Consider the following 72089-nt stretch of genomic DNA (forward strand, 5'->3'; position numbering starts at 1 on the left):
TTATGCTGATGTGTGGGCTGATTGGCATGTGGCTTTTGCTACCCTTTACCCTTAGGCTTGAATTTGGAGAGCATAGCATGCTCGCCAGCCCGAGTTGCCATATTTCTACGAGTTTGTTCCTCCTGCAACAGAAGTCCCACCAACTCGTGAAAGAAGAGAGGATTGTTGCCCCCCCTCAATGACAAATTCAGCGAGGTGTGGAAACCGAGATAGGACTCAGGAAGAGAGTTCAGAGTGGTGGTGATCATCTCTGAATCCAGAATGACTTCATCAATATTCAAGCAATTGTTCCCTGAGGTCCTAAAGCTTTGTGAGGTGAGAATTCATGGAATCTCCCTCCTCCATATGTGTATGGGAAAGTTCTCGCTTCAAAGAAACCCTGGCATCATTTCTTGCTACAAACATACTCTCTAGTATCTCCCAAGCTGCCATAGATGTCTTGCATGACCGAATATGAGGTATAATGAACCTCTTGACAGAAAGAGAAATTACTGAAAGAGCTTGTGCATCTCTAGAGTCCTATCTTTTCTGCTCTATTGTGGGAGCTCCTAGAGCGACTGCTCCAACCACTTGTGCTGCATTTGTACCTCTACCCCTACCTCCAGCTGTAGGAGTGACAGGTGTAGTCACTGTATCTGGTCTTGCTTCATCTCCATTGACATAATCCCAAAGATGTCTGCCAATCAAGAGCAAACCATGAAACTCCACAAGGAGTGGTTGGTGCCATCCAACTTATCCTCCTGTGTGAGAACCTTGAACACCTCATTTGAGTTGTTCTGAGCCATTTTCACCAGATAATCTCAAAAAATATAGCAAACTGACCAAGTGAAATCCCTTCTTGGGATATAAAATGCACAAGTAAAATTTGCAAAGAAAAATATGCCCATAGTGACAAATACTGTCACAACCTGTCAAAGGCTCAGAATGCACTTCAATTATCCTGCAAATGCTCTCTAATGTTTGCAATGTCATTCAAAATGAGTCCAAAATTGCCTGCAACAGTCCCAAAATGCTTGTACACTGCCAAATTGCATCAGAATGCCAAAAGCCCCAATTTCTTCAGGGAAATTGCATCCAAAAGAAGGCAAATTGCTTGAAAGCCCCAAAAATGCAAGAAATTGCTGTGTAAAGCAAAAAGCCCCAAATTTTTGCAAGAAATTGCAACTCAAAAAGGGGCAAATTGACTGAAAGCCCCAATTCGCAATTTATCTGCAAAAGGAGTAAATTCTACTACCAATGTGTCAAAATGAAAATTCCCAAGTGTTCAAATGTGACTCAAACTGAGTCCAAAAAAATCGTAAAACTCCCAAATTACTCTTCTTTGCAATGTCTGCCCAAAAATTGCACAAGAGCACTCCAAAAAATACAATGTGCCTGCAAAGATCTCAAAAGCCCCAATTTCTTTTCAAAGAGAAGAACCTGTAAAGCAAAAACCTGCGAAGTAATCTTGCAAGAAAATCCTGCGAGGAAAACCTACACAAATTGCGGACGCCAACGAAAGGTACAAGGGCCTGCAAAATGTACGAAAATCCATACTATGTACGAATTTGCAGCAATAGTACAAATGATGCAGTCGACTGTACGTACGCCTGATGCACCTTGTATGGACAAAATGGCAACCTGTACGGACAACTGAGGATTGTTGATGCACAACTATACGAATGACTGACAGTTCGTATGATTGTATGATAGATACGTACGACGCAGATACCTGTACGAAGCAGAACATACAACATAGATACCTGTACGGACAGTAGAAGCAGGTAGTACAGGCTGCTGCTGTTGTATGGAGGTACGGACGGGACAAGTACAGAATAGTACGAAAGGCTATTAGGCACCTGCAGATTTGTATGGTGTAGACTTGTACAGCACTGAAGCTGATGCAAATTGTACAGATGATGTAGTGGAAGGTTGTACGGTCCAGGAGCGCAGGTTGTACGACACCTAGAGGCTGGCGCGTAGGTTGAGCTACGTGAGCTTGGGAGCTGAAGTAGAAGATGTGGGAGCTAGTCCAAAAAGCAGGAGCTCAGGATCTAAGAGCACTCTCACACACGAACAATGGTAGAAGTCCGGCGAGAGAAGCAGATGCTCTGATACCAAATGTGAGAGAGAGGAGAGTAAGAGAGCAAGAGAGCTGAACATCGGTTTGCAACAGATGAAGTGACTGAATACAAGAAAAGGGAAAGATTTTGGCTAAGTGACAAAACCTTATCCTTCACTAACCATAGTTAGTGAACTAATTGTGGTTAGGGGGAAAAACCTCTAAAGAGGGAAAAGTGCCCCTAACCTACTTATTACATTACATTGGTCACTCCTAGAATATAATAATAATTCTAACATAATTGAGACCAAGGAACGTGCCCTTCCTTGAGTTCGTACCAATTTGCATTCAGCACGCAGCACTTTGCATTAGGCACATAGCTCTTTGTATTTGACACGTAGCACTTTGGATTTGGCATAAACCACACATTTATGTGGAGGGAGAGTCGGCATGCTTCCTTTCCAAAGCCCAAGGAAGGTGCCCTTCCTTGGGATTCATAGCACTTTGCATTTAATATGTAGCTCTTTGCATTGATAGCAGATGCACACTACATAGCAATTTGCATTTTGCACATAGCACTTTGCATTTAGCATATAGACACATGTTTGTGTCAAGCGTGAGGTTGCACGCATTGTCTCCAAAAATCCTTCGATGGGTTCATAGCACTTTGCATTTAACATAAACCACACATTTGTGTGGGAGGACAATTTGCACGCTTCCTCTCTAAAATTTATAGAACCAAAGAACGAACCCTTCCTTGGGTTCATAGCATTTTGCATTCAACACATTGCAATTTGTATTCATACTATATGCACAACACACAATACTTTGCGTGTTTCTCCTATAGGCCACAATCGAACCACATATCCCGATATCAAAAATCATCCCCATCCATGATTTAATATCTGGAAGCAAGAAGTACAAACCCAAACTTTTCTTCACAAATGGAACTAAATTGCCACATCTCTCTACATTGTACAGCACCTACAGTGTCCCTTAGCCTTGTTCTCCACATCAATGTGCAACCTTTTCCCTTTTACCTTGGCATATTATGCAAACAAGATGTTTTGTCATCAAATCAATGCCTTGAACGTTTGAAATCCAGGTAGCTCTTAAAATCCTATCGTAGTGAGTAACTCCCTTACCATATAGAGAATATAATAAGGATCTTTTTGGCATGTACTCGTATACTAGCACCAATTTATGATCGATACAGTAGATACTTATCCTTATAAGGTTCTTATATTGCACTCTTGACAAAAGAACCATTTGTAAATCTAAAATATTGAAGTTGATCCTTAACTCTGGCATAATAGATGTTTGATTATAATCAAACAACCTTCACATAGAAGATTAGGAAAGTGATAACAACAATATTCATCAATATGAACAACCTCGTTCAAGAATCCTCGAGTTCCTAGCCAAGCATTTGTCGATAATTATTTAATGGCAACTAGGTGACCGCTTGCGAGTCATCCTTCACACACAGACCCCACACACAGGCCCAAAATCTCCCTCTCCAAGCTAAAAGTTGGAAATAGGTGCAGGGTCAATAAATGGTGGTCATTATGAAGTGTCACCATGTTCTAGATGGTAACCAATTTCTCTATCACTATGTAATCTTGGATCTTCAAATTCCTATTTCGCCATCTTCCTGGTGCAAGATATTTTAGCGAAGTATAGGAGGAAAACGCAGATTACCGTAGGAGCGACTATCTCAACTATCATTTCCACAAGGATGACACTCTACATTTTAGAACCAAAACACTACTCAAGCTTTGTTCAACTCTAAAGCTTTACATTTTCCAATGATAGTGCTGTCAACAATAGATAACATGCTACTTTGAGAAGCAATCGATCCTGGAGAGATTCCCTTTCTAGAGAAATCAACAGCAATACAATGTCCATAAGTGAAATTACACGAGTTTTGTTAATTTGAGGACATTCCAAGCAAAACTTGGAAAGAAATATCTATTGGAAGTCGGATTATTGTTTGGATAGATATAGGAATGATAGTTAGCATTGTACCCTCAGCGACGTTTTTGTGAAACTTTAGAGCTACGCGGCCTATAGGCCATAGCAAGGAAATGATACCCACTTTTGGAGATTGAGGTTTGTGGATTCTTGAGGTTGTGAGCTTTATTGTGGAGGTAAAACTTGGAATCTAGGTAGGTGACAGCATACTTGGAGCCATGGTATAGAGAAGATGTTGAAGGGAGGTGGAGGAAGAAGCTACAATTGAAGAGAGAAAGGATGATGAGAAATTGCAGATGAAGCTTGGACGTGGAGATGGGGCTTAGAAGGCTAGGCAATGAATAGTGGGGCAAAAAGAACTGCAATGGAGAAGATGAATTAAAGCATTGCAAAAAGCAATCGAAAAAACAATAGTACCTCTTCATATCTTTAGAGGGAGAACGAGAGCTTACCGAAGGGCACTTCAAATTCACCTCACTTGCAAGTTGATAATCAAGATGTGCTATTGACTACCTCTTGTACAATTATCTATCAAACTTGCATACTCAACAATTGTGTAAACTTCTTTGGATGTGTAATACTGCCACCATATTTGGTTAGATCGCATGGCTTCAAATACCAATAAAGAGTTTCCAAGATTGATACAATAACGAAGCCATGTTGACACACTAAAACATCACCTATAAAAGAAGTGGTTCTTGTATCAAACATCTAGGGAGGGTGAATCAACTTCTACACTAAAATAAGTGCAATCCAAACCAACCAAAAGTCCTCTTGAGTATGGTATCTACCAAGTAAAGCATTTTCACGATCAATAGAATTAAGCCCACATAGCCAACCACATATTCATAGAGTTTCACATAACATATTCACAATGAGTTCCATATCCATAGCCAATAACATGTTCACAATGAGTTCAACACACTTGTATGACATAATAAGAGTGTGATTGAACAAAGTCCAATCTACTTGATAAAGAGTCAACAAAAGCATACAAGTACAAAAGCCAGTTCCACACCTTAGGGGAAATTCAAGGCAAGGGCCTAAAGAATTGCTTCACTCAAAAGTAACAAGGATATACTTTTGTAAGACTAGAATATATTCAATCATACAAATTCAGGATTTTGTTGTTCAAGTCCAAAATAATTTTTAGCTGTTGGGGATTTTGCCACCCGCTTAAAATATTTGATATAAATGAACAGCTGATCACCACTTGGACGAAATTCAAAAAAATTGAACGTCCATTACAGTGATAGAAAAAGTAATAAGGAGCTTGATTCACCACATTCTAATCATTGCTTAAAAGTCATTTGCAAACCACCCTTCGAATGGCTTTATAGGCTCGTGAGCAACAGAAAAACTACATGATTTCACATTGAATATTCTGTATAACATCTAGACATCTAGCTGGGTGACCCACGTACCCTACTGCAAATTACAAATACAATGTACTAGTGCAACTTTTAGTTGGTATTGAACATAAGAGGTGCAAAACTCAAAATAGCAAACCAATATAATGAGCCAAGCTGGCACAAAAAAGAAAGGAACATGAAAGGTTCCACAGTAGCACGGGTGTTTTGCAACCATTGAGGTGACCCCGTTACATTCAAGGCCAAGCAAGACCCATTTCAAGTAAGATATCATAACATAGCCTTTGAACTAGTTCAAGAAGGAAAAGAAAACATAGCCCTTGCCCTGGTTCAAGAAAACTAAATTGGAAGGGAGGAAAGTAGAAAGATAAAGATAAACACACCCTTGGCCTAGTCCAAGACAAGGAAACTGGGAGGAAGGAAAGCAGGAAAATATATGCATGCAGAAGAATCCCTTTTGGCAAAGCTGTTATTTCAGGCTGATCCTTCATATTTCAGGATACCTGTCCCAAAATTTTCCATAGGGCTCCTGCCAAGTAATCGCACTAAAGACCAGAAATTGTCCCGACAGATGAGACATGCAGAAATGTAGTCAGTGAAGGAAAAAGCATTCTAGTGTCCAATATAAGAAAAAATTTATGTGCAGAAACTAAAACGTCTCATCAATTGCAACTCTTTCCACGAAATTCAACTCTTTGTAGGAAGGTACGCATTATCTGACTCTAATAAGACCCATGTATAACATCAGAAGTAATAAAGCTGAACCTACCCAATCAGCAACAACTCATGCTTACATATAAACAAATTAAGCACTACAAAAGAAATGATTTTAGAAGAAGAAAGATTTTGGAATGAAACACTCCATGTAAATTTGTAACAAAAAAGCGCACCAGCATCCTCTGGAACAAACACTTGCACATTCTTACATGGAGCTTACACAGAAAAAACAATCATTCCAAGTAAAGATTGGATGAGGCAAAGAACACTAAATGCAAGCATGTTCGTGCTAAACAAAGTATGCCAATTGATTGCAGTTAGCAATCAGAATTTCAACAGGACAATCCCATAGGACAGATGGTTCCATTTTCAGATTTAGCCCGTCTCCATTTAAAATAGAGAGGTCCGAATTTATGTGATTCCAACACCTCCATGAGACTGCCATTAGTAATAAGCTTTCCTTGGATTATTCTGCAGACAAATAGATGATTTAGAATTTCACCTGTGTTGGTTAACTCTAGACAAATTGAAGCAATTAATGGATTAGAGGTGACGAATAATAATTGCATTGAGAAGGTATATGTATGTTTCAACATCAAACAATAACATTCTGAGCACCGCATTTGACAATGCATTCACAGCTGCCTTTTCTGTGCCTAATATTCCCCCAAAGCACCCCCTCAAATAAAACCAGCCACACTCCTGAAACAGATTCATGTAACATATCAAAGATTGAAGTGGTGTGTGAGACAGTATGGATAGCAGACCATGGAAAGGTAAGGTTTTGTGTACACAGCTTGAGCTCAAAATTTCCCTCACCCCAAAGTCTGATCTTGGAGTAGTTAGCAGAACTACATTTAAAAATCACACCAAGAGCAAAAACATGTAATATTGGAGAACTTACAAGAGGGTTAGGCCTGAAACGATAACCAAGCATCATACGTTTCTTGTACTGCTCATAAATGTCATCATCAGCACTCACTTCTCCAGGCTGCTCAGCACCCACACCCAAGTTGTTTACCTTCACTGCTCCAGCCTCAACAGGATCTGCCCGTCCACCTTTTCCACTACCAAGGCCCTCTCCTGCAGATTTCTCAAGGGCATAAGTATGTAAGCATGAAACCATTTGAGTCTTCAATACTACATTACAATATTGCACAAGGCTACAAACACAAATCTAAGACGTGCACCTTCTTTCCATCCCATCTTGGATAAAAGCCTATGGCCCACATTGTCAGACCGAATCTTGGCTCGTTCTGCTGCTTCCTTTGCTACATTCTGGGCCACAGCATCATTGCATTTAGCAAGAAACTTTTCCAGCTCCTCTTGTGGTATGTAATCTCCCATATGATGACCTTGTTTAGGAAGCTTTGCTGATGTTGTAAAAAAAAAAAAAGATGGTTTAAGGTCACATAATATAAGAACAGCATCCCTAGGCAGAACCTTGAGAGAAGAGAGGGCAGTCAAAAATTTGAGGATGGCTTGTTACATGGTGCCTGAAGAGATGCGGGGGGAGGCATTTCATCCCTGGACCGTTTAGGAGGCTTGTGAAGATCTTCTCGTGCTGCTTTTTTCATGTAAAACTCCATCATTGCTACAGGATCCGCACGGATAGGAATTTCTGTGGCCAAAAGACAGCAACTGTGAGCAAAATATCCATGATGGCAGGGTACATGGTACAGTTCTTAGCCCCACACATGAATTTTAAAATTTTGATGGCAATACCCAACCCAGTCCTAACCTTGTGCAGCTTCCCTATGGCTCACAGGCTGTGGAGACCATTCTCCATCTTCAGTACCAGCATAAAGAGCTGATGCTGGAGTTTGGTAACTTGACCCTTGATGCGATCCTTTTTTAGGTTGATAATTTTTGGAGCGAGACACTTCTACATTGCCACCTCCTGTCACCCACCAAGCAATAACTAAGGTTTCAAAAACTGCATAGCGTGTTACACACAATCAAGCCCAAATCCAAACAGCACTAGACAAAAGATATTTGCACAAATTTGTAACGATTGATTGCTTCTGCTGTGAAATTCTTAGCAAATATTTGAAAATCCAACGAAAATCAGAACCCTCTAAAACCACGACATATGAACACCTCAACGCAAATCAATAGTGCAGGTTTTACTGTGAGGATCGAAAATCCTGGCCCATTCTCACCCAGTATATGATTAAAGCCATGTTAAATTACAAAAGAGCAGTTACACCTATCCTACATGTTAAATTAAAAGCCTGTGAGTGTTAGGGTCTGACAAGCATCATCACACATGCACAAACAGCGGATGTAAATAATTACGAAGAAATGTTTCACAAAAGAGAGAGAGAGAGAGAGAGAGAGAGAGAGGCCCAAAACAGGCTGAATATGGATGCTCCACCACAAGTCCAAACAAGTGACCATGCTCTCCTACTGGATGTCAGTATCCTTCTTGTAGGTACCAGGGAACGGGAACGGGAACATCGGATGCCAGAACAGGGAACACTTCAGGAAGGGGGGATGTGGACCGGGAACGAGAACACCATATCATATGATATGTCATCAACATGGGGGGAGAGAGAGAGATCAGATTTATAGGGCCCAGCCAGGTGGGCTGGTAGGGCTGGTTGGCTGGCCAACCAGGTCGGTTGGTTGGCTGACCCAGTCACCAGCTTGGGGCTGGAGACTCCTGTCTATAAAAGGCCCCCTTGGCTGGGGCATTTCCCACTTCAGAAAGCTCAGGGCTTGAGCATTTGTGACCACTTCAGGGAGCAGTCTGGATGCTTAAGAAAGGCAACTTGCAGCAAAGAAGAGTTCTCAAGTTACTTGCAGGTTCCAGGAGCACATGAAGGAGCAGATCTACACAGCGTGGAAGAGCTCGCTCATGGTGCATGGGAGCAGCAAAGGTAGAAGACTTTATAGGAGACTTGTGCGTTTGGGCTGCATTCAGAGCAGCAGGGAGGTCAAGGATCCACAGCAAGCACTGCCTTACAAGAGGCTGCCCAGGAGGATCAGTCAGTAAAGTGTGATTGTGGGGCACACATACGAGGCCCACACAAGGTCTAGGAGAGCACTGCAGGCCAAGTGTTTTGGAAGTGCCAAGGAAGGTAGGAGAACAACCATGTGTATGTACAGGGGTCCATATCTAGTCAGCACTCCACTGATAGAGGGTGGTACAGTGGACATAGCTTCTGTATTGCATCCACATTGGACAGAAATATATTTTGCTGATTCTACAGCTCAGATTTGTGCATGGTCTATTTACTTACTCCACATCTACATAGTACATATACCTAGGTGAGTCCAGGAACATGCCCAAACTCATCCTCTAAAAACACAATATAGTGCAGTTTCAATCTCATGATAGTTGTCACCACAATGTAAATATCCTAAGACTAAGTACAGTTGACCTTTTATTTGATCATAATTAAAGAGTTTTATATGTGTTAATTATGGTCAAAGAGTTCTTTTAATGGTCAAAGAATTGACTACGATCAAAGATACTTGACTCTGGTCAAGTAAACCTGACTTCGGTCTGGGAGACTTGGTTTATTACCAAGAGGGTTAACTACGGTTAACCAGAGAACTACACAGCTGACTTCAGTCAGAGAGTGTTGACTTCAGTCAACGAGACTTGGCATGCACCAAGAGGGTTAACCACGGTTAACCAAGATGTGCCAACTTCGGTTGGAGAGTTGTGCCAACTTCGGTTGGAGAGACTTGGCTATAATTAAGACGCATCGACCCTTGGTCAAAGCTCCTTAATTATGATCAAGAGCGTTGACTTCGGTCAACCAGAGAATAAATATATTTTTTTATATTTGTTATGTGTGCACATGTGTTCAGTGGGGACGCCCACCGTGACTAGAACTAGTCCACAATGTGTTGTTTGCATGCAAAGCGCTAACAATTAATGGGTGCCATGGTGGTGCGCTTTAATTAATTGTTGCAGGTACTCGGAAGAGTTATTTTCCTAAGCGCTACAAGAGCCTAATCAGAGTCTGGGAGGCGGTTCGCGTGACCAAGTGCTTCGAAGACTCCAGAGTTGCCCTTAGTGGCATGTAATTGGGAAAGTAGTCTAGATTTTAGACAAGTGGCATGTTGCCAATTTGAAATGAGCTTGAAGCTCTTGTAATATGGATTCACGTTGGATTTTGTATCAAGCAGCTCTACGCTGAACTCTTGTAACAGATTCTCTCTTCAAGAAATAAAATACCTTCGGGGGGGTCCAGCCCGAAATGTTGTCCAGGGCCCTAGCTGTGTGTAGAGAGAGAAAGAGAGAGAGAGCTCTTATGGGAGTGTTTCTACAGTAAATTATGAGCGTGAGGTTTCACGAGAGAGTTAGTATTTCATTGGTATCAGAGCTTGGCTCACCTTCTTTTTGAAGGGGGTGACGATCTAAAGCTTGAAGGCTGTAAGAACCGCACGTCGGTAAAACTAAGGCCTGAATTACAAGAGTGGGTGTGAGCGTAGCGTGTAGCACAGGCGGCACTTCTCCTTCTTGGATGATTCGCTACAGACCTTGCCCCAAGCGATGACGAAGATTGAAGGCATCAACGCTTTTGTTCGTGGGCTGAATCGCTACCGATGAGTATTCGACTGATAATCCCTGCTAGAGGAGTCACTCGAAACAAGGAGTCTCCACGGGTGTTTGTACGGTGAACTACACGTAGGGTAGTCTGTGAGGCGACACACCTGTTATCATACGAATTACATATGCTTGGCGCCATCCTGGAAATTACCTCTGTAAATCTTTCGTGAAGCAGGGCATATCTGACGGAATTAATTGGTAGGCCTGGGATCTCCTACACAACAACAAACGAAATGCTTTTGTCCTGTCAGGAGGTGCGACGCGCAACGTTGATTGCCCAAAGCTTCAACCTTTGGCTTTTGATGACGTGGCGCAAGAAATGACGTGGCCAAGGAGCTACCAAGAGTACACGTGTCAGATACGTGGATGCTGACTCAGCAGATGACGTGGCAGTGCATATTTGTGACACGTGGCAAGTGCTGACGTGGCGTCCACCCGCGGTGGTGACGTGGCAACGCATGCAGGTGGCTGACGTGGCCTTGACCTGGTCACCTGACACGTGGTAGTGACGTGTCATATGCTGATGTGGCAAAAAGACACATGACATATAGCTAGAGCTTGCTGATGTGGCAGACAATTGCAGGCCTGAGTGGATGCTGACGTGGCACACATGTGACTTGGTGCTGGCCTGACCGCTAACCCTGGTACAGTTAAATCTTGGTTGGTTGACCTGTGGTTAGTGAAACCCTGGTCAAGTTAACTACAGCTAGTTAACTCTGGTTAGTTGAACCAGTACCCAGTTAGTTCAACCTTGGTCCAGTTAATCTGGCCTAACCAGACCAGTCTGGTTGGTGTAACTAGACTGTGACCAGTCCAGTTAGTCTAGTTGCAGACTAACCAGACCAGAACCAGTCAGTCTGGTTAGAGTAACCAGCCGGTTACCCATCTGGTTACTCTCCCCAAAAAAAAAAAGGGACAGTTACAGAGACTGTTTCTGCTAGCAGTTTTCACTTATTTGAGAAAGTATCTACTGTCAGAAACAGCAGAGATCAGAGGAAAAATCAGAGATTTGCCGAAAAAGAGAAAATGCATGCCTTTGTGTTCAGAAAAAGGGAATCAGATGCATTCTGAGTGATTTCTGCAGCAGCCAGAAAAGGGGCAATATAGTTGTTGATGCCTTGGCAACTTTGTGGGTATATGCCTTGAGCTGACAGCCCAGTACTAGCATAGATTGTGAATGCAAGACACCTCTTGTTCAAGTAAATTTTCTCTTTGAAAAGCGAAGGCAGTGTGCATCAGTTGCATACACAGTGTGTGTGAGAAACTTGCAGATCTCAGACGAGTTGTAAGAAAATGGCTCAATCACCTATCCAGTGGGATTCACAAGATAGGGATGTACATCCAAGACAGAGAAGTGTGCAACAAACTCAGCAAGAATTTGAGCAGATGGTAGCACTCGTATACAAGAGATGGAAAATCTCAGAAAGGATCCAAGGGCTCAGCATTTGTTTCAAGCAGAAGCTATGCCTAATGCAGCATATGACGTGGCAATGCCAGAGGCACACTCTCGTGTACAGCCAAAGAAAGAGAGATCTCATAGGGGATGGTCTCATAGCAGGAAGAGATCGAGGCATCATCACCGATCTCCTAGTCCATCACCGTCTACCTCGAGTTCGACTTCTGTATCTTCTTCTTTATCAGATAAACCATCAAGGAAAAGAAGGAAACACAAGAAGTCCAGGAAGAGTAAGTCTTCCAGAGAGACCAAGGAATTCAAAGAGGGAGGTAAATCTGTCAAGTTTATGACCTACAATGGACAGTATGGTCATACAGACAAAGCATTGCAGTTTATCAGGCAGTTTGATGCTGCATTCGGTACAGAAAAGTTTTCAGAATCCTCCAAGTTAAGAATGGTCAGTTTGCACTTGACAGCGACAGCTAGTGCATGGTGGAGTGCACAGACCACAGATGGGTCAGCCCCAAAGAGGTGGAAGGACTTCAAGAAAGCCTTCTACCAACAGTTTATGCCTAAACAGTTTAGAGACCATGTTCTTCAAGATTGGGACAGTTCGCATATGGATGCAGGAGATACAGTGGATGTGTACAACCAAAATTTTTGGGATGCTTATTTGCAGGTTGCACCTTTCAAAAAGATCTCCAAAGGAACCCGAATGAGAAAGTACAGAGCAGGTCAGTCCAAGAATCCAGGCAGTAGTGAATGCTTTGGGGGCAAAGAACATTCAAGACCTTATGCATTTAGCTTTAGTAGCTAGTCTTGTGCCGTTACAAGATCCATCTACAATACTATCCTTGCATGCAGGACATGCTGAAAGAAAGAAAACTGATTTTTCAAAATCAGAAAAGAAAGAGTACCCCAGGGTTTCAACCTCAGAAGCCGAGGGGTACTCAGTTTTCAAAGACTTATAAAGGCAAATCCCCATTCACTCCTGAACAGATAGCTGAGTTTCGAAGAGATGGGAAATGCTTTAAGTGTGGGAAAGAGGGCATGTAGCTGCCCAGTGCCCTGAGAAGCCTTCAGGTTCTAAAAGCCACAAGTACCACCGAGGCCAATGGTGGGAGCAGTCCTAGATGTTTTGGGGAGTACCTCAGACCCAAAACAAAAAGAGCTTTTGCTATCATGGGGAAAGATAAGAGATCAGCAAGCATTAATCCTATTTGATCCAGGGTCTACAGACAATTTTATATCTGAAGATTTAGCCCTGAGATTAGGGATAAAAACTGAAGAGCTAGGCAGAGCTCTTGATGCTGATCAAATGTTTCAAGGGAATCCAGTGCAAGTTACTCCTTTGATTGGAAAGCTTCGTGTCCATGTGTAGAACTATGTAGATCAGGAGGACTTTTTAATCTCTCCTCTCAAGCAGCATGATGTTGTACTTGGTACACCGTGCTTCCATCGAAAGGAAGTGACGATAGAATACCCTGAGAGGGTGCTGAGTTTTATCCATAGGGGGGAAAGGGAAAACTAGCGTTTAGTTGCCAGGAATAAAGGGGAGACTATCCCCATTGTATTAGATGTTACATGTGGTAAAGCAATAAAGTCTGCAATTTCCGCGTACATGGTTTTTGTAAAAGAAAAAGAAAATGATATGCATGCTGAAATCATAAATGAATGATGCAAACAAAGATAAATTTCAGTTTCTTGTAAACGTTAAAGATTGCTTTTCCGATGCTTTGCCAAGGGAGTTACCCCCAGAGAGACCAAAAGATCATCAGATAGAGTTAATGCCTGGTAGTGAGCCACCAAACAGACCACCTTATAGAGTCAGTGCGACTCAGAGAGAGGAGATTATGGCTCAGGTACAAGACTTGCTGTCCAAAGGGTTGATTCAGCCCAGCTCGTCTCCTTTTTGTTCCTCTATACTGCTAGTACAGAAGAAAGATGGCTCATTCTGTATGTGCGTCGATTACCGCGCACTGAACAAAATGACCATCAAGAATAGATTTCCTATTCCGCGCATTGATGATGTGCTGGATCAGTTAAATGGGGCTTCAGTTTTCAGCAAGATAGACTTGAAGAGTGGCTATCATCAAGTCAGGATACAACCACAAGATGTGCATAAGACAGCTTTTCGCACTACATTCGGGTTGTATGAATACTTAGTGATGCCTTTTGGGTTGACAAATGCTCCAGCCACATTCAATAGAATGATGGATCGCATCTTCCGAAAGTACAAGCATTTCACGGTACTTTCTTTGATGATATCCTAGTCTTTTCAAAGACAGAAGAAGAGCACAGGGAACATCTTGCTTTGGTATTTCAAGAACTTCGAAATCATCAACTTTTTGCCAATAGCAAGAAAAGTGAATTTTTCTTGGAAGAGATCCATTACCTGGGGCATATAATATCCAAGAATGGGATACAGATGGATCCTGCAAAGATCCGAGCCATCTAAGAATGGCCTAAGTTGAAAACTGTGCATGAAGTCCGTAGTTTTTTGGGACTTTGCTCCTATTATAGGAGATTTATCAGGCATCTTGCTGATATTGCAGCTCCATTACATGACCTTACTAAGAAAAATGCAGCCTTCACATGGGGAATATCACAGAAGAAAGCATTCAATACACTCAAGGAGAAGTTGACTACAGAGCCTATTCTTGTAGTCCCGGATCTTTATCAACCTTTTGATGTTGATTGCGATGCTTGTGGAGAGTGTGTTGGGGCTGCATTACATCAGAATGGACATGTAGTAGCCTACGAGAGCCGAAGATTGCATGATGCTGAAAGATATCTGGGAATCTATGAGAAAGAGTTATTGGCTGCAATTCATGCCATTCATACATGGAAGCATTATCTTTTGGGTGCAGATTTTACTGTTAAAACAGATCACCAAAGTCTGAGATATTTTCTAACTCAGACAAAACTTTCTGAGAAGCATATGAAATGGAAAAATATGCTGTCAATGTATCATTTTCAGATTGTCCATAGCCCGAAAATTCGGAACAGAGTGGCAGATGCCTTGTCCGAAGACCCCAGGTCAATAATGTGACTATTGCTTATCATCAGGACCTAGAAAGCATGAGGGAGCAATATGCTAGTGATGCAGATTTTGGTGAGATTTTACAGCAAATGCAAGAGGGGCAATCCACCAGTCACTATTCCTTGAAACATGGGTATCTAATGAAAGATGATTGCCTATGCATCACCCAGGAGATGAGGAAAAAGATTTTGGAGGAATGCCATGCACCTCCCTATGCTGGACACAGAGGAATTACAGCAACAACTCTAGCACTAGAGAGGTATTTCTTTTGGCCAGGGATGCAGAAAGATATACATCAGTCTATTACTGAATGCCTTACGTGTCAGAAAGTGAAGTATGATAGACGAAAGGCACCTGGCCTACTTATGCCTCATCCTGTGCCTCAGGCACCATGGAAAAGTATTACAATGGACTTTATTTTTGATTTGCCAAGATCAAAGTCAAGGAATGATGGGATTTGGACTATCATTGATAGATTCAGCAAGCAAGCTCATTTCATTCCGGTTCGCAAAACCATAAAGGAAGCTTTTCATGGCACAGATCTTTAAGCATCATGGTATGCCTAAGTCCATTGTCAGTGATTGAGATCCCAGAATGACCAGTCTATTCTGGAGAGCTTTATTTGATAACATGGGGACGAATTTGAATTTTTCTTCTTCTTTCCATCCCCGACAGATGGTCAAAGTGAAGTAGCAAATTCTACAGCATTGGATATGCTGAAATGCTACGTGGGTGACCAAGGTTCAGACTGGGAAAAGTACCTACCATTGGTAGAGTTTGCTTATAATAATACAGTACACAGCTCTACAGGGAAAGCCCCCTTTGAGGTCATTTATGGGAAGGTGATTTTGCCACCTGTCCTGAGGACCAAGGATGAAATATTTGCAGCTGATCAGTTTGTGAGAGACCTCCAGACAGCTTACAGCCAAGTCCGAACAGCAATCAAAAGGTCTCAAGAGAAACATAAAAGAGCTGCAGATAAGCATAGGAGACAGTTAGATCTCAAGGAAGGGGATTGGGTACTTTTGAAGTTTGAAAAAGCTAGGCTCCGCAAGTTTAAAGGCAAACACAAAGAGTATGCAAAGTTATCTCCCAAATACTATGGCCCTTTCAGGGTTACAAAAAGAATAAATGAGGTTGCATACACGTTATCATTGCCAGAGCATTGGAGGATTCACAATGCATTCCATGTGAGCCTTCTAAAGAAATTCCAGGGGCCAGAGCCTACAGAGCCAGTATCAGAGGATCCACCAGAAGTGGATGAGCTGGAGGAGGTCCTTCAACCAGAGCAAATCGTGTACCATACTGTATGCAAAGGCCCTCATTCAAGGAGTTTTACAGGTATCTTGTAAAATTCAAGAATTATACGGCATTAGATGCCAAGTGGATGGACGAAGACATGTTATCCGATCATCCACAGCTTTTGGATGTTTACAACAAAGCTTTTCAGTTGAGGTCAACTGAATAGAAGCCGAGGGGATGTCACCACAATGTAAATATCCTAAGTCAAAGTACAGTTGACCATTTATTTGATCATAATTAAAGAGTTTTATATGTGTTAATTATGGTCAAAGAGTTCTTTTAATGGTCAAAGAATTGATTACGGTCAAAGATACTTGACTCTGGTCAAGTAAACCTGACTTCGATCGGCGGGAAGACTTGGTTTATTACCAAGAGGGTTAAGTACGGTTAACCAGAGAACTACAGAGCTAACTACGGTCAAAGAGTGTTGACTTCGGTCAACGAGACTTGACATGCGCCAAGAGGGTTAACCACGGTTAACCAAGATGTGCCAACTTCGGTTCGAGAGACTTGGCTATAATTAAGGCGCATCGACCCTTGGTCAAAGCTCCTTAATTATGATCAAGAGCGTTGACTTCGGTCAACCAGAGAATAAATATATTTTTTTACATTTGTTATGTGTGCACATGTGTTCAGTGGGGACGCCCACCGTGACTAGAACTAGTCCACAATGTGTTGTTTGCATGCAAAGCGCTAGCAATTAATGGATGCCATGGTGGTGCGCTTTAATTAATTGTTGCAGGTACTAGGAAGAGTTATTTTCCTAAGCGCTACGGGAGCCTAATCAGAGTCTGGGAGGCGGTTCACGTGACCAAGTGCTTCGAAGACTCCAGAGTTGCCCTTAGTGGCATGTAATTGGGAAAGTAGTCTAGATTTTAGATAAGTGGCATGTTGCCAATTTGAAATGAGCTTGAAGCTCTTGTAATATGGATTCACGTTGGATTTTGTATCAGGCGGCTCTACGCTGAACTCTTGTAACAGATTCTCTCTTCAAGAAATAAAATACCTTGGGGGGGGTCCAACCCGACATGTTGTCATGGGCCCTAGCTGTGTGTAGAGAGAGAGAGAGAGATTCACTTCGAAATCATTCCTTAAGGTGGGCCACTCAGAGCTTTTGTCACAAGCTCCCAGCTGCAAGAGGGTGGCGTTCTCCATCCCTCTTTCCTCCCCATGAGATGGAAGGCTTCCATGATTGTGCGCATGAGCAACCACTGTGATTGATTATGAGATGAGTTGAAACAAGCCGTTGGGTGTTCATTGGACATTTTGATGCTTCAGAAGCATATGTTCTTCACAACAAATATCAGGAGATATCATTGCTGTCTAGTCCAGACGGTAGGCCAGAGCGAGGGACTATGCATGTCCATTGGGCAAGCCTTGTTCTCGAAGATCTTCGATCAAGGGGAGCTGATTGGGGGCTAGGGGTGTGAACGGGCATTTGGTAAGAGGACATCCAGCTTGGGATCCTGAATGCTTATGCAATAGTGCGCTGCAAGTAGAGGGGGGCCTTTTGGCAGCAGCTCATGGATTCTCTCCCTGATGTGGATTTGTGGAAGGGATTTCAACATCGGAGTTTGAGGAGGACAAGCAAGAGGCACCTCTTTCTTAGTTAATGCATGATGCGCCAATTGGAGACCATCTTCACTAATGAGAGCTTCTTGACACGCTAAAGGCCCTCCCAATGAAAAAATGCCCCGACGAGGATGGCCACTCCCATGGGAGCATCTGCCACCTGATAACTTGGATTTTTAGGGGAATTTTGACTCCAAACAATTGGCTCAGTCTCTTGCCCACACGGTTGGATTTGTTTGATCTTGAAGGGGAGAGACCAGATAGACATCTGAAAATGGCCCCCAATCACTCTTTTGCACACTGCATATAAGACTTTGGCCAAGGTCTTGAGCTTCTAGTTGTGCCCGCATCTAACAAACATCCTCCACGACACACAATAGATTTCATCCAAGAAATAAGTATTCTAGACAACGCCTTTACTTTCTCAAAGGCCGTTGGGTAGTCCCCACAGGAGTCTCAGCCCTAGAGATCCTCCTACAGTTTGAGAAAATGTACGATAGGGCAGATTAGGTCTTCTTGGACGGGACCATGAGGCGACTGGGCTTCTCGAAGCAAGTGGTACGCGGGAGTTCGGCTCTTTATGCACGCAGCTCCAACCAGATGTTGACACGACTTAGTGCAACAAGGCTTCCCCTTAGCCCGTTTTCTATTTTCATTTATGGCCAAAGCCAACCTAGCTACGATGTGCCTGCTGATCCAATATGAGAACGAGCTCTTGCACTCAAAGTTTGCACATGGCACGGCCTGTTCATGTGGAGGGCACTCCCGCCATCGTAGATGTAAATATAGATGGAGAGTATACATGGAAGGTAGAGGAGTCACCAAGGATGCAAGAGCAATTGGGAAAGAGCAAGATGGTGGGGAAGGGTTAGAAAATGAGAGAGAAGTATTAAAATTCATGATGATGTGAAGATAGCCAAGGCAAACTGAGAACCGAAGGGTGCAAGTTGGAAGTGACAAGAAAACCGGGATTGTAGATCATGAATGAGGTAGTAGTCACACCAATTTGCAGTGTTGAGTCAGATGCTAGGGCGATCACCAACCCGAACAAAGTGGCTAATTAATGATGAAATGATTGTAGCAGAGGAGAGGATGTCCCCATTGACCTTTGTGAGATTCAAATGAAGCCTCGTCTCTTCACCTGCTCTCCATGCGAGACAAAGGCTGCTCTTTCTCAGGCCTTTGAAATGACGGATCTCTGGCTCCTACACTTCTTCCTGGGACTGGAGATCTGGCAGGGCTAGGAAGGCTACTGTGTGTCACAGAAGCAGTATACTCAGCAGCTTCTGGAAGCTTTCCACATGACACAGTGTTGTGCCGTCTGATCACCCATGGACCCCAGTACAGAACTGTCTAAGTATGATCCTAGTGAGCCAATGGATGCAAGCAAGTATCGACAGTCGATCAGTTCATTGATCTAGCTCCTTAATACCCTGGATCTGTGCTACTCCATTGGTCTACTGAGTTCGTTCATGCAAATTGGAACTCAGCTGAGCAGCTATCACTTGGAGCAATAAAAGGAAACCCACTATAGCCTTGTCTTCGACCGAGGCTGAGTACCGTGCTGCTTGTTCCACTACTTATGAGGCCGTTTACTTGGGCAGATTGGGTTCCCCTGAACGTCCCCGACCATCATCCACAGTGACAATTTGAGTTGCATTGCACTTGCTTGTGACCCGGTGTTCCACGCACAGACCAAGCATACCATTAAGTCCGAGAGAAGGTGCTCGTGATGTTATCCAGCTTACCTACTGCAAGACAGAGGACAACAAGGTGGACCTCTTCACCAAGCCCTTGGCAAAAGAACTGCTTAGAAACCATTCCAAATCCCTCAAGATGATCCATGATCCAAGAGCTGAGAGGGGGCGTTAAAGGTGACATCTCCTGTATCATAGAGTGAGGGCCTTGGTGGTGGGTCTGCCCGCCCATGAGAGGTTGAGTGAGGGCCTTGCTTGTGGGTTTGCCCGCCCAAGAGAGGTAGAGGGAGAGAGCCATGGGGGCTGCTCAGTCCACGACTATAATGAGGGGTGTACAGAGGGGTGCAGGGCTGTTCTTACCCAGCCCCATGTCGTGCCAGGCTAGGATGATGCCAAGACTGCCATGGGGGATGCCAAGAGGATACAGGGCTGCTTTGCCCACCCCTGGGGCCTGTTCATGGCTGTCACCAGGCCACCTTGATGGAATCAGAGAGAAGAAGGGGCTCTACAAGAAGAGCTAGAGAATTGAAGATGCCTTAGAAGGAGGTCTTGTCGCTTTGACGGAGCAAGGGCTTGCGTGCCTTGACGAAACAAGGGCTTTTGCTCTCTCTAATGGAAAACTCTCTCGTTGGGGGGTCAGCCAGGCCCCCAACGCTGGCCATTATCACCAACCAGCAGGTCAGCCAGACCTGCCCTGGGTTGACCCATTTAGTCAACCAATCCCCCACCTTCTAGTCGGTTGTCTAGGGCAAGGGAGGACCCTATATACAGGGCACCTCTCCCCCATTCTTTTCATCTTAGTGTACAGCAACTGGTCCACTTTGGAGTTGAGGTTTTCCTCCAGCAGTGGAAGCGTTTTCTCCTGAGATCCTTGTGCAAGTCTCCCTTGTTTTCTCTGCCTTCCAGTTCAGTCTTATGAGTAGTTTTCTCTCTCTCTCTCCATTGTTTTTCAGTTCCACGCACATCTCACATGAGAGAGTAGCTTGCGAGACAGTGATCCTTCCCCAAGCAAAGGGGATTCTGAGCATTGTTGATCCAGAGGTGCAAAGAGATCCCCCTGAGCAAGCTAATCATCAAAGCAAAAAGCCCTAAAACCTCCAGCTCCAACAAGGGCTTCTAGGGAACATCCTCGCACCAAGGGTCAAAGGTAACAGTCTCACCAATGGATTCTCACAGAGGCCCCCCTAACGGGAAGGGGTAGCCTCTAATGCGGAGGATGATGAGGGTGTGGCGACACCTCTCCACTGGCCTCATTCGGACCGCCCGAGTGCAGGGAGGAGTTTGAGCACCAGCCCTTGATTTGGCATCCAGAGATTTGGGATCCAGAGGAGTATATGCTGGGCTACTGCACTCACATCAGCTCAGCACAGTGGGATCATGGACTTGCCCTGTCTCTGGGAGCTTGGTGCCTCAGCAAATGGAGAAATGCTTTCAAGCGCTACCACATCTAGGGGATGCTTGTCGCAAGATTGAGGAGATTCCTGCAGCCATCGCCCCAAATGCAACACACCATCTCGATGCTTTGGCTAGTCTCCAGGACCAGGGTACCACTCTTTGGGGCTGTGTACAATGATCCATATCCAGACTCCTATCTCGTAGCCCAAGGAGGCATGCTACTACCAGAGTCAAAGCCCAAAAATACAGATCCAGGTGACAACAGAGCCTTGTATTTTTTGGTTTGGCAGAGGATCAGAGAGGTTGGGAACCCTCCCAAAATAAAGAATGCTTAGACAATCTAGTTGATGGGGCAATGCATATCAGCAGGCCGCAACATTCACGAAAAATTCACAAGGTGAAATCCGCATGTCCGCTAATACGGCAGATGCATATATCTAGATGAATCCAAGAACATGCCCAAACTCTCCTCTAAAGACACAGTGCAGTTTCAAACTCATGATAGTCACTCAAAACACACATAGCAAGGACTAGCCACTATGACATCCCCACTGACGTCATCAGCTCCCAACGGTGGGTGTAGACCATAGTATAGCATACGCTCTCACACATACAAATCCACATACCCACACATACTTGGGTGTCCATTTATATAAAGGTCTTTGTACTGAGTTTCTGTCGGCACTCCGAAGGTGAACGGCGGACTCAGCCGTGATAAAGGCTAGCACTAAAGGAGAAGCTAATCAAAAAGTAGTCCACATTCTCTTCATTCAAGCTACGTCTCCTTGTGAAGACTATACAATTTCATTTTAGTCTCTCCCAAATGAGCATCTAAGAAAATAAAAAATTAAACTAAACCCCAAACCGGTTTGCAAGCTCGCAAGGATGAGCTCCTTTAGTGACACTTATGGCTCTGAGACGCCTGCCCACTTCGAGCGATTCAGGTGGACCCTAACAAGAGGTTCTGACCATCCAGGTTTAACAGCCCAAACACAATAGCGGGCATGAAGTTATTCTTTTACACCAGTCATATTGCAGACAGCTGCAGTTGGCGGCGTTGGCTCGAGCCCCTCACAGAAGTGCCATTGAGCGGGGCAGCAGATTTCCATTGAAGTTATTACCGGATTCTAGTCCCAGCCCTTCGCCAAGGGAAGATCTACTACTTCTAGCTGTTGGCTGACAAAGCCAGTGGCTAGTGCAGATGCAGAGCGACGGGACCTGTCATTGTTCTTCGTTAGGAAATTTGGAAACTATAGCACACTGCTTGTGGAGCTGGCTCTGGGCCCAGAGGATTTGGTTGGGCTCTCTCAAGTTGTGGCCAGGGTGCAGAGGATCTGTCAAGTTTTCACTTGGGGGATGGTGGCCTGGCTGACAAGAGGGGAGGCATGCTTTTCAATCAAAATGACCTTACTGGTCTATTTGATTGACAGGGAGCATGGCAGCAGTCAGGACATCCTTGAGGCCTCCAATCCGACTCGGCGGTGCCCATAGTACTTGCCGACCTGCTCGCCAACCTGGCTGTTGCTGCCCTACTGGTCGACAAGTAGTGGCCAGTCAGGACAGTCTCAAAGGGATGATAGCACCCATATCCCTCGCCAAACTCTATCTACAAATAGGCACTGCAGCAGCCTCTTATGCCCCTCCAACAGGCCCAATACTTGGCTGTTCTTCACGTCAATAGGGTGACCATGTGTTGCCCAAGACATGGTCAGCACCATGGCTGTCCCGTGGACACATCTTCCTCTATGGTCGATCATTAATTAATTCAAGAAGGATAAATCCATGAAGGATCCATGCATGCTGCCCACATGGCAGCCAATGTGCTGCTCATGTGGCAGCCCCTCTGTCCCTCGAATCCCCTACATCTTTACGTGTGACTCCCCCACGCTCTCCTCATTTGGGAGCTGACAATTGGGAAGTTGACCACCATTCTCCAATCATATCGATGACACAGTAACCCCGTGATGGTGCTTTCATGCTGTCTATGCTCTGAACTTTAAAAGAGAGGTCTGGAAAAATCTCTCTTTAACCCAGGCCTCACCATCAAAACTCCCGACCTCATAGTTAAAGAAAACAAAACAGCATGTACCTATGCCAAAAATCCTACACAACAGCATGTACCTATGCCAAAATCCTTAAATTCCACAAACGATAACATCCAAAGGTTTACACAAGCATAAGAAACTCTAAAGCAAGGTCCAGCCAGTAGTTAACACCAGAGCTTGCCTATCAAGCGAGGCAGTTAAATTTTAACTAAAGAGATGAACGAAAGGAGCTGACATGCACGCAGAAAAATCTTCCAACGAAATAAACAAATACAAATAAATATGTGAGACAAAGGGGAGGAAGATATGGAGAAAAGAGAGAGAGGGGGGGGGTGGGGGCGTTGCTTTGTTCCTTGGAAGGAAACATGCAAAATTTTCCAGTGCATTAAAATGTTACTAAGTCAGAAAAAGCAACGCTCCTTGCCTCATCAGTAAACAAGTATAAGATGCCCTCCAGGTTCAGACAAAGGGTTCAGTCGTACAAGCCCACAGCATTGACAGAGCAGACTATCCAGAAATTTAACTCCAAGACGAGCTCACACAGGCACTATGTAAGAAGCAGCCACAAAACCTTACCAGCAGCTAGCCTACTTTGATTTGCACTATGTTCCATTGCAAGAGCTTTTCCCTCCACACTGATACAGTAATTGTAATATTTGTAATCCGGGCAGTTAACGTCGAACAAGAAGCTGCTCCATGGAAACCCACCTTTTGCTTAGAATGTAGATGTACCTTCCCCAGTCTAGAATCCACTTATAATTAGAATCCAAACCTTTCTGAACATGAGTTTTTGCAAGAGGACACTTTAAAACGTGATAATATAATTGTCTTGTCAATAATTTAGATAATCTGACATGTGTATTCAGATGAATCCGAAACATGCACAAACTCAGGCAAAAGCTGCAGTTTTAAATGTCATAATGTTCACCCACAAGGTTATGTATCCCATGGTGCACAAGATGACACACATAGCAATGCTCAATTCTCTACAGGATCAGAAGATACATGCCGAAATGGAGTGTCTCCAGGATTTTTTTGACGAGTAAAATCCTCAAATTGCCTGCCATGTTTCACAACAAAACTTGCGAGTTTATCTGCTCTTTTCTTCACCTCGGGATCGGCGGGTGGAGCTGGTACTGCATATCACTTCCAAACCCAATTAATACCAATGAGAAGACAAAGCATAGGATTGCAATCTCTCTCTCTCTCTCTCTCTTCTTTCTTTTTTTCTTTCTTTCTCAACTTTGAATAGGTGCATCATGTGTTCCTCTATAATATCATAGACCCTGCTTATCTCAGCAGCAACAAAAGAATATCATGTGTTCCTCTATAATTAAGCAGCTTCCTCAACAAGTTCCAAAAAGGGGAAGACGATCTTTCAACCATTAAAATTTCGCATTCTCCATTCTATAATGTCGCCACTTCAACCTGAGATAGGGTCAACACCTACGAGTTCCCATATGTAAGTGTAGATTGTGTCACATTGGCACCAGTAGGGGTATGGAATGGAGCTGCCATGTGGGCAACATTCAGATATTCTTGTTGAGTTTATTTCAGAGCAGCCATGTAGGCCACTCTAGTCAGCACTTAGGCTGACTGTTCACCCAAGTTTTTTTTTTTTCATGAAAGTTCACCCAAGTTTAGGGCTGGATGTTGGGCTGAATTATGCCCAGCCATAGACCCATGTGACAGGCAGAAGAACTGGGAGTAACCCAGGAAAAGGTGCCTGCAGGGAAGGCCACGAGGAGGGGTTGGCCAGTGCAGCAGCCAGTTTGGCAGCTGCAGTACAGTCAGCCATAGGGGGCTGTATATCTGACTCAGGCAGGTCATCATCTTTCTCCAATATCTTTGGAACAAAGATAGATATTCAGGATTAGGCAACCAATCCTAGAAAGGAGATGTGACATCCTTCTCACCCCGATATACATGTGATGTTCATGTTACAATGGAATCCTGTTAAATCGATGTTTACATCGAATCTATTTGATAATTGATTGAGCAACACACTAATGTCCCCAACTCTGACAAAGGACCGACTCCACTATCTCCCATCACAAAGCTCAAAGGCACGAAAATGTGTGACAAGTCCAATGTTTCTAGTGCACGCCACTAATATCAATGTGATATGGCATGGCCCTATGTTCACCACACATACGGCAACATGTTCAGTTCGAGTCACATGGCGAAGGTATAGCCTACCGTATTGGTACTTAAACTACAAGCCCTCACACTTATGTGCAAAAAAATAAGAAGAGAGGAACAAGCGCCTAGACCATACAAAGTTCCCCATGTTACTAGTCAATAAAACCTCATCTCTTTGTGACAGGAACTATTATCAACATGGATCAACCTTACTAATGCACATACAAGATAATGTGACTGCTCTGCTAAGCATTCACTACTCTAATTCAGTAGCAATACTCCTCCCCCAGCCCCTCCTTTGAATTTGACATACATGCTCCCTCCAAGCTTGCTCCAAGCCTTTGACAGAGTGCCTTTAGGATTTCCTAATGTCAAGTCTTGTTGTAAGAAGACATAGATAGGTGTTGATGCCACGGAGCACCTGGAAGACCTACATAGCTTGTGAGATATCCAAGAAGCAAGGCCTTGGCTCCTGAGAATGAAGCATTAACAAGTCTTGAAGGCATGGCCCTTGGAAGATCAAAAAGCTAAAGATAGAGAAGTGTAAGTGCTAATGGACAAAGAAACAAAATAGGAGAAGAAGCCACTAGCCAAGGTAGAAAAATGAGAAATTCATAAGCAAAGATGATGCCTAGAAGGGAAAGGATATAGGAACATTGGGAGTCCAAAGACTTCAAGCTCAGGTACCCTTTTAAGGCTTGGTATTCTCTCCTTGCGGGTAGGTGTGTTGGAGCGTGCTCCCACATGCTCAATGAGCCTACACAACAATAGAAGGTGCCAACCAGAGGTCATTTCCTACATCAATGGTATCAAAGCCAAGTTAGGGATACTTCTCGGTACGTTACAAATAGCCATGTCATGTACACCAGCCATAAAACACAAGTTTCTTCAATCAGGTACTTTGACGCAGCAGCACGCAATGTTGCCAAGAACCACGTTTTAGTTGGTCTAAAACCTGAAACCTTTGTTTTATGCTCTAAAGTTCACCTTAGGGGGAACTTTTTTTTCAAAAGATAGAAACATTAGTTTTTTGGAGTTTGTAAAACTCTATTTAGGTTATGATTTAACTTTTGATGTATGGTTTTGTGACCTGTTCTAGAATATGTCGAAACTTCAATATGCATGGATTAATCTTTATTAAAGCTTGAATCTGTTATCTTCCATTGAATATAGTCTTTTGGGTCTTGAATTAAGTATAATTCGTTGTGGTCAAAGTTTATGATTTGTTGCTTCTGATAAAGTTTCATATTAGTACTTTTGCATCAACTTTGTTTATGAGTTACACTTGTAATTCTATGAATGACAAATTTGACAGCTCCAAACTATTTAGATCTAAAAGATCATATGATTATATAAAATCACCTTGAATATGTACTTAATTTTAAATGAAATATTTTGGGTGTCGTTTCTTTAATTTTCAATGAGGCGTTTTGGATGCCATTTCTGTATGAAAATATTTCATTTTTGAAGTTTCAAAAGCAGATTGCAATGCCTAGGAGCAGCCAGCTAGCTTGTGAGCTAGCCAAAAAGCACCAAGAAGACATTGAGATCCAAGAAGCAAGGCATTGGCTTCATGAGAATGAAGCATAGATCAGCCTAGATAATGACACGTGTAAAATAGGGAAGAAAAACCAAATTAGAGAAGCAACTGCTAGTCGTAACATGGCAAGGGAGATAAATGAGCAATCCTATAAGCAAAGGTGACACTGGGATGGGAAAAAATATAAATATAAAAACAATGGGAGATGGTGTGAGAAGTGTAGCGGAAATGAACGGGAGAGGGAGAAAGAAAGAGAGAGAGAGAGAGAGAGAGAGAGAGAGAGAGAGAGCATGCCTCACACACACACCACCCTGAGAAGGAGAGAAAGGAGAGAGAGGCACAAGAGAACTACAAGTGATCTCTAGAGAAAACCCCGCTACAACTGGGGGAAAACCTCGGAACCAACATGTAGCGGGAGATAGACTATCCTCACTCTCTCTCCTACTCAATACTAACTGCAACTGCAAGATGATGCACTCAATACACAAAGTGAAGCTGTGGATGTGAGTGAGAGAATCAGAGGGAGAGAATGTAGTGGACATCCAAAGAGGAAATAGATACAACTTAATAATGAATGCCCAAAGGGCTGAATACAACTATATGAAGGGGCTGAAACCCTCATTGCAAACATAGTTGCCAAAAACGGCCGTTTCTTGGCAAAAACGGCCATTTCTTCCAGGAAACAAAAAAGGCGAAACCCCCAAAATTGTGATTTCGCCGCCTGGCTCCATTTTTCGCCGCCTCCCACCCATTGCACTCCTTCTGTCCATCCTTGCTACACTCTCCACCTTCTCTAAGCTCTCTCCATCCCTCCATCCTTCGCTCTCGCACTCCCATCTCGATTCCCTCGGACCTCCATCCTTCTCTTTTCTCTCCATCCTGCAAGCTGCAGCTTGGCAACCTACTCTCCATCCCTCCATCCTCCTTCTCTCCATCCTCTCTTACATGTAACCTCTCCATCCTCCTCCACTTCTACCTTGTCCCTACTCCAATGAAAGGTGGCCTAACAGAATGAAAGCATGTGCGCATTGCGACCTTGGCTGCAGAAAGTGGAGGGCAAGGGCTGCAAGATGAAGAAGAGGCTACTGACACTGAGCCATTGGATGATGCCAGCACATTGGGTTCTACAAAGAGAAGAAGAGGGGCATCAACTACATCGAGTGCGGGTCCTAGTGCTACAAGAACACCCTTGCCACATGGATCAATTAGTGTGGATGCTAGTGCGGGAAAAAGAGAATCACTACAAAGGTCTAGCATTCAAACATGCTTGCAAAAGCAAGCAGTGAGGGAGGCCACTAGTGAGCTCACAAAGCTCTTCATATGTGGCGAAGACTACACGATGGAGGAAGGCCATGAGAGCCGTGAGCCGCATTGGGTATGAATGGGAAGGACCTACATATGAGGCCTTGCGGACAAGAGAGCTAAGAAGAGAGAGGGAATGTGTGGAAAACCAAATGAAGCCCTTGAAAGAGACTTGGAAAAAATATGGATGCACACTCTTATGCGATGGATGATCAGAGACACGCAAAAGCAGTGTGTACAATATTTTAGTGTCTTCTTGCAAGGGGACCATGTTCTTGAGAGCCATAGATGCTTCCACTGCAGGTACAATGATTACAGGGTTGTATATTTGGGAGCATATACGGGCAGCCATTATGGAGATAGGTGCTGAGAATGTAATGCAGGTGGTGATAGATAATGGTAGCAATTGTGTGTCAATGGGTGCCATGTTAGAAGATGAGTTCCCTAAGATTGTGTGGACACCATGTGCCTCACATTGCCTTGATCTTTTGATCGAGGACCTAGGGAAGATACCTTGGATTGATGCCATCTTCTCCACAGCCCGCAGTATCATGAAGTTTGTCACAAAGAGACCCAAAGTCCTTAGCATCTATCGGGCTTACAGTGACCTTGAGCTACTGAAACCTCCAGCCACAAGGTTTGCTTACATGTTTATAGTGGTGGAGAGGCTTGTGCAAGTGCGCCAAGGCTTGTTGTGCACGGTTGTGTCTCACGAGTGGGGAGATTGGGATGATAGAGGCCAAGCAAAGTCTATCAAATTTGTCCGCATGATCATGGATGAGTCTTGGTGGAATCAGGCGGAGGCATTAATCAAATCGATTAATCCTATCTATACGGTGCTTTGCATCACGGACATGGAGGGAAGCACATTAGGGCTCTTGTACGAGTTTATGGACAAGATTGGCGAGGCTCTCAACAGAAACACTTCCCTATCGCCTGATGAGTAAGACTTTTTACTTTTGTAATATGTATAATTATTGCAATTTGCTATCAAAGCTTATGGCTAGAGCCTGGAATTTTCAAATATGTTTTATGTATGTACTATGAATTTTGCGGGTGGTGACTTGGAGATGCAACGAAGAATGGAGGATGAACTTCTATTGTTCCACAATCACAGCCTCTCCTTGGTCGACCTATGGCTAGGCTCCGAGAGACACAGTTGCAACCTGTCTCCTGGTAGGAGAAATATGGCAACTGAACTCCTACTTTGGTAAGAGACAAATTACAACGTCACTAGTTAGAACTTAGTAGTTAAGCAATTTGAAGTTTTATCTACTACAAATATGTTTAAAGTTATTAAGTCCTGATACTTATCTCTGCTTAAATGGATTATGGCAAAAACGCCTTGCTATATGTGTTCTCTCACAGGACTGCAGTTCCCGTCCTTGTGAGAGGAACTAAAGCACTTGGGCCCTCTTTCACACAAAGAAGAGGAACAGATTGAGCACGGCTCAATTGGAGCGGTTGGGGTTTTGTCATTGCAACCTCCGTCTCCTTGAGTTCGCTGCCCCGAACCTCGCCAAGTGAATGTAGACAAGGTGGACGTGGAGAAGATGAAGGCCATACCAGATATCCCACCGTAGGAGTTGGACATATACTCCATGTTGTATGAGGAGCTGCCACAGCAGCACAACACACACGATTGCAGGCTCAACCATCTGGAGATGGTGCTAGTAACTTCAGCTGCACCCGATGGTCCCGATCCTGATGTTGATGATTCTTCTTCAGACAGTGACACAGATGCCTCAGGCCCATCTGAGGAGGTACAGGATGACGATGACGAGGAGTCCATGGATGATGCAGATGATCAGTAGTGATGTACCCTGGTCCTTGACTACGACTATACAGACTACAGTGCTAGCCTACTCCTAGTCATGACACTTCATATGCATCATGCATGCAGCATGATGCATCCTAGACTATGTTATTTCTTTTTTTATGATAGTAGATACAATACAGAGTATACTTTGGACCTTGGTGCCAGGTGGCAGCTGCTTTTTTTAATATTATCCATGGGTGCTTTTATTTGAGTCTTGCATGACTCATGAGTCATGATCATGGAATTTGTGGATCATGAATCATGATCATCTATGGACATTGGATGCTTTCAAGTTTCAAGTTTCAAGTTTCAACTTGTGTGCAAACTTCTAAATTTCAGATTCTTGTAACGTCAAACTTGTTAGTCATGACACATGTTGATTGTTGAAGCATAATTCATAATTTAGAATCATAGAAGCATGCATGATGCATTGATGCTTCAATATAGATAATTGTATTATGTATAATGTGCACTCTATTGATAATTATATTATGTATATAAATTGTATCATATTGCCATTTCTTCCGTTTCCGTTTCGGCGGGGGCTGGAAACTCCGTTCCATTTCGACTGGCAACTGTGATTGCAAAACTAGAAGACTAGACTACCTAGAGGAGGTGAATCCTCACTAGATCCCTAAAGAGGCTCAGGCTACCTTGCTGGTCTGCTACGGGCAGGCTTGGGCTTCGCTGCTCTGAAGGCTTGAAGGCCTGAGAAGTGGATGAAGAATGAGGGCCAAAGGCTGCCCTTTTATAGCTGTTAGGTCAGCCTACCCAACTTGGTCAATGCCGACCGTTGACCTTGGTCGACAGGTCAACATCAATTGTTGACCAAGTCGTTCAAAAAAGTCAACGTTGATTAAAAAAGTCAGCTCTATGTCTTTTGACCTATGATGGCGTGGCGTTGACGGTCTATCGACTGTGCGTTGATTGCTGCCTGCATGGCTGTACGGATCCTTGCATGGCAGTTGACGTGGCTGCCTACGTTGGCACTAGCTAGCATGACCATGGGCTTGTGGACGCGCGTAACATAATCTCGTGGCCTAAAACTTCTAACAGACCACTGGATGTTTGTATGCAGCCCATGGAGAAACTTGCTCAGCTTCTGACTCTCCTCCAATTGCAACTATATAAACACATGTGTGAACTTATTGGCATAATGATTCACCGTCTCGGTGTCTCCCTGGTGTAGCTCGTAGAACTAACTCTAGAGCCTATCCAAGTACTGCGGTGGCAGGAACCGTGATCGCAGATCTTTCACGAATTCTGTCCAGCTGTAGAAAGGTGTCTCCTATTCTGCATCATAGTGGTCCTTCTACCACTTGAGCCACCAGGTGACCGCCTCGCCTGTGAGGTGGATGGATGCTAGGATGCACCGCTCGTCCTTCGTAGAGGTATCACTCAAAAATAACTTTTGAGCTGATTGAGACACGAAGTCAGTACTAAGGGTTCCTGCTTACCATCATATCGTGTGAAGTTGAGCTTCCCCGGAAAGGAGGCTTGGTTGGAGGTGGAAGTCTCTCCTTGTCTTCCCCCGCTCGTCAAAGTAGAGAAATGAGAAGCTACCGATCCCATTCTTCCTTCTCTTCTCGAGTGGTACGTTCTTGGAGCTTCCTTGGCCTCCAAAGCCTCTCGGTCCCAGAGTTCCTTTGCTTCTAGAGCCTCTCGATCGCGTTCTTCTTTTGCTTCCCGAGCTAACCTTTCACGTTCTCTAGCGACCTACTCACGATCTTCCCGCATCTCCTGAAGCTGGGTCATGCGGGTGAAGAGAGACTCGGACTGTTGTTGCTACATCTACATCATAGCCTGCGACATGGCTGTCATGGCAAACATGGAAGTGTCTACAGGATTCTGTGGTGGGGGTGGTGGTGGCGATTGAGACATTGAACCCTCATCCCCCCCGGTGTTGACTACTCACTGGTGCTCATGGTGTCCTTGCCGGATATTGTCCGGACCATGAAACAATAGAGCTGCCCCTAAACTGTACCTCCCTATCTAAGGAAAGAAAACTGAAGCTCTGATACCAATGTAGTGGGAGATAAACTATCCTCACTCTCTCTCCTGCTCAATACTAATTGCAACTGCAAGATGATGCACTCAATACACAAAGTGATGATGTGGATGTAAGTGAGAGAATCAGAGGGAGAGAATGTAGTGGGAAATAGATACAACTGAATAATGAATGCCCAACGGGCTGAATACAACTATGTTTAGGGGCTGAAACCCTCACTGCAAAACTGGAAGACTAGACTACCTAGAGGAGATGAATCCTCACTAGATCCCTGAAAAGGCTGAGGCTACCCTGTTGGTCCGCTGCGGGGAGGCCTAGGCTCTGCTACTCTGAAGGCTTAAAGGCTTGAGGAGTGGACGAAGGATGAGGGCCAAAGGCTGCCCTTTTATAGCTGTTAGGTCAGCCTGGCCGATTTGGTCATCATCGGCCGGCTGGTCAACATCAGCGTTGACCAGGTCGGTCAAAAAAGACAATGTTGACCAAAAAATCACCTCTGTGTTTATTGACCTGCGATGCTATGGCATTGACTGTCTGTTGACTGTGTGCTGATTGCTGACTGTGCAGGGCTGCCTGCATGGCCATATGGATTCTTGTGTGGCAGTTGACCTAGCTGCCTACATTGGGACCAGGTAGCATGGTCGTGGGCTTGTGGATGCCCATGACACAACAGGCTGCTCGGGAGCTCAAACAGACAGCTCAACAACCACGGGAAATGGAGACACAAAGAGTGGATAGACTGCTCCACACTCCTGCCCTAGGACTGCTCAACAAGGCAGCCTATGCTGCTCCACAAGGCATTGGACAGCAGTGGCTATACTGCTCCAAGAGATGCTACCAAACAATGAGAATGGGGGGCCTATATATAGGCAGCCCCCCCTGCCTGGTCGGCTGATCTAAAAGGGGCCGCCTCCCTGCTGTAGGGCCGACCAGCATGTGTGGGCCGACCCAGCACTAGGGCTGCCCACAACCCTATAAAGGGGGGGCTCTCCCTTAGCCTATGAGGGGCTGACACCAACCAAGGTGGCCAACCTGCAGGTCGGCCCACCCTCTGCTCTCCAGCCCTCATCTAGGACACCTATAAGGGCATACCCATGCAGCACAACAGGGCATATCTGCCCAGACAGCCCTGCACCCCTCCCGGACACCTCCATGGCCTATGTGGCAACGCATGAAGCAGAGGAAAGCCTACTCTCACAGGGCGGGCACACCCACAACACAGGCCCTCTCTCTCTATGTTACCCTCACTCATTGCACAGGCACACCCACAATCAAGGCCCTCTCTCTCTACGTGACATCAGGAGATGTTGACCTCTCACACCCCCTCTCAGCTCTTGGATGGAACAGAGACGCCAGGGAGCTAGGTGTGCCGCAGGAACAACTAGAGGAATCCATCGTGTGATACTCCACTGCTGAAGACCGCCACAGGTACTGTCAAAGAAGCCTCTTCTTGGCGCAAACCACCTGAGCACGATAACTGGAAACCTGGAACTGTTGCTCCCAGGCCACAGGTGCTAGGTACACTCCTCTGGTCTGGTACTGGTACACTAGGTCATCTGGTTTCGCAATCCAACTGCTAGTCTTGGTACATGACTCAAACAGAGGATCCTGGAACAATAATCCGACAGATACTACCACCGGTGCAAGGTCTGCTTCCCTACATGGGCACCTGTATTGCTGGCTTCCTATACACACCTAAGGGTTGCAATTTTGGTTTTTGGTTTTTTCGGTTTAAGGATGTAAAATTCAAGTAGTTCTGCAATTTCACAGGAGAAGTAGTACTCCTGGGTGCTCCTTTTGGTCTATGTGATCGTGGGTAGCTTTTAGGCATTGTCAGGCTACAAAATTCGTTTTGTTTTGTTGATAGCAGTTCTTCGGTCAAGATAGATACAAATCTGATTTTGTTTTCGTCTGTCTTGTTCTAGATACGGAGATTGTGCAATAGGTTTGCTATCTACGAATTGCTTGCCTTAGTTGTGCATAAGATTACTGTCATGACAAGAGAAATGATTATTTAGTTAATTAATAGTCATTAGAACTTTATTATTGTTAGGCGCCAATTTGATGGTGCGGTTATATGTTTGTATTTATGATCGATCAAGCGGTGTAAATAGTACCGCCAAAACTATGTAACATTGGCCAATGATTAGTAATAAAGATGTGCACACACGTGTCTAGGTCCTAGGGGCAATAGGAAAGGGAAAGGGTGCATTAGAGTGCATTGAATGGTAGGTGCATGGGTCATAGGCTAAGGGTAGGTGTAAATGGGAAGATGGAACTTGAGTGATCTCAAGGGACATTAATGAAAGGGTATCACCCTTTCATTGTGAATCTCACGTAGCATTCTTTCTACCACATTGCATTCATCCGTCATCTCTCTCCCACCTTGCATGTAGGTCGAAAAAGAAACAAGTACTCTCACGAGGGCGCTCTTCCCCATTGGAGGGCCAATCGGCATTCAAATTCTGCATGCATTGCACACATTTGCATTTTCGAAAAGTGTAGATCTTCACAATTACTCTCTGATGCGACTGCTATTTGCAAACAACTGCTTTGGATTTGGCACGAAAAGGATTTATGTTGTCGCAGAATGAATTGTTTACGCATGAAGCACTCTTGGCTGTTTCCATTGGACAGCACTTGTGTTTGCGCACAATTCCTCTAGTTGTACAGGTTACGCAGCACAAGCAGTTGGTGCTTGTGTTTGCGGTGGTTCTGGCATACAACAGCACGGCTGCTGTGACATTGTTGGCCAGTAGTTTCTTACGCTGGTGGGGGCTGAGAGCGCTTGGGCTTTGGACCTTGGTATGATCTGTTCGCTGGAGGAAAACGACATCTTGCAGACCTTTTCTTGGTTCGTTCAAAGGGCTCAAGCTGGTGCTGCATGCACCTACTTGCATGTTTGGATAAGTGGGTTTTCCTATTTGGGCTTTATTCCTAACTATGAGCTACTAGTTGTGGTGACTTACTGTCCCCCTTTGTTTGAATGGCGACTGCTCTAAATCATGGTTGTAAGACACGTTAAGACACGACACATTAGACACGCTTCAGACACGAGTGTCTAAAGTGTCTTAAAGATAAGACACGTAAGACACGCCATTGTGGTTATAATAATAAATATTTAATTAATATATGTATAAGTATACAAATGTACAACTTGCTAGCATAGCTAGCTGCGTACAATAAGCTACACTTAAATAATGCAAGAAGAAACAATGCAGTTGTACAATGTAGTTAAGAGTCAAGACTTGTCACTCAAGACTTAAAAGTTAAAGTTAAGACTCACCACTGAAGAGCTCACAAGTTTTGAGTACTGAAAGGTTTAAACTGACAATTGAATCTTGTCACATGTGACATGAATGAAAACTGCATCTCGATACATATAATTGAAAGAAAGCTTTCGACTCTCAAGACTCAAATCTCTAACGATTCATCCTAATCTGAATCTATGAGGTCACTGCCACTGCTAGATCCAAAGTCACCATCAATGATAGCATGGCTAAGTCAAACTCAATGTGTGTTATTACTCCCCACCCACCCCAAAAAAAAAACACTAGAGCGTCTAAAGGTGTCTTAAGATAAGACACGTGTCTTAAGTGTCTTAAGTGTCGTATCATAAGACACGAGTGTCTTAACAACCATGCTCTAAATGAATGTGTTGCACGTTGGTCTTGAAAAGTTGCCATGTGCAGACTTGCACGCGAGGTGTAAGTATACTTACAGTTCAGTAAAGGCCTGCATGTCTGCTTTTCTCAGCCCCACGCCAAAGTCTCTTTCTAACAAATGCAACCCCTGCATGTGCACCTTCGAGAACTGCTGTCACCTCCATTCATTTCACAACTTTTCTATTTCAGCAAACCTTCTACTTCGGCCAGTTTACCAGCTTTGGTACTTCTCCTCAGCCTTGACCAACTCTGCTTGCTCTTGACAGCTCTCGGTCAATCTCTTGCCCTCTACAATCTGCTCTCATCTATCCTTTGCTATCCCTTATTCAAAGAATTAGCCTTGGACTTGATTTTCACTATTCAGCAGCCTGTTTTGCATCTGAAGCACATATTCAACTTGTTTTTGTAAGAAAATAAAGCCACTGGTTTGCGCTCTCATCTTTTCGTCCTTTCTCTCGTGAAAATCTCCAAGTATGTTGAGATTTTGCTTTGCATAAGTGCAGAAGCATGTGTTGCACACACATGCAATCGATTTTGTCTATTTCTGACTTGAGTTCTCTTCTAAAATTCTTTGGAAGTCATGCATGTTCTCTTTACCGTGGATTTTGTTGCTTGTAAATTGTGGATTCTCGCATGTACGCTTTCAGAAATTTGTTGTTAATATTGATTGTTTGTTTGCTGTTTCTTTGTTTGTGACAATCCTAGAGAGGAGCACAGCTCTTCAATGCTCTTGGACCTTCAAAACCACCTCAATTGCTGCTCAGGTGTTGCTATAATGCATTATTTATATAATTCCTATAATTGAATCAACTTTGTTTATGAGTTACAGTCATAATTCTATATTTGATAGCAGCCACCTTGGAGTGCCCCAATGCTTCTAATTAAGGAGAAAGGCATGTCTATGCACTTGCGCATAGACTACAAAGGTCTCAGCAGGCTCACGATCAAGGACAGCTAAGGATGGACAATCTCATCGATCGGCTCCACAAAGATCGATTTGAGAACGGGCTATCGACAAATAAGAATATTTAAAATGTCTATAAGACCACATTCGTATGCGATTTGGCTATAATGAGTTCCTGGTGCTTCCATTTGAACTCACTAATACCCAGCAGCTTTCCAGCAGATGATAAATGAACTATTTTGTCCATATCTGAGAAAGTTTGTGGTGGTCTTCTAGATGTCTTGATTTACACTTGTTACAGCATGGACGCCACCTTCAGATAGAGTTGTCCATACTTCACAAAGAGCAACTCTTTGCGAAAGAGAGTAAATGTGAATTCTTGAACAGGAATTTGTATTTCGTGGACACATCTTACATTGATGGCGTCTGTATTAACTATGAGAAAGTCAGAAAGCTATATGAATGGCCTATTTTGAGAACGATTACCAAGGTCAAATCCTTTCTTGGATTTGTGAATTTCTTCCAGACCTTCATCTGGAATTATGCTAAGATAGCATTACTCTTATGTGGACTAAGGAGCTTGATGTGTATTTATGCTTTTTTGCAAGATGGTATACCTGTGGCCTTTGAGGAAAAAAAGCTAACCAACCACGGTATAACTGGCCAACGCATGAAAAAGGGGCTATGCGCTATTATTCACATGTTGAAAAATTGGAGCCATTATATGTATGGATCTACCTTTGTGGTCTATGCAGATAACTCTTCTCTGAAGTATTTTACTTGCCCCTATGGTCGGAGCTTGTGCAAGAACTCAGATAGTAGATGCCTTGAGTAAATTAGTAGTGTGAATCAACTTTGCTTCAAAGAGATCCCCTTTGACTTGTATGACTCTCTTAGGGGCCTTTATCCCAAACATGATCTCTTCAAACGTGTATAGAATGAAGTACAAGCTGGATATGCCCCTCCTGGAAGAAAAATTGGGGTATTACATTCAGAATGGTTCCTTTTTTCGAAAGGCTACATTTGTGTAATGGAATTGACGTTGGGATTTTGACAGTCGCGGTTCACCTCCCTGCCTATGAGAAGGACACGGGGGAAGACCAAAGTCTCACTCAAAAAGCTGCCACGGAAAGAGAAAAAGGGTTGCCACACGGGCAACATCTAAAGGCTCATGGAAGGCTGTTGGCAGGCCCAAAGTGCCTGGTAGAAAGCCCCATGAGTAGGGCTGCAAGCGGAGCTTGGAGTTAGTCGTTCAGAGAGAGAAGTGGTCGGCAGACTGAAGAGACCAGCCAGAGCACAGAAACCACCAGAGAAGTATGCATGTAGCATAGTCGGTAGTTGTAGGGACAGTTGACTACAGAAGCTTGGTCAAATTTGGTACAACATAGTGCAAGTATGTAGGGCTGGTGTAAGGCCTAAGAAAAATGCAGGCAGTCAAGTGCAGGTCCAAAAGGTTCCAGAAGGTCCCAGCAATAGGCGCTTGAACCAAGACCATAAAAAGGTCCATTGACCCAAGAAAGAGCAGACCCGGTCGGCCCAGTTATTCATTGCTGATAGACTGGTTAGCCAGTTCAAAGGGCTACAAGCCCTAAAAATAGGCCCTTGGAGGGGGAAAGTCACCTATTCACTGTCATGCCTCACTCCGCTGTGTATTGGAGTAGCAGGGAGCCAGGCCTTTGTACCTCAGAAGAAAAGATGAGGTAGCAAGGGTTAGATCGTTGTAGTTAGGTGACTGTTCTACACATTTCTTTCTTTAAAGTAGCGAAACTTAAGAGAGCGATGGAGATGATTGATATTGTTATGAAAGAAGATGGGGTAGAAGTATTACAACTAAAATTAGAATAGGTCTTTAGGAAGAAATTTTGTTCTACAGTGACGTTGAGCACTTTCAAAGAGCTGCTTTGATACATCCATTCAATTTATGAAAAAGCTGGAATCATATAGGCTGGGTCCCAAAGGTTAAAGAAATGAAAAATGGATATAGAGGACACAGCAAAAGAAGTGCTAGGACTGTCTCCACAGTGCCACAGCCATCCTAAAAGGTAGCTATCTTTAAAACACTCAGTGTGTAGATAATCTATAGCTTAGATTTTGAAAGTTATAGGCAAAGAATGGGCTTAAGTTCGCCCATTCTTCTCAAAAAACTTCGAGGTCTCAAGGAATGAAGAGTATAGGATAATGGCTGAGACAGATCCTATGCAAAGACTTAGGATAGGTCAATAGAGAATTGTCCTATGAAAGATTGACCTAAACTTGATGAGGCTTTAGAGCACTTAAGATTGACCTAAACTTGATGAGGACACTTTAGAGCACTTCAGGCTTGGTGGAAAACTACCCTAAAGGCTTAGTTACAAGGCAACACGATTCATAAGGTATTTGTTCCAAAGGTCTCCACATTCCCAAACATCATGGGGAATGCCATAATGGAAATGTGACAATGGGAACCTGTTCTAGACGTTCCAAACATTTGTGGACGCATTCCAGAACGTTTTGCATGGGCGTTCCCGAATATTTGATAGTCATAATTTTGGGTCTTGGTTTTCAGCAGTTTCTTTTCTACGTTCAGCATCAAGGGCATTTAATCTTGGACGATCTCCTAATGCATTTGCTTCACTGACTCTTGACTTTTATGTTATTTTTGTAATGCACTTGGTTCAGTGACTCGTTTTATGTTATCACGTCTATGTATTATGCAGTATGATCATTATAATTGATAATTGATCTATTATTTAAAAATGATTATATTGTATTATCATTGAAAACATCGAAATTCATTTTCATAGAAATTATCTATTTCATATTTCTTTTAAGTTTTCGCATCACATAAATCTATGATAATAGTGTTCTCGTTCATATTTGTCTCCTCGGAGTTCCTGTTCCCTATTTTTGTTCTCATTCCCAATGCCATATTCATTGGATGACATTGATGCCGCGTTCTTGTTTCCATTTTTTAAAGGTCGTTCAAGCTTCTTGTTCCTGTTCTCCTTCCCATTCCCTAACTATGCCTGAACGGTCTGGAACAAAAGGACATGATGGATAGTTATGAACTCAATCAAAAGGGGAAATGGCCACCTATAAAAGGAGTTCAACCAAGAGGTTGTTCAAGGAGAACAAAACTACTTCCAAAGATAAACCTTGATTAGCTATGCAGGAGAACATTGGTAGATGAAGCTCACGTACTACGTTGTCACAGTAACTATGCGCGCATCAGAACGAATTTGCAGCCTCGTACAACAATCTCTTTGAATTGCTCGCTAGCAAATTGGGAGCCAAATCACGGAGATATGGAAGCACATAAAGAAATCATTTGTTTGTGAAAATTATAGTTTGAGTCTTTAATACGTGGTAGAGCTGTATTAAACACTCAGACTATAATTCTTACAAATGCTCTGAGTATTTCACAAGTTGAATATTCTGTGATAATTCAATATGCTTAGCGTCTCTAAAGGATATTCTCTCTCTCTCTCTCTCTCTCTCTCTCTCTCTCTCTCTCTCTCTCTCTGTGGCATGCTTATAAAACACAAAATATACGGTCTTTCTAAATCTCCATTTCTCGTCATCGCCAGGGAAAACGGTTTTCCTTTTTTCAGATTGGAGGAGTAATAATAACAATAGAAGATGAGGAAACTCGTGGGCGAAAAAAAAAGAACACGTGATGAAAGAGCGGAAGAAGATGATGTATGATACTTGGCTCTGTAGGCTTTGAAGACTGCCCATCGCAATTTCGGTTTCTTGATCGTGGATCTGTCACAGGCTGTCCACTGGCCTCCTCTTCGTCGTCCTCCTGGCTTAGCTTCAATGGATTAGCGGGCAATCTTGACCTCTGCTTCAAGCTGAATCCAAACTTGCCATTGGGCACAGCTGCAGCAGGCTTCTGAGGACTTGGTTTCAAAACGGACGGGAGAAACGTGCCCTTTTTTATAGTGAGCGTGTCTTCCAAACCCTCGGGAGCAGAAGTTGCGTCCACAGTAACGGATTCTGCTCGAGAGGTGTCCTGTTCCTGAAGCTGCTTGAACCGCTCAAGGAAAGATCCATCGTTCACGAAAAGAGATGGGTTATTTGGTACCTCCATAGAAACCAAGTCTCCCTTTCGATGGAGCATGCAATCAGCGAGGGGCTGGCTCCAAAAAGCTACAGAATGCAAGAAGGCAAAGTCAGAAGCACCTAGAAGGCCAACCAGGGCAACTCAACATGACAAAGTATAGCAAATGGCAATGGACAATGGCAATAGCAATAGGCAATGGCTACGGCTAGTGGCTATCGCTATGGCTATGGCTATGGCTATGGCGTAGCAACAGCACACACAAACATTTTGTAGTAAATATCCTTGCGAGTTGACCTGTTCACGGGACAACCACACACACACACATTTTGTAGCAAATTTACTTGTGAGTTGACCTCTTCACTTGTTCACCCGACACGAGTGGTTACTTGGCCAACACTGTGACACATTCTAAGCACTAGAGCGTTTTATGAAACTCTAAAATCCTATGAAGCCATGTGGTAATTCTAAGCCGTTAGCTCAACTCGCCTATTATTAGCTACCTACAATATACTTAGCAGCTTGCCAAGCATTCTAGTTTGCGAGTTTTCCACCGTTGCCCCAGCCCTCGCATAGGGACTCGCAAAAAGGTCAGCAAACCCTTCTCTCTACACTCTAAGAGGTGCCCATAGCTAGACGACCATTTCAACCAATAGGACCCATGACCAAACCTTCCAATCCTACGTGGATTCCACTTCCTCCCAAGCTTGGTTGCCCAACGATGGGCACCTTTCAAATCTTCCAATCAACTGTGTTTCAAGGTCGCACAAATCATTTTTAGTTGCAAAACCATCTTTAGATGGCAGTTATGCAGAGTGTAAAGGGGGTGCCCATGAGTGGGCACTCAATATTTTAAACCCACGATGGCAGCTGGTGTGTAATGGGGTGCACCTATGCTAGGACTACCCATGACTCTTTTTGGGTGCCCACACATTGGGCTCTACTTAGACTAGAGAGATGGTTGGGATTTTGGCTAATGGGTTTCGGTTCGGTTATAGATGTAGTTAGTGTTTCTTAAGTTAGCTTAGTTATCAATTACTTAGGTTAGTTTAAGTATTTGGGTTAGCTTCTTTAGTAATGCCTCTTGAGAGAGAGTGCTATAGAGGAAAATTGGATTCTTCTTTGTGAATTTCCACATGAAAAAAGTTAATTGAGTTGGACGTTTCAAACTTCCTTTTATGGATAAAGCTTTAAGCTTCAAGCTGAAATTGCCTTTTAATAGCCGAATGCTAAAAAACTTGTTTGCTTTGTCCTTTGTATCCAAGAGCATCTATTGTACTAGGATGCGGTGTTCACACGTGCACTCTTGTTAGGTTTAGGGTTTCAAATGAGGAGGTTCTCTCCCTACTCTCCTCTCAGGTGTTGATCTCTCTTCTCTCTCGCTCACAGTTGTTGCCAATCCATATCTCTATGGATTCATCGATGAGCTCCTCTCCCATGGTCTCCCATCAGCTGATAAGCACTCCTCTCTCCCTCACATTATGTGTGCTAGCGTCAGTCTCGCTAGGGATCGGTTGACGAGCTCCTCCCCAAGCCTCTCCTGTCTGCCAATGACTTTTCTTGGAACAAATACGTGTGTCTGTACCTTTGGCTTGTTAAGATCCGATCTTGTTAAATGTTGATTGTTATTGCACTTACAAGCACCTGTGTTCATAGATTCTCTACTATGTGTGCGATCCGATATGAGTTATTGTGTGAGAAGCTTGACTGTGAATTGTGTGTGTGAGGCTGTTTCTAGTTATTGTGTGAGAAGCTTGTATATTTTCCTTGGTTCTTTTTAAAAGGTTGTGTTGTTAAAGCAATAGGACATTTAGTACACTAAGTTAGCATATGACAGTTAGTCCTCCCTTAGAGCTGTCATACAACAGGGTTGGTATATGTTCTTTTTTTACGTATGTTTTGGTACTATTGGTATTGTATGACTATAAACACCTTTGTGCTTTTTCTTCTGCTTCCCGCTTCCGCTTCCCCATTCTACCTCTTGCTTCTGCTTCCTAATAGGACATCAATGTGATAAGTTAAGTAATACTCCTTAATATGTTCACCTAGTTGTGAAGATCTTTAGTATGCATGTTTTGCATTCTATAATAATAATTAAGTAATGCTACTTAATATGTCTACCTAGCTTTAAAGATTTTTAGTATGCATGTTTTGCATTCTATAATATTATTCATTTTTTGAATTTCCAAATTTCTAGAGTGCATGTCTATTAGAAAAAAATTGAACTTATGAGACATTTCTCATCAAGAATGCAAGAAAATATTTGCTTTGCTACATATTCAAATAGTGCATTCATCTTTTCAAAAAACATTTTCTAAGTTTTGTTTTTTCAAAAGTTGTTGTAACTTCTAATCATATCCAATTGAGGCTATTTGTTCCAAAGGTATTTGTTCCAATGCAAGTCTTTATGGCAGTTTTTGGGCTGAGGCAAAGAAGACTGTAGTGCATGTCATCAATAGGTCACCTAGTAAGAGTTTGGATGGTGGTATTCCTGAAGAGGCATGGAGTGGCAAGAAGCCCTCTTACTTTCATTTGCTTATATTTGGTTATGAGGCATATGCACATGTGCCGAAACTTTGAAAGAAGCTAGATCCTCAGTCTAGGAAATGCATCTTTCGTTATGGTGGTGAAAGTGGAGGGATGGATTATCGTCTATGGGATCTAGAAGCAAAAAAGATCATATGCATCCATGATGTGGTCTTTAATGAGAATAAGATGCATAAGACACCCATGAGAGAAGTGGAAATGAGAAGAATTACTTTCCAGGATGTGAATCCACATGCATATGTTGATTGACAGCAAGTTGTCCATGTACTATGCAGGAAATGGTGCCATTAGGTACTCCCACAGGTACACAATCAAGGGTAGATGATGGATCATCTATTAATGGAAATGATGAGCCAAATGTGGCTGATATGCAGGCAGGACAGTAAGCTGAAAGGCCCTTGAGAAGATCAACTAGAATGTCTAGACCGCCTGATAGATTTGTTCCAGGGGCAAACTATGTGATGCTTACTAATTGTGGGGAGCCTTCTTGCTATAGAGTGGCTATGATGCGCGAGGATCAGCGCAAGTGAGAGTATGCTATGCAATCAGAGATGAGTTCACTCATGAAGAATAAGACTTGGGACTTGTTTTCTTTGCCACATGGAAAGAAAGCATTGCCATGTAAATGGGTCTACAAGATGAAGGTCATATGTGATGATGTGCCTAAGTACCAAGGCTCGTTTGGTTGCTAAAGGGTTCACGCAAGAGAAGGGTGAGGACTTTAATAAAATCTTCTCTCCGATTGTGAATATGACCACACTTAGATGTGTAGTTGGACTTGTGGTAGCAGAGGATATGGAGCTTATGCAGATGGATTTCGAGACAACTTTCTTGCATGGGGATCCGCATGAGGAAATTTACATGATACACCCGGAAGGCTTTGAAAAAAAGGTCAAAGAGCATTTGGTTTGCAAGCTAAAAAAGAGTCTCTATGACCTTAAGCAAGCGCCTAGAGAATGGTATTAGAAGTTTGATGCTTTCATTCGGTCCCAAGGTTTCAGAATAAGTGAGATTGATCACTGCCTCTACACTAAAAGGGCTAAGGATAATAGCCTGATACTCTTGGCACTTTATGTGGATGATATGCTGTTGGCTAGAAAGAACACTTATGAGCTGGATGCATTGAAGGCCAAGTTGCATGAGGCCTTTGACACGAAGGATTTGGGACCTGCAGGTCATATTCTTGGTATGCGCATCACGCGTGACCGAAGTAGGAAACTCCTTTGGCTTTCACAGAAGGAGTATGTTACAAAAGTATTGCAACATTTCAATATGGAGGGGGGGAAGGATGCAAGTACTCCATTGCATCCATATGTGAAACTCAGTCAACCAAATAGTCCCAAAATTAGATGAGGAGAGGTTCATGATGGCCAAGGTTCCTTATGCATCAGCGGTTGGGAGTCTTATGTATGCTATGATAGCTACTAGACTAGACATTGCATTTGCAATGGGAGTTGTTAGTCGGTATGTGGCTAATTCATGAAAGAGGCATTGGGAGGCAGTTAAGTGCATCATGAGGTACATGAAGGGTACCAAGGAGATGTTCATATGCTTTGGTAGAGGAGAGATGCCTATACTTGGGTACACAGATTCAGACTATGTAGGGCATGTGGATAGAAGGAGATCCACTTCTGGTTATGTGTTCACCTTTGCAGGTCGTGCAGTGTCGTGGATGTCTTGCGCATAGAAGTGCATTGCTTTGTCTACCACAGAGGCCAAGTATGCTACAGCCACAGAGGGTTGCAAGGAGGCTATATGGCTTGATCGGCTAGTGGGAGTTTTGGGGATTCATAAAGGTGTACCGACATTGCATAGTGATTCCATGAGTGCTATTCACTAGCACGGAATCCGGTCTTTCATGCAAAGACCAAACACATTGAGGTCAGGTACCATTTCATCAGGGAGGTACTTGAGAACAAGCGCATAGACCTTGTCAAGGTCCATACAGATGATAACCCTGTAGATATGCTGACGAAGAGTCTACCTAGTCAGCGGTTTGAGTATTGTCGTGTATTGATAGGCATTGGATAGTATGCTTACTGGCTATTCTCCCTTAAAGGCACATTGGCCTTTAAGTGGGAGCTTGTGGGGGTTAAGGCCACTATGCCTTAACCCTGGTTATGTACAATACTCAAACACACACATATATATATGGATGACATAGAAGATTAGGGTGTTCTACACCCACCAAAACTTGTGTGGCTCTCTTTTGGCCCTCCCTCTCTCTCACCCTCTTCTATTCTGCTTCCATTGAGAGCACTTTCAAGATGGACAGAGAAAGAGGTGATTGAATTTGATCAAGATTGAGCACCCTGTGACATACGTGATAGAATCTTTGGAGACAACAATGGTGATAGAGACAATAGATACTTCAAAGATGATAGAGCCAAAGTCACTCAGCCAGCCGCCCACTAGATAGACCATACCAAGGAGCGAATGGACCAAGAGGACTAAAGATAAGGATAAAGTTTCAGAACTTCAAATGAGATACCCCACAAAGATGCATGATGAATTGCTTGATTGAGAATTTGCATTAAAAAAGGGGAACAAAGAGCCCTAAAATACAAAGAAGCACCTATCTAAGAACCAGAGAGTGATGAACAAGAAGAAGAAGAACCAATGGCCAAAAAGGATACCAAAATAGAAAAGGAGGATCTCAAGAAGCAAAGAAGGAGCTTAATAAGCTCTTCATGGAGATGGGCATTCGAGGGAACCCAGAGAAGGGAGAGACCTAGTGCCAAAAATGCAAAACCAAAGGTCATGTGGTGTGTGTTAGTTGGTTAGGTGGTGTGACATATACACCCATTAAGCCACGTGATCAAAGACTGCTTAATAGACAGCAAGAAAAAGCAAACAACAGATTTCCACAAGGTGGAGCAAAAGCCAAAGAAAGCCTACCAAGGCAAAATAATGAAGAGCAACAGTGTGGCATGTTACTTCTACGGCAAAGAAGGACACTAAAAAGTGAATGCCAACTACAACTGAAGCAATTCAACATGCTGCATGAAGCATGCAATCAAGGCTATCATGCACCCTAAGCAAGTTAGTGATAATGGGCGTGGACTCAACGGTGCTCACAAGATCACAAGGACAAGATAGACATAACAAAAGAAGTTGAAAGAGCAACAATTGTACTGAAAGGTTTAAGGAGGAAAAGAAGGCAACAACAAATATCAGCCATGGGATGAGACAGAAAGAATCACTTGTTGAAGTGGAAGATTCATGAGGTTGGCAGCCAGAGAGGGAAAGGCCAATGGAGAAGAACAAATAAATGAGTTGGGCAACATATCCTACTTGTTGGAGTAGGTATAGATCAATACAACCAAACGGTCAATGGTGTAGGCATATACAACCTCAGAGAAGTTCTATGAGAAAAATGTGGTGATTCTGATCAGCCAACTAATAGATCTCACTCCCCATTATATGAAATTATTCGAGAGTCCAATGATGGACCAACGAACCATAGTCACATCCCTTGTGTCAACATTTGCAGTGACCAAGAAAATGGTCCAGGATGAAGAAGTACTCGTGATCGATGTTGAAGTCTAAAACCATACAGTGAAGGGTATGGTAGCTAATGAAAGCTCAGGCGTAGACATAGACATCACTTGGAACAAAGTCTACAAGATGCTAAAGATGAAGAATTTGAAGCCCTTGGCATTTAGAATCGAATGGTGGGTCAAAGGCTTGTCATGGTCATGGGCATGCTAAAAGATGTCTACATCAAAATTAGTGGAGCCTACTTCGCTATGACCTTCATTGTGGGTCAAGATGGAGAGTGAAGAAGGGTACTCCATACTACTATGACAACCATGGCCGAAGGGTGCCAAAGTGCCCCATGACCAGGTAAGAGTGTGATCCTATATAGAAGGATTGCAACCCCATGTCTGGAGTTCAAAGAAGGCTATGCCTTAGACACAATATTATGCCAATCATAATGATTGATGCACTACGAGTGCCAATCAAAATGATGGGGGAATCTGAAAAGGTCACACAGTTTTTCCTAAGGGCTTCACCAATGACAAAGAAGGGGACTAGAAGGTTCAAGAAGAACTAGCAAGCTAAATCAGCCAAGTCAATGGCGGTAGCAATAGGATCACCGAGTTGATCCAGATCAAAGAGGATCTTCCCGATAACTTCCTCACATAAGCCAAAGTACTCTTCAAGGAGTACAAGGATGCATTTGCACAGGAATGCGTGGAATTCAAGTGGGTCCCCCTAAGTTTCATCCCACAATGAATCCCCCTCATTCTAGATGTAAAACCAACTTAGCAACAAAGATACCAATGAGCCCCCAACTATGCCAAACTGGTGAAGACCAAGGGCTCAAAGCAAGGGTCTAAAGCGATTGGTTGTTCCCAATCGTTGTCATGCCAAAGAGAAATGGCAAGTTACGAGTCTACATTGATTAAAAGGAAGATGAACGAGTAGACAATCAAAGTCCCATTCTTGCTATTGTTCACAGACACGATCATAGAGAAGGTATCTAGCCATGAAATGTATTCATTCATGGAAGGGTACAATGGGTACAACTAAATCATGCTACCTAAAGAGGACCAAGAGAAGACAATCTTGATCACTGAATGAGGGGCATACTCAAGTAAACTGATTCCATTCGGGTTAAAAAAAGCATCGGTGACATTAGTGCTTCATGGCAAAGACCTTCCATGAGTACATCAATGATTTCCTCACATTATTCTTGGATGATTTCTTGATCTACAAGAAAAGTTGAGCTCACTTGAGGTGCATGAGGAAAGTCTTCCAAAAATGTAAAACAGACCCGAATCTCCCTCAACCCGTACAAGTGTCTTCTCTGTGTGTTCTTAGGTGGATTGTGGAGCACACAATCTTTGGTAAGGGCATCATGACCAAAACTTCAAAGATAGATACCACAAAAAATGAATGAGCCAAGCACACGTGCATTCATTTGTGGGATGGCTCAGCTTCTATTGATGATTCTTCAAGTTGTTTGTAGGTGTTGTTGAACCACGTCATCAGCTAATAGGAGCCAATATGAAGTTTGAATGGAGTCGAGAATGAAGCAAAGCATTGAAAATCCTACAAGAGATGGTGCAAGCACCGATCCTCCACATTATGCTTTCAAGCATGGCCATTGGGTCCGTTTTGTCTAATCAAAAGAGAACTTGGATTTCCCAATCTATTATGTGTGCTCATCATGCAAAATAAAGTGTTCAACAATCGAGCAGGAAGCCCTAAGGTTAGCGTACATTGGGCACTATCTATTGGGCACCCCTTTGTGTTCTATGTAGATTGTCATGCATTATTGTACTTACTTAGAGAAACCATAATGAAGCTTCAATTGATTCGGTAGATGCTATTCCTCTAAAACTTTGACTTCAAAATACTCCACAAGCTTGGGTTCATCACATTGTGGAGATGATTACCTTTCTCATATCAAACATACAAAATCAAGTGAAGAGATTGATGATAGTCTTTCTAATACCAACTTGTCTGTGGTGTTGATGTTTGAAGGCAAGCACTAAGAGATAATCAAGTATCTCTCCATGGGAACATTCCCCAAGGAGGCTAGTAAGGACGAATGGTAAAGGATTGCATTAAAGGATGGACATATGCGCCTCATAGGTGCCTACTTATACAAACAATGGGGGACATGATGCTCCAACAATGCACTTTTCTTATAAAATAAAATTGTAATATAGTTTACTAATTTGCAAAGTATGAGTATGAATGTGACATTGATTTGAAGGTTCAAACTAATATTTTGGTATTCATCACGGATATAAGAGTCAAAAGTGATAAACATATGTGTATGTGATGTGGAAGGAAATATTCTTAGAATATTCACATGTTATAGTAAAGAATAGTAGTTGAATATTAGTTGTAGGTAGTGCCTTTGCAACTGATTTCTTAAGTGATGATTATGATTCTATGAAAAGTGCTTCTTTTATTTTGTCCACCGATGTTGTTTGCTTGCTTTCTCTACACACCTTGATAGGTTTACAAACTAGTAGTTATATTATAGTAAAAAGATAGGGGCTCGCATTATGTATACACATAATGAAGAGAAAGTTATCAGTCACATGGTTTTGTGTTCGATGGATAATTAGCTAAGCATCCAAGGGGTTTCCTCATCATTATTGAGAGAGCTAGAAATTTGAGATTGATGAGCTCAATGGGTTGTATGTGTGTGTGTGTGAACACACCCTAAAATGTGTACCATGGGCTTATAGGCATGTGCGTATTCCATCATGAGCACGTGCGAGTACAAGGAAAGAAAATCACTTAACTCAAGAGGTCTCCATGATCTAAATCTAATGTTCTATCATGTTGTTGTGGCAAGTGACACTTAGACTTAGATATAACTTCACACTCTTTGCAAGTCCACCAATGATAGCACGAGAACAAGTGAGACCAAATCGTGGGAGGAAATTATTTGGTGAGAATTGCAAGATATTGGAAAACAAAACTCACCACCATCTAGAAAATATAAAAGTTAGTAAGGATTCGCGATGTGCAACAACCTATAAATTGGAAGTTGAAAGGCAAAATGTTATGAATTAAAAGCGCTTGTGAGTTGCTCTCATCAAAAGAAGGAGATGCTTGAATCGAGGCAGGGCCTCTTTCACATGGGAAATTAGTTCTAGCTATTGCCATGTGTTGCTGCTGTTAAGGAGAGAGCCTCGATTCATTTGACGGACCAAGTATGTGGACTTGCCTTGAGCTTGCAACACCTCAACTCACCACACATCCCTACCATTGCTTGTCCTCCAAATTGGGCAGAAGGTCTTCATTTTCTGTACGTGTTTGCTTTCACAATGACTGGACCATTTATAATGGTGTAAATGTAGAAATATATTCAAATATCACCAATAGAGCTAGATTGCCCAGTAAGATGTCATGAAGGAGCTAGGTTCAATTGAATCCCATGGTTAGTGTTAGCTAATGGGTTGCATTTGAGCGTTTCTTTGGCAAAATTTAGATGCCACCCGACTTTTGTAACCCTCCACTGATTTGTGGACCATGGCTGGACGGATACGTGATTGTTTTTCGTGGCACTATTTTCATTAGTGGAACATGCATCTGCTAACTTGAGGGCAGATGAACGTGTCAAAAGAGTTGCCTCCCCATGGGACTAGCGCTTTGAACTTCATCCTCCTTGATACAATTACGTTCCATCCAAGACACGCAAACTTCGAAAACGGTTACCAACATTTCTAGCTCAATCCAGATGGTGCTGTAGGCACCCTTGGCAACCAGCCTTGCTTGCTCCATTGATTCTGCTTCGTATGTGGGCTCTAAGGAACAAATCTTGGAGCAATAGCTCAACCACCACTGGATGAGGGATGGCCCCTGACAGTCATGAATTGTGGAGCTGCTAACGAATGTCTACCCTAGAGGGCATTCCCATGTTAATAAAGTGGATTCCTTGTTTCTGCGCATAGGCAAATAATAGTCGTCATCCTTGAAGATGGCCTTCTTCATTGGTAGAAAGAGAACTCTCTGGTTTCATGGCTAACTTCAAGGATTTTGCTGAAGTTATCCATGAAAATCGATTCAGAGAAGATTTCGGGAGAGTCCAGCCAATGAACTGCCATGATTTTAGCTACTCCTTGCTTGGAACTTAGTTGAGAGTTAAAAATTCACCTTGATGTTCCCATGATATGAAATGGTGATCCTTCCTATTTCTTCGTTACCTTGTGAGAACGTCCTTCTAGCATGGGGTCTTGAACTCTGTGTTTTCTTGCCACAAAGTGCCACATTCACCACCCAGTTATTATCAACCGAGCTCCCTTCTTTTCCGTTACAGTGCGACCAACTCTTAGAGAGCATTCCCACGTAGGGCAATGCAAGGCCACGAAATGCAGATTTCACAAAATCAGTACTTCTCCCTCGAATTCGCCATATAGAGAAGGGCATCCTTTAACATCGTGGATTTAGCCGTGTTAATAAGGAATGCAAACATCGTGGATTTAGCCGCGTTAATAGGGAATGCAAACATTTCGAATGCCCTGAGCCAATGAAAGTTGCCAAATCAATGAATGTCTAAGCGGGGCCCTGGAGGAAACTCCTAAACTTTGTCAAGTCTTAGAGGACATTCCCGTGATGGAACGGAGAAATAGGCAGAGTTTACGTTAATGATTCATGGGAACATCTCGGTAGTGCTATAGAAATTGGCTCCCAATGACCTAATGCCTGATGTTTCATGCTCCTTGCAGCAAATCCAATCGCAGTACCTTGCGACGTATTGGCTGGGCAATCCCGAAATCCTTTGTGAGCCTATTTTCACGGCTAACATCACCAAAATGCAAATCCAAAAGTATAACGTGGGAATGCCCTCTTATGCATTTCTTGTTCTTGAATCTTGAGCTACTTCCTCATTAGCACTGCCCTGCAGACAGTGCTCACCTTGCACTTTTCTTAGAAAGTGTCCCTCCAGTTATTTTAGGCCACGTTTCAACTTTCTATTCTTCTCTCTCTCTCTCTCTTCCCTCGCCCCTTTCTAAATCAACTCGTCCCTCTAAGGGCAGTGCTCACGAGTACTTGTACTCGCTTGTTAGCACTACCTTCCAGGCAGCATTCTAGTTACATTTTTGCTAAAAAGTGTCCTACACACTTTGCCAAGTGGGCCCCTTCTATTTTGGTACACTCCCTCTCTCTCTCTCATGCACACACACATAGAGTTTTAAATCTTTCGAACTTTCCTATAGAAGGGCTTCCATCACAGGTGTTGCAAATTAATCATTCATTCATCGGGCAGAACCAATATGAAGGCACTGCTCACGAGTACTTGTATTCACTTGTTTTCCAATGCCATGTAACTTTTTGGCCCATTTTAAAAGCTAGTAGAAGTTAAATTTTTTTGCCCATTTTGAATGCTATTGTTTATAAAATAAGAAATGGCAATTGTGATTCAATTTCTTGCCATTTGTAACATAATAACCGGCATTTTGTGTCACTTTATTTCCATTTTCAACATGAAATGCAAATTTTAAGTCATCTTTTGCCATTTCGAATATAATAATTGATAACTTTTATGTCACCTTTTGCCATTTTAAACATAACTATTATGTCACCTTTTGCTATTTCTTTCACAGTTGGTCTCAATTGTAGTGCCATTTCATGCATTAAATATGGCAAAAATATATGGTACTTTTGGTTGCCATTTCGATTGTGGAAATGGCAAAACTATATGGCACTTTTAGTTGCCATTTCATATGTAAAAAGGGTAGAATATATGGCACTTTTGGTTGCCATTTTAGACATTAAAATGGCAAAAATATATGGCAATTTTGGTTGCCATTTTGCACGTGGAAATGGCAATACTATATGGCACTTTTAGTTGCCATTTCGTACATAAAAATGGCAAAATATATGGCACTTTTGGTTGCCATTTAAGACAATAAAGCAAAAATATATGGCACTTTCAGTTGCCATTTTGCATGTGGAAATGGCAACTATATGGCCATTTTAGTTGCCATTTAATACGTAAAAATGGCAAAATATATGGCACTTTCAGTTGCCATTTTAGACATAAAAATGGTAGAAATATATGGCACTCTTGGTTGCCATTTTGTATGTGGAAATGGAAAAACTATATGGCACTTTTAGTTGCCATTTCATATGCAAAAATGGTAAAATATATGGCGCTTTTGGTTGCCATTATGGACATAGAAATGGCAAAAATACATGGCACTTTTGGTTGCCATTTCCAAAAAATGGCACATGTAGAAATGGCGGCAAGAAGTGCCATTTAATAATGAATGTCACTTTTGGGCTGCCATTTCTACCTAGTTTTGTAGTAGTGACGTTGCAAGGAGGCTATATGTCTTGATTGGCTAGTGGGAGATTTGGAGATTCATACAGGTGTATTCACATTGCATAGTGATTCCATGCATGCTATTCATCTAGCACACAATCAAGTCTTCCATGCAAAGACTAAACACATTGAGGTCAGGTATCATTTCATCAGGGAGGTACTTGAGGACAAGCACATAGAGATTGTCAAGGTTCATACAGATGATAACCCTATAGATATGCCAATAAAGAGTCTACCTAGTCATTCGGTTTGAGTATTTTCATGTATTGATGTGCATTGGATAGTAAGCTCACTAGTTGTTCTCCCTTAAAGGCACATTGGACTTTAAGTTGGAGGTTGTGGGGGTTAAAGGCCACTGTCCCTTTACCCTGTTTATGTACAATACTCAAAACATATATATATCTAGATGACATACAAGATTAGGGTGTTCTACACCCACCAAAACTTGTGTGGCTCTCTCTTCTGCCTCTCCCTCTCTCTCACCTTCTTTTGTTCTACTTCCATTGATGAAATCTCTCATATTGCAAGGGTGGTTAGTTCCAAAAAAAAGACCCTTTATACAAAAATTGGTCCAAAAGGGCTCTTTGCCCGGGACCAGTGTTGCACACAGCCAAATCTAACATGACACAATATTCCTCCCTAGATGTTCTAGTGTGGAGCTAACAACCATGTCCTTCATCACTGGTGATCATGCTAAAATCCTTCAAGTATGCTCCCACCCTTCCGCAATGATCGTGGCCATTAACCCTTTCTGAGTTTGATGTTGAAATAGTGATTTGTTTCTTATTTCCCACATTGCCAAAAACACCGCCACCCTTATAAGGGACCAACAAGCCACTAGTGTCAATGGGAGCTTATGAGTGTCTCCAAATAGAGCTATCCTCCACCTCGGACCAATATAGATGAGCGGCATCAGACCTACCTGCAACCTCCACCTTATGCCAGACCTCCTGCATGATAGGGCAATTCCAAAAGATATGTCTCACAAACTCGGGGGATTTCCCGCAAAGCCCACACATGGGATTGACTTGAAGGCGCTTTGCCAGATCGCCCTAAACTGGTAGCCACATGTTCATTACTTTCCACATTAGGAACCTTGCCTTACCAACAACTGGGCATCCCCGCCAGATTGTCGCACACCTTCCTTTCCACCAAGCCGGCCCACGTTTGAGGTTCCACCTCCAATTAAGATCACTGAAATGGGATTCACAATCAATGGAGCATTTGTAGAGGCATCTGGCATTCACCTTGTGGATCGGGGTCTTACCCACCATCCATTGGTTGGCTCTCTAATCTGATGCGGGTATCCTGCTGTTGGAAGGCCAGTGCAAATATAGTCTTTTAGAAATATAAGCGCATAATCTGATAACTTTCATAAGGATTACATTTGGTGGAAAATCATCATTTACAAGTACAAACATTAGAGATTCCATTTTGGAAGAGTATTCTAAGTTGATATCCAATGCTCATTGTACTTGTAGATCTAGGAAAAAAAAGGAAAATATTATTGCTCCCTACATGAAGCACGTTCTCCAACAAATAAAAAAAACTAGTTGTGAACAACTGAGAAAGATTTCTCTTCATGAATAAACTCCAAAAGTTCCTTAGTAGTAGTTTGAGGGTGTTCAAAAATGTCTTTCCAATCCATGGTTTAAATAGTGTCAAACTCATGAGATCCCTCTCCATCATCTCCCACAAACTCTCTAAGATAGTAGCTATTTTCCAATGTAAGTCGTCTTAATTTTCCAATATAAAGCTTGAAAGACAAAAAGTACTACTACATGATCTCTTAATCTTTTTGGAAGGTTAATCAAACCCTTCTATGAGTAGTTGATCCAATATCTGTTTACATTATTGTACCAGATTGAATTGTGGCAATATTTATTGATACTTCTAGTCAAAATTCAAAGATCTTCAATCATGTAGCTCTCTTGTACATAATGCTACAAAAAGAAATCCAAGGTTACTTTGATGCATTTTAAAGTGACTCTCCTATCTAATGAAGGGTCTTCTTTTACAGTAGAAAACCATTGAGTTTCCTTAGGATCCACCACATGCTTAGATAAGAAAATCTAACATTTTCTTCTCTTTAAGAACAAGAAGAAAATTTCCAACAATCATGATGTTGCTCTAATGTACATAATGCTATAAAAGGAAATCCAATATTACTTTGATGTATATTAAAGCAAATTCTCCTATCTAATGAAGAGCCTTGTTTTACACTAGAAAACTAGTGAGTTTCCTTAGGATCCACGACAAGATTAGACACTTTCTTCTATTTTAGAGCAAGAAGAAAATTTCCAACAATATCTTTAAAGGTGCAACCACTCATGACCAACTAGCCCTAGTCATCATGTTTGGTTCACTTATCAAAGGCCTAGTCAATGATGCCACCGAGATGACTCCCAATCCATTTTAGCAAACCACAATCACCTTCACCAAAACAACTTAGAGCTCTATTCCATATAGTATTTTGTACTACTAGCTCTAGGATCATCGTCCACCCTTGGCCAATCACCTTGCCCTCTCAGAACCCCCAAACCTATGGCTAGTTCAAGGATGCAACCCATAGTAAGAGTGCAAACCCCATGTTTGGCTTTGAAGGAAACCTAGACATGAAAAATTACACCACATAGAAGCTTAAGGTTGCGACGATAATCACTCATAAAACTTGAAATTCCTTGAAAATACAACAAAGACTACAAGAAGAAATACACACGAACTTTCAAAACTCACAAACGAATGAGGCTTGACAAGTGTATTGGGTGCAACCTCCCACCATAGGAGTGGTGCTCTCTTTCCACCTTGTCTGTATTTGATTTTCTCATTGATTGGATATCTTCGAGCAAAAACTTCATACAAGCTCCATGTACATATCCTCTATGCATGAACTCGGCAAAAGCCCCATGAGACCCTTCCAAAATAGCTGGATTTTTCTAAAAATAAAGCTTGCTTTTCCCACTATAGTTAATACACCTAGGCTAAGCCTCTGATGTTAAAAAATTAAAATATGTACATGATCATTTGTAATGTCAAAAATTAGGCTTAGCCTTGTTCATCCCTGCATCACTAGAGTTGTGCCTAAGTGCCAAAAATAGAGTGATTCATGCTTGCCAAATGCCATCACCCAATCAATTATTCTTCCCCTAAATTCACAAAATCAATCTGAAATATTTCAAGCATAGAATAACCTTGGAATTAATCAACCTTTCAATATTTGAAGGATACAAAATCAATAATTCATAGGTGGATGGTGCATATATGCCATCAGATGGTGCACCTCGTGCCACACATTTATAAAGTCACATGGATGGTGAACACATGCCACACATATTATAATAACGTAAGTGGTGGTGCACACAATGGGATAATTACAATTCTCGTAACATAGCTCTTGATTGAAATCGCAATTGCCCTCAATTGTAGGACAAAAAGGTAGTTAATAAATCAGGGTACTGAAAAAAATATTACTCGAGCATCCACTTAGAATCCTCAAAACGGGGTGATTCTTGAATGTAACAAGGTACATGGGATAGGAGTTGCCACATCTCATTCAAGTGATTTTTCTATCGGGATCTAATAGCTCGATATCTAAGTTGCTTCCTCTACAACAGGTTGAGTCAATGGATCGCATGGAAAATGTCTCAAATGGTGCACATGGAAAGAATTGTGAATGTTTTAATGTGGGTGTATTACTAGCTAATAGGCATTTTCATTAATATGCTCAAAAATCTTAAAGGGACCATAGGTTCTTGGGGAAAGCTTAATTACAAGATGGGTCTCAATCTCTTGAGTTGGGCTCTAATAGCTCGATATCTAGGTTGCTTCCTCTACAACAGGTCGAGTCAATGGATCTCATAGAAAATGTCTCAATTGGTGCACATGGAAAGAATTGTGAATGTTTTAATTAGGGGGTATTACTAGCTGATAGGCATTTTCATTAATATGCTCAAAAATCTTAAAGGGACCATAGGTTCTTGGGGAAAGCTTAATTACAAGATGGGTCTCAATCTCTTGAGTTGGTGCTTTTCAATACATAGTATGACTATGTCACTTTCAATGAATAAAACTCTCTTTCTATCCTTGTTTGCTTGTATAGTGTAGACAGCCTAAGCATGCTCGATGTTCTTACGAAGGGTAGCCAAAATGCTAGAGAAATCCTCAATGAAATAAGTCAAAAGCCTCTACTCAATGCCTAAGATTTTCAATGCAGTAGGAATGGTATTACCATAGACAATTTGAAATGGAGGTTTTCTTGTAGCTTAGTGCTTAGTGTTGTTGTCACCAAATTGTAAAATGTGTAAATATTTGTCCCATTTGCCTAGCTGACCATACACGTAAGCACATAACATGTTACAATAGTGACCTCAGTTGGCGATTGGGACTTGGGATGAAAAGTGGTGGAGAAGTCTAACTTCATACCAAGATTGTCAAAGAGTGCGGTCTAAAAGTTACTATAGAATTTCCTATCCCAGTCTAACACAATTACTTTTAGAAGGACATGGTGTAAAAAGATATGCTTGATAAATAGATGAGGAGCATGAATGGCGTTCAAGGTCTTCTTGCATGGGATAAAGTAAGACTATTTGCTAAATCTATTAATGATAGTCCAAATCATATCAAAACATGAGCTAGTCGTAGGAAATCTAGTAATGAAGTCTATAGAGATTTGTTCCCATATGAAATGTCAGAGATCGTAAAAGGTATAAGCAAACCTTGATATTTTCCCTTGTAGCTCTGGAATTTTGGGAAAATAAGGCATTGTGAAACAAAAGATACAACATCAACTTTAAGATTGGGCCAAAAAACATATTGAATTATCGTCTAATATGTCACACCAACATCTCTATGCCCCATGTAGGGTCGCTAAAGCACTCTTCTAGTACTAAGTATCGAAATGTTTTGTAGAATAGGTAGTCATGATGAATGGAATATGAGTCCATAGGTGTAATATTGGCTTGCTTAATTCTATGCCAAAATGATTTAGTTTCTGTGACCTTGAATGGTCTAGGAAAGGATTATGCACAATTTCGAACATCCATTGCCATCCATGAGAATTTTCCTGATTTTGAGGAGTTGATTGCTCTTCTAATTTTTGAAGAGCAGAGAAATGGTGGTGCAACTTCTTCATGAGGAACTTCAAAAGAAGCTGTCTTCTACTCAAATGCTAGAAGAGGTAGAGGTAGAGGTAGAGCAGGCTGATTTGGATGCCATGGTAGAAATCAGAAGATGCAGCAAATTCAAGAAAACCAGTCCTATGGAGGAGGACGTGGTAACCTTAGAGGCAGGGGGAGCCAAAGAGGTCATGGTGGATGGCAAAGAGGCCAAAATGCAAACAGCAATGTTGAATGCTACTATTGTGGTAAAGGGTGATGATAAAAATGAGCATCTGTTTATGGTGCAGCACATTGTGAAGAGAGTGGGAGAGAAGTAAGGAGTCTCATTTGCACCTTTCTCACATACACAGTGGGGGAATCCACACAAAGGTGGAGGCTGAAAACAGTTTTCTTAGTTGTGAAAGCCAAAAGAACTCTCTCTAAGTACAAAAGGAATAGGTGAACCCTATATGTGGGTCTCAAACCAAACTCAGCTAACCTAGGTGGCATACTAACTGAGCGACTAACTAGAGTACATAAAGATAGCTGTCATCTAGCTATTATTCACGGGCGGTGTACCAACCGCATCTACAGCTAATAAGTCGGTGACATAAATGCACAACGGTCACCCTGGCATATCACGAGTGGAGCTCGATATCTCAACACTCCCCCTCAAGCTCAATCCCAATTCCGGCACACCAAGTAGGTCTCTAAACTTGCGCAGATTCTATGCACCCAATGCCTTTGTGACTATGTCAGCTACCTGATCCTCTATGCTGATATAAACTAGATCAATAAAATTTACTAGAACCTTCTCCCACACATAGTGATAATGCACCTTAATGTGCTTTTTGTAGCATGATAGACTGGGTTATTTGTCGAGTGTATAGTGCTCATGTTGTCACAATAAATGACAACTAGCCCATCTGTAGACTAATGCATATCATAAAGTAGCTTATGCAACCAAGCTACCTCACATGTAGCCATTGATGCACCCCTGTACTTAGCCTCCGGGCTTGACAAGGCAACTGTAGGCTATTTCTTGCTGCTCCAAGTGACTGCAGCACTCCCAAAAGAGAACACGTGTCCACTGGTAGATCGTCTATTAGAAATACTACCAGCCCAATCAGCATCAGTGTATCCATGCAAGAAACTTGCAAACTCATTCAAGAGGTACTCTCCCCCTCAATCTAACCTTAGGAATTTTATTTGTAGGCCTGTTTCTTTTTCAACCATAGCTTTAAAAGCTTTGAAATGCCCAATCACTTCACTTTTCTTTTTCATAAAATACACCCAAACTTTTCTGCTGTAGTCATCAATAAAAGTGAAAAAATAATGATAGCCTCCAATAGATGCAGCTTTAGTAGTCCACACATCAAAGTGGATTAATTCCAATGGCCTCTTACTCTCTTGAACATGTCTAGGAAATGGTTTCCTTGCCTGTTTTCCAAATTTACAGGCTTCACATACCTTATGCATTTCTACAACCTCAAACTTAGGCAATCCTGCAACAATATTTTGGGCCTGCATTAATTTAAGTTGCTATACATTAACATGACCAATGCTTTTATTCCAGATATCAATATCTGCAAATACACTGGTCCCATGTGCAAACATTGCTGCACTCAATTCAAGCATGTCCACATCCAACGTAAACATCCTGCCCTTCTTCTTCCCTTTTGCTATCAAGTGACCTTTATTTTTCATATCCTCAACAAAGCATCCATGAGGATTAAATCTGACCTGCAAGCCTTGCTCAACCATTTGACCAACAGACACCCAGTTCTTGGTGATATTCGAGACATGAAATACATCAGACAGGTTTTTTTTTTTTCCATCCTACATAAACAAAGGAGTTTTACCAATCTACACAATAGGATGTGTAGTATCATCACCAGTCTCCACAAATCCTGGTCTTTCCATTTTCCTTGCATCCTTCATCCATTCTGCATGACCTGTCATGTGGTTTGATGCACTTGAGTCAACATACCACACATTATTGCTTTCTTCTACACTTGTCACAGAATTGGTCATGTGCTGCACCATCAATAGATGCTCATTTCTGTCATCACCCTGTCTACTAGAGGATGCATGATTGCCTTGCTGCAATTTTCTAGTCATGATGTCATTCTGCTTTTTATAGCAGTCTTTAACCATATGACCCATTTTACCACAGTAGTAGCATTCAACATTGTTGTTTGCATTTTGGCCTCTCTGCCATCCACCATGACCCCTTTGGCTCCCCCTGCCTCTAAAGTTACCATGTCCTCCTCCATAGGAATGGTATTCTTGAATTTGTTGCATATTCTGATTTTTGCCATGGCCTCCAAATCGGCCCACTCTACCTCTGCCTCTACCTCTTCCAACATTTGAGTAGAAGACAACTTCTTTTGAAGTTCCTCCTGAAGAAGATGCACCACCATTTCTCTACTCTTCAAAAATTAGAAGAGCAATCAACTCCTCAAAATCAGGGAAATTCTCATGGACGGCAATGGATGTCCAGAATTGTGCATAATCCTTTCCTAGACCATTCAAGGTCATTGAAAATAAATCATCATCTTCCACTAGCGACCCAATAGAAGCAATTGCATCTGCAATCTTCTTCACTCATTGATGGTCATATTTTCTCTCTGCACATTATGCAACTCCTGCTTGAGCTGCATTTTCCTGGCTTGCATATTTGTGCTATACATTTTTGTCAAAGTATCCCACGCCTCCTTCGGCATGCTTGCATCCTGAATATGCACAATCATAGAATCTGAAATACTGATAGACAACCAATACATAACTTTTATGGCTCTCTCATGCCAGCCTTTAAATTCCCACAACTCATGTTGATTGGGAACATTAGGAATAACTGGTTCTTGTTCAGCTCTAGTAATGAACTCCCAATAGCCTTTTCCCCTAAGGAAATTCGTCATTCTAAACTTCCATGCTTGGAAGCTGTTCTTGTCAAGCTTTTTAGTGACTATCTGTGAAAGAGCATCAGACGCCATTACAGAACACCGCAAAATATTATGTCACTGCAAAAAACACAACTTCTGCCTCACAAGGGCAAATCTGCAAAACTAATGAAAGTCGTATTTGACCACATAGTCACTTCCTAGTGATGATTTTCATCAATAGGCAATAAGAATGATTCTGTCACTCCCAATATCTCTATGCACAGGCATATGATGCAATTTTTGCGGTAACTTTTCCCCGACCTGTGAAACAGTGGTCGCACAGCAAAAAATAGGGCACTTTTCTGAGTGCTTGTGGAAAACTTCCGCCACCAAAATGGGCCTTAAAATGGCCTCTAATCAAAAAATAATAATGTATGGTCCTCTCGCCACACCACAAAGGGCGTCCCAATCTGAGACAGTGCTCTCTTGCACTTTCCGACTGTGCTACGTGTAGAGATTTGCTCCCAAACTCGAAAAAAGAAAGCAACACTGACCCTCTTACCAAGACACCGCGAACTTGGTTTGCTTTCTTGAGCTCCTTTCCACGAACCAAGATCTGATACCATGTGAAGAGAGTGGGAGAGAAGTAAGGAGTCTCACTTGCAGCTTTCTCACATACACAATGGGGGAATACACACAAAGATGGAGGCTGAAAACAGTTTTCCTCTTCTTAGTTGTGAAAGCCAAAAGAACCTCTCTAAGTACAAAAGGAATAGGTGAACCCTATATGTGGGTCTCAAACCAAACTCAGCTAACCTAGGTGGCATACTAACTGAGCCACTAACTAGAATACATAAAGATAGCTGTCATCTAGCTATTATTCATGGGCAGTGTACCAACCGCATCTGTAGCTAACAAGTCAGTGAAATAAATGCACAACGGTCACCCTGGCATATCACGAGTGGAGCCAGATATCTCAACACACATGACCAATTCTATGACAGCTGTAGAAGAAAGTAATGATGTGTGGTATGTTGACTTAGATGCATCAAACCACATGACAGGTCATGCAGAATGGATGCAGGATGATGCAAGGAAAATGGAAAGACCAAGATTTGTGGAGACTGGTGATGATACTACACATCCTACTGTGCAAATTGGTAAAATTCCTTTGTCTATGTAGGATGGAAAAAAGAAATACCTATCTGATGTATTTCATGTCCTGAATATCACCAAGAACTTGGTTTCTGTTGGTCAAATGGTTGAGCAGGGCTTGCAGGTTAGATTTAATCCTCGAGCACCTAGTAGTGAGCCTATTTTGCACAGGTCTACCAGAGCTAGGTATCCTATGAAGAGGCTGAAATATGATGGATTTATAGCCATTCACTATGCCTATATGGTCAAAGTGATACATGAACCATGACCCACTTCTTTTGAGCAAGCCATGGGAAAAGAAAAGAGGGAGAAAGCCATGGATGAAGAAATGGCTGCCGTGGAAGCAAATGCTACATGGGAATTGGTGGCTTTGTCTAAAGACAAGAATGCAATTGGCTGCAAGTGGGTTTATAAGTGAAGCACAATGCAGATGGTTATGTGAACAGATATAAGGCAAGATTAGTTGTCAAGGGGTATGCACAGACATATGGCATTGATTATGAAGAAACATTCAGTCCGGTTGCAAGGATGGCAATCGTAAGATCAGTCATTGCTATGGCTTCATCAAAGGGATGGTCTTTACATCAGATGGATGTAAACAATGCTTTCTTTCATGGTGATTTGCAAGAAGAGGTCTATATGGAGCTGATGGGATATCTCAAGGTGTATGCCTCAGGCACACCTTGGTTTCTATGTGTGAGTGCTAGAGGCACAGTTAGGTGCCCACAAGCACAGTTAGGTGGTGGAAAGCCACATAGGATGATTGAGAGAATCTAGGAGCAGATTGAGGAGATGATTGTGGAGCTCTGAAGTCATCAGTGATGTCAGTGAGCATGTATGAGGTGCCTACTTAAGGACCTCACTCTTCTTCATTCCATAATGCAAGTATTCTAAGTTTGTGTCCACTCTTTCCTTTCCTTTCAGTTTACCAACATGGTATCAGAGCCCTTTGATCCCCCTTGAGCCCATTTCTGCCACATCATCATCTTCTTCTTCATCTTCTTCTTCTCCATTTTCCTCCTTCTTCCCAAAATCTTTGAGAGCTTGGTTCTCCACCTACAAATGACCATTGCCCAAACCCTCTGAGCTGGAAACTCCTCTAGTATGGGCAAACTTCCACCTACAAGCAATTGAAGAAAAAACGTCTCTGTTGGCTGCCATTCCCCAAACAGTGCATTTTTTGCCATTTCTTCTATTGCTCAATACTCCCTACCTGCTCTGTCATTGCTTGAGCCCTCTTAGGAGTGGATGGGCGACCTCAAGACAAAGATTTTGAGTCATTTTTTAGCTCATTTGGTTTAGTAACGAAGGAAAAATCGTCAAAACTCAGGTTAAGCCTGTAGCAACTCCCCCGGGCAAAAGCGCACACCATATCGTCCAACCTCTGTGCTGGACCCTCTTTGGTATATGAGCTTTCTTTTGCTTCAGAAAGCCCTCTTTTCCTTGCTTTGAAGAGTGAGCTACAAGCCCTCCAAGTTCAGCCTTTTGGTTTTGACAGTTTTGGACAAGTTTTTGAAGATGATGCTACATAAAATGCTACTCTAGCATTTCTGGTTTTTTGAAACTTTCAATAACTTCAATACAAGTGTGGCTTCAGTTTTGTTTTGAATTGCTAGACCTGGTTTTGATTGAAAAGTATTCATTTTAGCCATCTCTATGAAGCATGTAAGAAGAAGCATCATTGATTGAATATTGGTCACTAGTCTTTGCTACATCAAGTGCTTATATTTTGGAAGTCTTTCAGTTATTTTTTGCCTTGTAAGAGAGATAGACACTGCCCAATATCTGGGTTAGACCCTCTCATGGCTACCCTAATGAATCTAGAGAAGTTCAATGGAAAAGGCTTCCACACATGGCAGATGAAGGTGAAATTTGCATTGATGAGGGAGAACCTATGGGGACTTGTCAAACCTACTCCTACCGCTTCTTCTACGGCCTCCAATGCTGGAGAATCCTCAACTCCGACATGACCCCAACTAGAGAAGAAAAAGCATATGGTATCATTGCTCTTGCTTTAGGAGATGATTATATTCACCATATCTCTGACTTGGAGTCTCCTTCAGAAGCTTGGCAGAAGCTTGACATGATTTTTGGTGCTAGCTCTCACATCTCTAAACTATCACTTAAAGTCTCTTTCTTTGAATTGAAGATGGCTAGTGGCACTACTTTGGTAGCTCATGTCAACTATATGCGGAGTCTTATGACTCAATTAGCTTCTATCAACTCTCCTATTACTCCAGATGATGCTATGGCAGTGTTACTTAAGAGTATGCCTAAAGAATATGATCACATAGTTACCACTTTGAAAAATCTTCCTAATCCTAATCTTGAAGATATTATCTGTGCCCTCCAAGAAGAAGAAAGGCATATGGAGCTCAGGAAAGGCAATGACACTGTTTATGCTGTAAAAGTCCAGAAGGGCAAATATACCCCTTGCAATCACTGTGGAAAGACAAATCACCTTTCAAAGGACTGCTTCAAAATTAATCCATGCAAGCATTGTGGCAAGAACAACCATAATGAGAAGTTTTGCAGAGCCAAAGCAAAGACAGAAAATGCAAATCTACTTTCAGTTGATGAGCCTCCACAAGATGAGGCATCCTTTGAAGATTATGCATTTTAAAACATCTCTATCTATGCTCCAGATCTCTCTTTTTATGTCAAGGTACTCAGCCTAGATAGTCCTCCAAAATGAATGAAATAAATTATTGTGTTTTGTGTGTTTTGTAAACACCTCTGGTCACCTTATGATGTAGGCCATGTGTATGTTTTGCTCCATGGTACCTCCTACAGACATTGTGTGCATGTACATGCAGGGGAGATAACCATTGGAAGGTCTTTTTTGTATCCCTTTTGTTTACCTTACACCCATGGGAACCCTTGCTAGCATGAGAACCTAGCCATAGATTTATCCTTGACCACCATGAGATGGCATGAGAAACTATGAGACTAGATGTATCCTTGACATAGCCTGAGGCATTCCCTTGAGGGGGGGTTTGATGGGATATCTCAAGGTGTATGCCTCAGGCACACCTTGGTTTCTATGTGTGAGTGCTAGAGGCACAGTTAGGTGCCCACAAGCACAGTTAGGTGGTGGAAAGCCACATAGGATGATTGAGAGAATCTAGGAGCAGATTGAGGAGATGATTGTGAGCTCTGAAGTCATCAGTGATGTCAGTGAGCATGTATGAGGTGCCTACTTAAGGATCTCACTCTTCTTCATTCCATAATGCAAGTATTCTGAGTTTGTGTCCACTCTTTCCTTTCCTTTCAGTTTACCAACAGGAGCAGCCACTAGGTTATGTTCATGCTATTCATCCTGAGTTTGTTTGTAGATTGAAGAAAGCCTTGTATGGCTTGAAGCAAGCACCGAGAGCATGGTTTGACAAGATAGGACAGTATCTTGTCACTATTGGCTTTCAGATTTCCAAGGCAGATTTCTCACTTTATGTGAGAAAAACAAAGAAAGGCATTATGCTACTTGTCATTTATGTTGATGATTTGATCATCACAGGTGATAGTGATGAAGATATCCTTCATGTGAAAATGCTATTGAAGCAAAATTTGAGATGAAGGATTTGGGAGAGCTGCGTTACTTCTTGGGCATTGAGGTGATTACTTCCACAAGTGGGATATGGCTCTTGCAAAGGCAGTATGAATTGCACATGCTATCCAAAATGGGATGACAGGCTGTAAACCTATTTCAGTTCCTTTGGAGCAGAATGAGTTGAGCGCAGATGCAAGTGAGCTTCTGGAAGACCCTACTATGTACAGATGAATAGTAGGAAGTTTGATTTATATGACTCTTACCAGGCCAGATTTGAGCTATCCTATTGGGTTGGTAAGTCAGTTTATTCAGGCTCCAAGGAAACTGCATTTGGATGCGGCTAGACGCATACTGAGGTATGTGAAGTCCACATTGCAGTATGGACTATTTTATGAGATTGGGGTTCAGATACAGTTGCATGGATACACTGATGCTAATTGGGCTCATAGTATTTTTGATAGACGATCTACAAGTGGATATATGTTCTCTTTTGGGAGTGCTGCAATCACTTGGAGCAGCAAGGAACAGCCTATAGTTGCCTTGTCGAGCACAAAGGCTGAGTACAGGGGTGCAGCAATGGCTGCATGTGAGGTAGCTTGGTTGCATAAGCTACTTATTATATGCATCAATCTACAGATGGGCCAGTTGTCATTTATTGTGACAACATGAGCAGTATACACTTGGCAAATAACCCAGTCTATCATGCTAGAACAAAGCACATTGAGGTGCATTATCACTATGCACAGGAGAAGGTTCTAGTAGGTTTTATTGATCTACTTTATGTCAGCACAAAGGATTAGGTAGCTGACATATTCACAAAGGCATTGGGTATAGAGAAGCTATGCAAGTTCAGAGACCTACTTGGTGTGCAGGAATTGGGATTGAGCTCAAGGGGGAGTGTTGAGATATTGAGCTCCCCTCATGATATGCTAGGGTGATAGTTGTGCATTTATGTCAACGACTTGTTAGCTACAGATGCAGTTGGTACACCGCCCATGAATAATAGCTGGATGACAACTATCTCTATGTACTCTAGTTAGTGGCTCAGTTAGTATGCCACCTTAGTTAGCTGAGTTTTGTTTGAGACCCACATATAGGGTTCACCTATTCTTTTGTACTTAGAGTTCTTTTGGCTTTCACAACTAAGAAGAGGAAAACTATTTTTAGCCTCCACCTTTGTGTATAGTCCCCCATTGTGTATGTGAGAAAGCTGCAAGTGAGACTCCTTCCTTCTCTCCCACTCTCTTTACAGAGGAGGGAGGAGGAGGAGAAGGGAGGAGGGAGGAGGAGGAGGGAGGGGGAGAGGGAGAGGATGGGTTGCAAGGTTGGAGGAGAGGGGAGGAGGAGTTGCAAGGTTAGGACATGCTTTTGGACATGGAGTGCAAGGAAGCATGGACACTTGAGACAATTGCTTGGAATACCAAAGTAGAACTCAACACAATGCCCCAAAGAGTGTGGGCTTATGGGTTATTTATACAAGTTGGAGAGCTTCTCTCTCTACATGTAGGAATCGTAAGACATTCTCTACTTGCATATAGAAGTTGCATGTAGGAGTTGCAAGTTGCATGTAGGAGTTGCATGTAGAGCTCACATGTAGGATTTGCATGTAGGAGTTGCATGTAGAACTCGCATGTAGAAGTTGCATGTAGGAGTTGCATGTAGAACTCGCATGTAGAACTTGCATGTAGGAGTTGCATGTAGAACTAGCATGTAGGAGTTGCATATAGGAGTTGCATGTAGAACTTGCATGTAGGAGTTGCATGTAGAACTTGCATGTAGGAGTTGCATGTAGAACTTGCATGTAGAACATGCAAGTTGGATTTCTAAGAGGGATTATTTCTAGTTTTATGCAAGTACAAGCGGAGCTTTGCCGCTACTCTACACATACATTCTATTCTACTTAAGTCCATGTTGGCACAAAGACAATAGTTACCACAGGAGAACACATCGTTGATGCCGTTGTTGGAGAACACATCTTTGGCACATTGTTGCAGGGGAGATAGAGGTATGCTCTTGTGATGCATTTGATTCCTTTTGTAAACCACCCATTGTACAATGCTTTAGGCTTTGTTTGTGGAGATTACGAGTGATTTTTGAGTGGGAAAGAATGGAGAAAGTGTGAGTTTTAGAGTAGAACAAGCTTGCTTTTTCATTTCTGTCCATAGAGCCATTTTCATGCATTTGAGCTTGTTTTTTATTGTTTTTTTATGTTCGTTTATATAAGAAGGTAGCTAGTGTGATTGCTAAGCTTGTTGGAATGTCAAAGCCAACTGAAAACACTCAAAAATCAAGAGTTGAGCCAAATTTCGAAGTGGTTTTTGGTGTATGACAGTCCAACTTGTGAAAATCACTCATTTGAGTAGAAAAAGTTATTGTTTTTTTGCGTTATTTGTTTTCTATAGGTAGTTTAGGTTGTTTGTAACACCTGTATGCACACAAATCTGGAACAAAACTTGAAAATCCACCAAGAATCATCAGAAAAAGAGTCAGCAATGCCTCGTGTTCCCAGATAATTCCTAACCTACTGACTCAGTGCCATAGGCCAGCTATCCCACTAGTGCCATACACCCCCAACCCATCGATTGATGCACGTCAATAACCTAACCAATTGCCTTAATTAGATAATTGTTAGGGGCTGGTTAGCCAGCTATCCCACCAGTCTACTACGCGTTGACTAGGTGCCATAAGGCTAAACCACTAACCCGGAGGCACGTAACCCACCGACCAGTGCCTTCTTAGTATCCCTCCAAGGTAAGCTATCCCATCGACCATCCACCCCTTGCTCGGTGTCATTCGTCTATTCCGCCACATTGTATTATCCCACTGTCCGGTGCTTTAAAGCTATCCTACCGACTTGGTGACATACCAATTCAATCCATCCCACTGACACATGTCTCATCAACTGTCTTGCCAACCAGTGCCATAAGTTTCATCCTCCGACCTGGCAGCATATAGCTAACCCTCCAACTGGAGGGTTAGCTCTAGGAATAAATTTCCTGATAGAAAATGCAAAATTAGAATTGAGGCAAGGTTGTCCGACAAAATTTTGTCCAAGGATCCTGAGCCCAAGGATAGCATTTTGAATTACATGTTAGCCACCACTCACCCCAGTTTGGTTCAGCTCCAACATGGAATTCAATTCCCACCTCTCATTTAGTATTAAGGCCCTAACACAGTGAGCCCTCCAGTTCAAACGAGACCAAGAGCTTGAACAAGAAAATGCAAGAACCAACTGGCTCCAGAGCCTCTGAAGCCCCTCCCCCGAGCATAGCTCTACCTCACTCTCTTGCTCCTTCCGTAGCCTGCCATTAAGTCACGTGTAAATTGAAGAACTGATGTACTTGTCACATGTTACAAATGCAATGAGAAAGGGCACTACTCATATGAATGCCTAAAAAACCTACTTGCTACATGTAATCCAGGTACTCAAGAAAAGGATGCCACCAATAATAAAAGAGGCAATGGAGGACAAACCAATGGCCATACCAATGGCAATGGTCAATGTAGCAACCCTATGTGGATCAACTACTTTGATGATATTGCTGAAGGATCCCATGATGAACATTTCAAGCAAGAGGATGAAGATGAGGACAACAAGACCAAAGATGTCGACTACAACCCTTCAGGTAAGTGTTCTTTAGGTAAAAGAGCATCTCTTTTCCATATCTCTTTGTTATGTATGACTACACTATTGCATGAAAAAGAACATAATGTCTTCATTGATGGAAGCACCCATGGCTTCATTTCACACTGTTTAGTTGAAAAACTAATGCTTGCATCTGTTAAAACAAAATATAAAGTCAAATTAGATTTTCAAGCATCGCATTATACATTAGGGGAGAAATGGGGTCTCAAAAGGGCCTCCAATTTGTGTTTCCTAATTTCAAGGGATTAGAGAGGGATTTGAGGTGTACCAATGAGAGTGCTGGAAGAAGTGGGGCAATGGTATGTTGAGGTGGAGGGTGGGCAGGCATATAGAGGGCCCCTATTAGTTGTTCCCCTTATATTAGGGACCACCCAAACCATCCCCCCCCCCCCTTCACTCATGTTTGACCCTCCTCCTAGGTGCACCTCCCCCACATGATCCCAAATCCGCTTTCAAAGAGCTTGTGGACCTTTGTGGTGAAATTTTCTTCCCCCCTCTTTCTAGGGCCTCTGCCCCCATTGTTCTGGTCCAGCCTGCCATTCCCTACATTTTTTAAATTTGAGAATGTCCTCCCTTGCATTTGTCTTCTTCCCCCTCTTTCTCTACTCTCTCTTGCTCTACTTGTTGCACCTCCTCTCTCTCTCTCTCTCTCTCTCTCTTCCATTTGCTATGTACCCCCCCCTGCCTCTCCTCTCTCTCTCTCCCTCTCCCATCTCACTCCCCTATGCCTCTATTGGTGTTGCTTTGTCCCTCTCCTTCTCCCTCTATTGTGCCTCTACTAGAGCTGCATTGCCTTGTGTAGGAGTCCCATTCTTGCTGTTGCAACCTCTGCAAGCATGGTGATGAGAAAGGCTACAAGACCATGCAATGTTGTGACCTCTTGTGTCTTCCACAACACCATGAATACATTGGATGAGTGGATCCCTTGCACCTAAGCTTGAATGACTAGATAGTATTGATGAAAGGATTGGCCAAAGGTCCACATTAGCTTCCCAAGAGCAAGAAAGGTGATATCTTGCATGAGTGGAAGGGACACATCTTGAAGTTCAATCGAGGATGCCATCACACTGTGAGCCTTTCTATCTATGTACCTGAGGAGTGAGAACCAATTGAGTCATTCATAGGCATGTGATTCATGAGGACTTAGGTAAGCAAATGCATGTAGGGGAGAAGTTGGCCTCCTTCAAAAGAAGAATGTGTATTGGTATAATGCAACATACATCACTCCAACGACATCATCATGCTATGGCCATCTACAAACCATTGCACCACCACAACCTCAAGACATGGATTGCAACATTGTGTACTTGAGGACATTGCAATCATACAAGGATAAGATTTCAAAGGATGTGTGCATGGCCATAAAGTTCACATTTGGATCCAAATGGGCAAGGTTATCTTGGTTTATGCCTTTGCACATTTTTGCTTCTTTGTTTCAGAATATACATATGCATAGAACAAAAACTATGTGGTACTCCTACAAGCATGTAGATGAAAATGCTCTTGAAGACTTACTTGGGATGAATGGGGAACTAGGTCACATGAACAAAAGGGTGATGTGTTTCAATGTCATTCGTGTAAAGACAATGTGGTTATTATGTCATGCCAAATGTTGTGTTTAGCTTTCTAATACAGGTGCTGGAAGAAAACAAATGGCCGATGGCTTCTCCTAGACTCTAATGATGAAGACAACACTAGGGTAAGTTTGTCTATTGATGTTGATGAGGGAGATGTCAAGAATGTGAATGTCACATCGCAATGGAATTTAAGGGATGTGCGAGAACACCTATTGATCATGGAGGACGGCATGTCAGAGTCCTTCAACTTTACCTTAAATGATGGAAAGATCACCCGACGTGTGGAAAAGTGCATGCATAGTGCTTATTTCATTCCTCCCGCAACTTTGAAGATTGTTAACAATGTGTTTGACTAGTGCAGCATTTAATTTTTTGCCAAATCCTAGTTCTTGTTTCAAAAGATGATGGACATTGATTAAATTGACGTGTTATTTCTTTTGATGTTTTTTTCCTTTAAGTTCATGGTAAATGTTTTTCAAAAAATTTGGGGATTTTATGATTTGTTTTAATTTTTAGGGTTTTGATATATATAAAGGGTTAAGAGCCATTTTCATGTTACATTCTCACTTTCACTTTTAGAAAGCCATAGAAACTCCCACCTGCTATTTGCCCTGGATTTAGCTAGAGCTGTGTTCCATGATTTCATCTCACAAACTGCATTTGCAGGTCACAAGGAAGAGCTATTTTTTTTATTTGATAGGACTTTAGATGTCCTAGGCACATATATGTGGACCAAGGATGACTTCACAGATCTCATCCACTACATGCAAGAGAATCTCACTAGCTTTGCATATACTCTTGATGACTCTTCAAAGAGATGGGTTCCGATAGATTACATCAAGTATCTATTCCTAGACAAACCCAAGTTTGTGAAGCACTTGTCCCACTTTTGTGATAATCTTACAAAGGAAGGGTTTAGGACAGTAGAAGTGAATGGCATCTTAGAAGCAGGGATCACGGGAAATACATGCACTAAATTCCTTTCATGGGAGATTACATTCATCTTTCTTCTCTAAGAAGGAGAATTAGATGAAGAACCTCATCGCTTCTAGCACCCTCTCTAGTAGAACTACTGATATGCTCATCCCTAGACTCAGGCATGTATACGAAAGAGAGTCTTGACCATGCAAGAGAGGACATGGAAGCATTTGAAGCATTGGGCATACTTCAAGATCCCCCAGCAAGAGTAGAGCAAGAATATGCATCGCGAAGACTTCTGACCCAGAAATTATGGTCCTTGTCCCCCCTCATCACATTGATGGAGAAGAGTACATATTCCTGCATGACATAGAGGTTCTT

General features: G+C 42.5%; 1 protein-coding gene and 1 pseudogene across 1 annotated transcript; one reads left to right on the plus strand and one right to left on the minus strand.

The window, feature by feature from the left end:
• Positions 1-6289: 6289 nt before the first annotated feature.
• On the minus strand, positions 6290-40803 carry LOC147893091 (SURP and G-patch domain-containing protein 1-like protein). The gene is made up of 8 exons (XM_087387099.1): positions 40184-40803; positions 24129-24255; positions 23696-23808; positions 7844-8002; positions 7592-7723; positions 7293-7475; positions 7007-7185; positions 6290-6573 (listed from the first exon to the last, which is right to left on the minus strand). Exons 1-8 carry the CDS (start codon positions 40596-40598, stop codon positions 6547-6549), a joined length of 1335 nt encoding a protein of 444 aa, XP_087243225.1. The 5' UTR covers positions 40599-40803; the 3' UTR covers positions 6290-6546.
• Positions 25250-29050, plus strand: LOC147893092 (uncharacterized; annotated as a pseudogene).
• Positions 40804-72089: the final 31286 nt, after the last annotated feature.

This window comes from Dipteris shenzhenensis, chromosome 16 (genome assembly GCF_047967505.1).
Source record: "Dipteris shenzhenensis isolate YYH24624 ecotype China chromosome 16, Dip_SZ_1.0, whole genome shotgun sequence".
Lineage (NCBI taxonomy): Eukaryota > Viridiplantae > Streptophyta > Polypodiopsida > Gleicheniales > Dipteridaceae > Dipteris > Dipteris shenzhenensis.

Coding starts and splice junctions, on each gene's coding strand:
- LOC147893091 (XM_087387099.1), bottom strand. CDS start 40,598: ATGCTCCATCGAAAGGGAGACTTGGTTTCTATGGAGGTACCAAATAAC. Junction 23,809..24,128: donor CCTGGAGACACTCCATTTCG/GCATGTATCTTC, acceptor TCCATGGAGCAG/CTTCTTGTTCGACGTTAACT. Junction 7,186..7,292: donor CAAGATGGGATGGAAAGAAG/GTGCACGTCTTA, acceptor AGAAATCTGCAG/GAGAGGGCCTTGGTAGTGGA.